General features: G+C 51.1%; 4 protein-coding genes and 1 long non-coding RNA gene across 7 annotated transcripts; 2 read left to right on the plus strand and 3 right to left on the minus strand.

Annotated features, from left to right (window-relative positions):
• Positions 1,559–23,720, minus strand: AFMID (arylformamidase). Of its 2 annotated transcripts, none has more exons than XM_005694095.3 (11): positions 23,643–23,720; positions 21,725–21,815; positions 9,885–9,989; positions 9,755–9,803; positions 8,279–8,364; positions 8,111–8,183; positions 7,826–7,923; positions 7,452–7,530; positions 7,202–7,343; positions 6,875–6,979; positions 1,559–2,734 (listed from the first exon to the last, which is right to left on the minus strand). In XM_005694095.3, the coding sequence occupies exons 1-11, from the start codon at positions 23,700–23,702 to the stop codon at positions 2,699–2,701; spliced, it is 924 nt and encodes a 307-aa protein (XP_005694152.2). In that variant the 5' UTR covers positions 23,703–23,720; the 3' UTR covers positions 1,559–2,698. The 2 variants fall into 2 exon arrangements, with proteins under 2 accessions (XP_005694152.2, XP_005694154.2); XM_005694097.3 differs by lacking the exon at positions 23,643–23,720 and adding an exon at positions 14,383–14,497 and having other exon boundaries at positions 21,725–21,807.
• Positions 12,065–13,471, minus strand: LOC106503281 (60S ribosomal protein L10-like). The gene has a single exon (XM_013972539.2). The coding sequence runs from the start codon at positions 12,912–12,914 to the stop codon at positions 12,471–12,473; it is 444 nt and encodes a 147-aa protein (XP_013827993.2). The 5' UTR covers positions 12,915–13,471; the 3' UTR covers positions 12,065–12,470.
• TK1 (thymidine kinase 1) lies at positions 23,972–37,258 on the plus strand. The gene is made up of 7 exons (XM_018063686.1): positions 23,972–24,157; positions 24,277–24,308; positions 25,364–25,474; positions 28,363–28,456; positions 35,696–35,785; positions 36,024–36,143; positions 36,329–37,258. Exons 1-7 carry the CDS (start codon positions 24,092–24,094, stop codon positions 36,530–36,532), a joined length of 717 nt encoding a protein of 238 aa, XP_017919175.1. The 5' UTR covers positions 23,972–24,091; the 3' UTR covers positions 36,533–37,258.
• SYNGR2 (synaptogyrin 2) lies at positions 38,274–42,097 on the minus strand. 2 transcript variants are annotated; one of them, XM_018063687.1, is made up of 4 exons: positions 41,936–42,095; positions 39,852–40,089; positions 39,370–39,509; positions 38,274–39,289 (listed from the first exon to the last, which is right to left on the minus strand). In XM_018063687.1, exons 1-4 carry the CDS (start codon positions 42,032–42,034, stop codon positions 39,092–39,094), a joined length of 675 nt encoding a protein of 224 aa, XP_017919176.1. In that variant the 5' UTR covers positions 42,035–42,095; the 3' UTR covers positions 38,274–39,091. The 2 variants fall into 2 exon arrangements, with proteins under 2 accessions (XP_017919176.1, XP_017919177.1); XM_018063688.1 differs by lacking the exon at positions 39,370–39,509 and having other exon boundaries at positions 41,936–42,097.
• Positions 43,080–45,222, plus strand: LOC106503240. The gene is made up of 3 exons (XR_001296863.2): positions 43,080–43,163; positions 44,442–44,515; positions 44,906–45,222. It is a non-coding gene; the product is annotated as an uncharacterized LOC106503240 (long non-coding RNA).

The raw sequence follows: 60,301 nt of genomic DNA on the forward strand, positions 1-60,301 counted from the left end.
CAGTTCAGTGGTTAAGACTTGGCACTTTCACTGTCAAGAACACAGGTTTAGTCCGCTTGAGAAACTAAAATCCCATAAACTGTGTGGTGCAGCCAAAAAATATATACAATTTTAAAAATAAATAAAAATATACATCTTTTGGACAAACACCATCAAGTCAATGTATTTCTGTGATTCATTTTCTATTTAGCACCAACATGTTCCAACTTATTTTCCATTTAAAATTTTATTTTACTGAAAACTTCAGCTGCTTAGTCTTTTCTATAAGGTTTTTTTTTTTTTTAACTTTATTTTGCTTTACAATACTGTATTGGTTTTGCCATACACTGACATGAATCCGTCACGGGTGTACATGAGTTCCCAATCCTGAACCCCCCTCCCACCTCCCACCCCTCTATAAGGTTTTTTTAAAATTATTACTTGTATTTTTATCACAATAAGAGTAACATATATAACATGAATAAGATGTAAATAGCAAAGTTGCTATATGTGATAACATTGCATATACAGAGAAATCTCAGCATTTTCGGTTTTGGTTACTTTTCATTTTTATGCCAACTGAAAGACGTATAATTAAGTGGAAGAATTTAGAATATCTGCATTTTTTTCCCTCTATCATTCTATTATGTATATATATACACATAATTATATATGGTAAAATATATATAAAATTTAGTTTTAGCCATTTTTAAAAATTGGAGTATAACTGACCTACAACTGTACGTTTTTTCCAGCTGCACAACATATTGATTTAATGTTCTAACTCATTACAAAGCAATCGCCACCATTTCAACCATTTTTAAGTGTACAGCTCAGGGGCATTAAGTACGTTCGCTTTGCTATGCAACCATCGCCACCATCCATCTCCAGAACATTTTCTTCCATCTTCTCCAAATCAAACTTTATCTATTAACAATTTCTGTAGGATTTTGTAACAAAAGTTTAAATGCATGGATTAAATTTTATCAAAACCAGCTTCTACCATTTTGAGCCTTTGAACTCCTATGTCTGGGGTCCATTTTTTAACATCTAAATTTTTGAATATTTATTTTACTTATGTATTTTGTTGCGCCAGGTCTTAGCTGTGGCATGTAGGATCTTTCAGTTTTGTCTTTAGGATCTAGTTCCCTGACCAAGGATTGAACCTGGGCCCCTTGCACTGGGAGTGTGGAGTCTGAGCCACTGGACCACCAGGGGAAATTCCACTTTTTGGTGAAGCCCTGGGATGTTATCTTTGGGACTAACACTTTGGCCAGGTTAGCCTTGGTGGCTCAGTGGTAAAGAATCTGCCTGCCAACGCAGGAGACATGGGCTTGATCCCTGATCCAGGAAGATCCCACGTGACGTGGAAAAGCTAAGCCTGTGCACCATAGCCATCGAGCCTGTGCTCTGGAGCCCGGGAGCCACAGCTACTGAGCTCATAGTACACGGAATAATCATGTACCCTTTACTCGGATACTGTTTACATTTTGCCGATGTGTATTATCATTCTCACTCTCTTTTCTCTCTCTCTATAACACACACACACATAACACACTCATATACACACATATGTATATATATTTTAATCTGAGCCATTTATTGAGATTTTCTTGAGGCATGGCTGATTTACAATATTATATACATTAACTTTCATGTATACAAACATAGTCATTTACAATTTTTAAACATTATACTCCATATATAGTTGTTATACCGGCTATTTTCCCTGTGCTGTGCAACAAATCCTTGTAGCTTATTTGGGTTTCTATTTTATTTATTTACTTATTTTTGGCTCTGCTGGGTCTTCACTGCAGTGTGGGCCTTTCTCTAGTGGTGGAAAGCAGGGGCTACTCTCCAGCGGTGGCATGAGGGCCTCTCACTGCAGGGGCCTCTCCCGTGGAGCGCAGGCTACGCTGTGCAGGCTTCAGTGGCTGTGGCACATGAGCTCAGTAGCTCTGGCTCCCGGGCTCCCCAGCACAGGCTCGATGGCTGTGGCGCACGGGCTTAGCTTTTCCACAGCGTGTGGGATCTTCCTGGATCAGGGATCAAGCCCATGTCTCCTGCATTGGCAGGCAGATTCTTTACCACTCAGCCACCAGGGCTAATCTGGCCAAAGTGTCAGTCCCAAAGATAACATCCCAGGGCTTTCTGGGATGAAGCCAGACGTCAGGTGGAGCCCAAGACCGAGCAGACATGAAAAAGTGGAGCAAAAAAAAAAAAAAGGGACAGGGACTTCCCTTAACCACTGGGCAGTCCAGTGGTTAAGACTCCACACTCCCAGTGCGGGGCTTTTGTGATTCAATCCCTGGTATGGGGACTGAGATCCCACATGCGGTGTGGTTTGGCAAAACAAAAACAAAAAAAGGAGCAAAAACTGGTTCAGAGAGCTCTTTCTCTTTATGTTGGTTGCAAGCTGTCATTTCTGCTTTACCTTCTCAGCCAGAGGGGTGGCTCTGGGCGACACACATGGACCTGGGCCAGACCTTCCCTGGAGCCCGCTTGATCCAGGCGGGAGGAGGGCCATGGAGATTTGTACTCAGGTTCAGAGCAGCTTGAAGAATGGATTCTGGCGGTGGGGGTGGGGGTGGGGTGGGGCGAGTGAACAGAGGCACTCCTGGGCTCGGGTAGAGCTGAGGCCAGCGGGAGAGGGAAGCAGTGGGGGTCCTGGAGAAGCTTCCCGGTCGGGATACATGCTGGTGGTGGCAGGGTTCAGGTATCATCGGGACTCCTGGAAGATCGTTTTCAAAATAATCTGCAGCAGGAAGGAAAAAATACAATAGCTCTGGAGTTGGAGAGGCTCTTGGGAGGATCTCTCGGGAAGGAATTTGATTAAAGAAACAGGCTGCCTTTGCGGTCACAGAAATGTAACTTAAATGAGCTCCTTTCCATCTCTCATTTGAAATGTTTCCATGAACCAAACATACACCTCCCTCCGGCTTGCTGCCTGCTTCTGTATGAACCATGAGATAAGAATGGCTTGACGTTTTTAAACGGTTGGGGAAAAGAATTGAAACAAGGATATTTTTTGTGACATGTAAAAATTACAGAACACTCATATTTCTGCATCCATAAATAGTTTTATTGGAGCACGTGCGTGCTAAGTCGCTTCAGTTGTGTCTGACTCTTTGCAACCCCGTGGACTGTAGCCCGCCAGGCTCCTCCATGGGATTCCTCAGTCAAGAATACTAGAGCGGGTTGGCATTTCCTCCTCCAGGGGATCTTCCCAATCCAGGGATCCAACCTGGATCTCCTATGTCTCCTGCATTGGGCAGGCAGATTCCCTACCACTGAGCCACCAGGGAAGCCCACGAGGCAGCTTTTGAGTAGCAATGGCAAGAGTTGGGTAGTTTTGTCAGAGACCATATGGCTTCCCAAATCTAAAATATTTACTAGGTTTTTTAAAAACAGATGTCATTTATGGCTAAGGTGGCTCAGTGTTAAAGAACCCGCCTGCCAATGCAGGCGATGCGTGTTGGATCCCTGGGTTTGGAAGATCCCCTGGTCAGACCCAACCAAGCACATATGTGTACACATTTATGAATGCTTGTTTTTTCCCTCAGTTAAAAGAGTAATACAAGAGATGTGTCCCTGGTGGTCCAGTGGCTCAGACTCCATGCTTCCAACGCAGGGAGCATGGTGTTTGATCGCTGGCTGGGGAACTAAGATTCCACATGCTACATAGCATGGCCAAATAAATAAATTAAATTAATTAAACAAGGAGTATTGATTTTAAAAAGTAACACATGTTCACGGTAGAAAATATGGAAATGGATTTTTTATTTTTTAAAGCACTTGCAATACCACTGGTAAATGGTTTTTTTTTTGGATGCATATACATCATGCCTCTCATATCATAAAACTAGGGAGATGCTAGGTTAGTTATTTTTTGTGTTTTCGCTCTTACTTTTGAATCAACTTAACATATCCTAAGAAGTTTTCACAAACTTCAATCTATTACCTGATTATATCAGAATTTAACCTCATTAGATATTTAGGTTGTTTCCAAGTTTTGAACATTAATAAAGCTGTAGAGACTATCTTTCAGTGTTTCTCTGATTATCCTGAAAACAAATTCCAAGCATCAGAATTATTGGGTCAGCAGACTTGCATCCGTTTTGCCAAGCTGTACCCTAGAAACATCAAGTTGACGTGTTTCCACCAGAAGGACCAAGGAAGCCTCCCCCACTTCACCACATTCTCGTCAGCACTGGACATAATTATACTAGAACATTTCCATCGAGAGGTGGGAGAGGACTCGTTTTCAGTCACATTTTTATGATCAATGTGAAGTGAAAGTGAAAGCCGCTCAGTCGTGTCCGACTCTTTGCAACCCCATGGACTATACAGTCCATGGAATTCTCCAGGCTAGAATACTGGAGTGGGTAGCCTTTCCCTTCTCCAGGGGATCTTTCCACCCCAGGGATTGAACCCAGGTCTCCTGCTTTGCAGGTGGATTCTTTACCAGCTGAGCCACAAGGGAAGCCCAATGATCAATAGAGCATTTTAATCTTCCACCATGTCTACTGGCCATCTATATTTATTTTTTAATTATCACTAATTCTTTGTCCATTTTTTCTATGTATTTCTGTTCTTAAAGAGGAATAAGACCTGCTCTTATTACACTTAATAAGAAGTACAGACTACTATATATAAAATAAATAAGCTACAAGGTTATATTGTACACTGCATGGAATACAGCCAATATTTTATAACTTTCAATGGAGAATAAGCTATATAAAAATATTGCATCACTATGTTACACATACTATTGCAAATCACCTAATTTCAGTTAAAAAAAGAAAAAGAACCATTTTATTGATTTGAAGGACTTCCCTGGTGGCTCAGTGGTAAAGAATCCACCTGCTAATGCAGGAGACATGGGTTCGATCCCCGGGTAGGGAAGATCTCCTGGAGAAGGAAAATGGCCACCCACTTCAGTATCTTTGCCTGGGAAATCCCACGGACAGAGAAGCCTGGTGGGCTACAGTTTAAGGGGTTGCAAAAGAGCTGGACATGACTTGGCGACTAAACAGCAACTGATTTGAAAGTGCTCTTTGTGTGGTAAGGATAATAACTATGATAATTAAAACTGAATGTTATAGGGTGTTCTCTGGCAGTCCAGTGGTTAGGACTCTGGACTTTCACTTTGGAGGGCCAGGGTTCAATCACTGGTTGGGGAACTAAGATCCCAAAGCAGCCAAACCAAACAAAACCAAACCAAAAATCTGAATGCTATAAAAGTCCTATTGTGGACTAATCAGCTAATCAGGGCTGGAGGGAGGGAGAATTGGAGGAAGGTGGTGAAAGGTACAAACTTTCAGTTGTAAGATAAATTATAAGATAAATAAGCACTAGGGATATGATGCACAATGTGATAAATTTAATTAACACTGCTGTATGCTATATATGAAAGTTGTTAACAGAATAATTCCTAAGAATTCTCATTACAAGGGAAAATTTTTCTTTTTCTTTTCTTTTGCATCTATGAGATGGTAGATGTTCACGAAAACTATCATGGTTCATTTCATGATGTTTGTAAGTCAAATCATTATGCTGTAACCTTAAACTTATACAGCTCTGTATGTCAATTTTAACTCAATAAAACCGGAGGGAAAAAGTAAATATTAAAAAAAAAGTAAAGCTAATCAGGTACCCACTTTCTGAGAAAAAGAAAAGAAAGCAGTAACTGTATATTTTCTGGCATGGAAAATATTTTCCCCAATCTGGCCTTTGACTTTTTAAAATAATTTTTAAAATTGACATGTAGGTGATTTACAATGTTTCAGGTATATAGCAAAGTGATTAAGTTATATGTATATATACTCTTTTTCAAGTTCTTTTCCATTATAGATTATTACAAAATACTGAATATAGTTCCCTCTGCCATAGTTCCCTCTACTACACAGTAGTAGGTCCTTGCTGTTTATTTTACATGTCTGTTAATTCCAAATTCCTAATTTATCCCCCTCCTTCCCTTTTGGTACCTGTTAAGTTTGCTTTCTTGTCTGTGAGTTATTTTGGTCTTGTAAATAAATTCACCTGTATTGTTTTTTAAGATTCCACATATAAGTGAAATCATATGATATGTGTCTTTGACCTCACTTAGCATAATAATCTCTGGGTCCATTTATATTGCTGCAAAAGGCATTATATCATTCTTTTTTATGGCTGAGTAAAATTCCAGTGTTTGTGTGTTTTTGTATAAAACACATCTTCTTTATCCATTCATCTATGAGTGGACATTTAAGCGATTATAAATAGTGCTGCTATGAACATTGGGATGCATATATCTTTTTGAATTAGAGTTTTGACTTTTCTGGACAAAACAAAAACTCCAGTCCTGGACATAAATCAGGAGCGGAACTGCTGCATTGCTGGATCATATGGTAACTCTAATTTTAGTTTTTTAAGGAAACTCCATGCGGTTCTCCATAGTGGCTGCACCAATTTACATTCCATCAACAGTGTAGAAGGGTGCCTTTTTATCCTTAGACTTTTTTATTATTATCCTTACACTTTTAAAAGGGTTCACCACATTAAATTTGTACTAAACATTCATGTGGTCAAATCCATCCAACCTATCCCCATGGAGCTGGCCTTGTGTCTGTGCTTACACACAAGCAGGCTAATACTTCTCATACCTGCCTGGCCCCATGAAGATCTCATTGGTGTGCCCAGGACCAGCCTCTGCAGATCACCTGGGGCTGTTTCAGAGGGAGGTGAAGTTCAGGAAGCAAGAGTGGCCCTCCATCCTTACTGTCAGGTCCCCTGGATGCCAGGATGCCAAAGAACCAGCAAGGGGACTCCCTGTACCCTCTGCCTGCCCACCCTGACTCACGTGTAAGGGCTATGCCAAGACACATTCTGTCCACAGTGAAGGGATGCACCCTACCTGGGTGAGCACGTAGTCTTCCTGGGTTAGGTTCCAAAGGATTTCAAAGTGGTCCATATCGTGGAGCTCTTCAAAGGAGGCTTTCCACCCTCCGTGGCACAACGTCTGTGTAAGAGAAATGAGGGAAGAGGAAACATGAGGCCCGTTGGCAGGGAGGGCAGTGGAGGTGGAGAAGGGCTCTCGCACCTGCTTACCAGGTGCTTACTGAGTATTTGTTAAAGAAATGACTGGTATCATAGGGTCCATTTGGGTGAAATAAACAGGAAGATAATAAGACGGGACAACCCTCAACCCTCAACTGAGCCAAAAGAGGGGTGCTTGGGGTACCTGATAAAACTCCCTGGACTGTCGGTGGAATTCAGGGCTGTCGTGTTGGCCCACAGTCACCAAGATGCGGCAGGCTGGATAGCTGGGCTGGGTGGGGGCTGTCTCCAGGTGCCACAGCGGGCTGTTCCTCTGAGCATCCTCCCTGGTGTGGGGTAGGTGAGGTCAGGACAGAGGAAAGCCTTTGCTGCAGCCCTGTCCCTCCTCACTGGCTGCAGGCCAGCTGAGGGGGATGAGGGGACAAGTGACTTACAGGGTTGGGAGGAGGGGGGCATTCTCAGAGGTGTGCATGATGGGCTCCAGGTCGTAGACCCCACTCAGCAGGAAGAAGCCTGTGAAGGTAAAGAACAGTCACTGAGCCAGGCTGCAGATGGGGCCAAGGCCCCACCCAGACTGGGCCTCTTGTAAGCACTGGATGGAGCAAGATGGGCCCAGCCTGCCTTCAGGGCCAGAGGGGCAAGACAAGGGAAGGGGCAGAGAAGAAGCAAAGCAGGCCCTGCTCCCTGGGTGCAAAGCCCCCAGGTCAAGCCGCTCACAGCTGTTGAGATTTCGAGCAACTGGTATAGACCCTCAGGCCCATCAGGGCAGGGTGAAGGCTGCCTAGTCAGACTCATTCCCCGTGGAAACCTTTGAGGTTGGGCATGACTCCATGCTTGGTCCAGTCGGCCAGGAGCATCATGGCAGCGAGGTGGGCCCCAGCAGAGTGTCCACACAGGTAAATCCCCCTTCAGTGGGTCAGAGCAGAGAGCAGGGTTTGCTTTCAGTGTAATCAAAGCAACAGGCCAGCATATCAAGGGGTCCCCATTTGCCTTCTGCTCAAAGCCAGAGGGGATGGCTGGGCTGCATCCAAGGAGGTGAATCCACTGTCTTCCCACCCAGTCTGACAAAAGGAAAATTTGCAGTGATACCCACTGGTTGCCTGGATACTGCTTCTGGACAAACACGATGCTCTGGGTCACCTGGTCTACCATCTGGTCCAGGGTGCCTGTGCAGAAGGCAGGAGCTGTGTCAGGCTCCATCAGGGGCTCTCTCCCCTCCAAATCCCAATGGCCCTTGTACCTGCAAGACCACCCTCATTACCTTTGGGGGCAATGTCATAAGCCACTATCACCACGGCCACTCCCTGTGCTGTCAGTGGGTTGACCATGAAGGCTGATGTGTCTTTACTGCAGAAAGAGACAAAGACATAACAACTGGAGGCCACTTGGCCACTAGACTGCTTCAGTGTCTGGTCCACCCAGAGCCCTGCCCTTCTCTGACCCAGGGCGGTAAGGGAAGAAGTGAGGCTCTGTCCTTACCACATCACATGCTAGCTGTGGCATCCTAGAGACTATATTTAACCTCTAAGCCCGGTTTCTTCCTCTGTAAAATTGAGATAATTATGTTGTTTCTCTTCGGAGGCTGTTTTTGAGAATTGAAGGAGATCAGACATGCAAGGAGCTTCACAAGGCAAAGGGTAAAAATGCAATAAATGGAGCATTAAAATGCTGTGGTTGAAGGGCAGTAGATCCTATAATTGGAGAAAGAAATGGCAACCCACTCCAGTGTTCTTGCCTGGAGAATCCCAGGGACGGGGAAGCCTGGTGGGCTGCCATCTATGGGGTCACACAGAGTTGGACATGACTGAAGTGACTTAGCGGCACATCCTGTAACAAGCAACTCCTTAGTATGATCCTAGGGAACCACAGTGTCTGTGAAAGTCTCAAATACCCCTCTGCTTATCTTAGGGTACCCACTGGGGCCTGGGACTCTCTTTGTTTTACTGCTAAAGGCCCCAACCCCTGGGAAACCACTCAGTTCTGAGCAAAATGGGATGGTTAGTCACTGTGGTTTTCCATGATTGGAGAGTAGAGTGAACATGCTCTTCTCTGAATATAGTGGGTTCAACAGTGTCCTTCCTCAAAAGATATGTCCAAATCCTAAACCCTTGTACCTGTAAATATGACCTGATTTGCAATAGGGTCTATGCAGATATGGGCTTCCCAGGTGGTTCAGTGGGTAAAGACTCCACCTGCAATGAAGGAGACTCAGGAGATGTGGGTTCAATCCCTGGGTCAGGAAGATCCCCTGGGGAAGGGCATGGCATCCCACTCCAGTATTCTTGCCTGGAGAACCCCATGAACAGAGGAGCCTGGTGGGCTACAGTCCACAGGGTCACAAAGAGTCAGACACATACTTAAGAATCTTGAGATGGGATCATCCTGGATTTAGGATGGGCCCTAAACCCAGTAACTGGTGATGTTGTAACAGAAATGAGAGGAAGGATGGAGATGCAGACACACAAAGACCCTGTGAAGGTGAAAACTCAGTTTGAAGTGACGCAGCCACAAGGTGAGAAAAGCTTGGAGCCCCCAGAAGCTGGAGCCTTTGGAGGGAGCGCGACCCTGCCCACACCTTGATTTCAGACTTCTGGCCTCCAGAACTGTGAGAGAAGACATTTCTGTCCCAGGAAGCCCCCACGTTTGTAGTAAGTTGTTGCAGCAGTCCCAGGAAAGGAAGAGGCTAGGCAAAGACGAATCTCCCCTTTTCTCCATTCATCCACATCCCCTGACTCACCTTCCGCTCTGCCAGTATCCTCCGTGAAAAAACACCAGGAAAGGCATAACTGTAGGACAAAACAAAGGGCGTGTGGGCCAAGGCAGGGCTCCCAGCTGAGATCCGAGGGCAACCACCAGCCCCCGGTTACCTTCAGATACTGCCTCAGGAAGGTAGATGTCCAATTTCTCTCCTTCTCCGGCTCCATAGGGAACATCGAGCAGGCTCCTCCTCGTGGCCCGGGCCCTCTTGGTGACTGTCTCCGGAAATGGACAAGTCACTGTCAGTACAACCTCAGGAGGCAGCACGTTCTATTATTATTTTGCTGAAAGCCCCTTTGGGTTGACCAGTTGGCTCCAGCGGTCAGTGTTTCCCCAAGTCCATATGGTAATTGGGCCTGGGGTCTGAAGCATTCCCCCAGATGTGTAGTTAAAAAGACATCAGACGGACCCATCTGAGTGGAGGTAGCACCATCTTTGATGTCTGTCTCTGGTGAGCTGGCAGTTGACTGGCACCATTTCTACCTCGACTCTATTACATGTTTATTGTGTGTGCTACCCTTGGCTACATGCTCCTGGAAGGATAAACTTGTCCAAGTATTTGAAAAAATAATCTTCTAGAAACTAAGATATAAAATCACTTGAAACAGATAATACAACACTATGAATATATAACTGAGTGCCATGATGGCAGAGGTCAGAGTGATGTGAAAACTGGCTTAGGACTGGGGTTGAGAGAAAGGAGGAAAGGGACTGTAAATAAATTAAATATCAAAGGCGAAGGCGTAGAGGTGGGAGTGAAACAGAGCAGGACTCTATGGTCCTTGTGCCCCATGTCATCTGCCTGCCTTTTGTCTGTGGAACATTAGCCAAAGAATAAGTTTAATCAGAGAAGTGAGAAAATGCAGAAACGAAGGAAAACAGTCAAAGAAGGCCCAATAATAATAATAATAATGTCATAAAACACAGGCAAGGACTTTTAGTTCCTTCTCAAGGGCTATAGATTATATTCGGAGCCATATCCTGTGAGCTGTCTTATAGATAAAGCCCCCACCATGTGGAAAAAGTTAACCACAGGATGACCAGACTACAGCCCACGATGCAATCTGCCACAATTGTGAGAACTGGCCCCAGAGAAATGGAAACAAACCGACTGTGGAACTGAAGATTAATTGTACCTAAAACAATCAAGACGATGCTGGTCAGACCACTGGTGACCAATTTCAAGATGACTGTCAGAGCTGACTGTGCTGTTTCTCCCTCCGTCTATAAAAGCTCTTGCCCCCTGATTGTCAGGGGGCAAGTCAGCATTTGAACAGGTGTCTGCCTCGCCCTCGCCTGCTGAGTTGCTGGCATCCAAAATAAAGCAAATTTTCATTTCCACCAACCTGGCCTCTTTATTGGCTTTTGAGAGGCAAGCAGCCAGCTGGGCCCCACTTTTAGGAAGAGGAAGGGACTCTCTATGTTCATGGACTTTCAATGTCCCCCAAAGGCCCCACTTCCATGACTGAAACCCGGGCAGCTCAGCTCCCGCCACCTTTGGGTACCGGGGAGTTTAAACTGATAAGTTCTTCCTGTGGGGCAACTTGGAAATATGTACCAAAGCCCAAGAAAATCATATTCCTTGATGCATAAGACCTTATCCATCCATTATTATAAGGAAGTAATCAGAAATATTTTTAAAGACTTGCTTTAAAGATGCTCACACTAATGCTATTTATGACACTGAAACATTTTAGACACAGCCCAAGGGACCTACAACAGAAAACTGGCCAAATACATTATGGTATAGCCCCTTTCTCTCCTTTATTTTTGACCTCAGCATACATCCATCCTTCATGTATTTTTATTTACTGTTACCCTCACTAGACCATAAGCTCTGTGACAACAAGGGCTTTGCTTTGCCCACCTCTGTACAACAGAACCTGCTACATCAAAACCACTTGAAAGAAAATTGTGTAGGGAATTCCCGGCAGTCCAATGGTTAGGACTCTGTGCTTTCACTGCCGAGGACAGCTCGCGTTCAATCCCTGGTCTGGAACTAAGATCCCACAAGTTATGCAATGAATAAATATTCCAATACACAGTGTTGGGTCAACTGAATGGGAAAAAAAAAACCTTTTTTGATCCCTATCTCATACCATATCAGATCAGTTCCAGATGGACTATAGCTTTAAATATAAGAGCAAAGACAATAAACCTTTTATTTTTATGGTGCTTTTTAGTGATATGTTTTTAAATATTTATTTTTATTTGTTTATTTGGCATCGCACTTATGATAGTGATTTGAAATGTATTTTTCAAAAATATTTTTTATTTGTTTCATTTTTGTCTGTGCTGGGCCTTCATTGCTGCACACAGGCTTTCTCTAGATGCGGCAGGGATCTCTAGATCCTTCACTGAGCTGCACGGGTCATGGCTTCTCTTGTTGCAGACCACAGGCTCTAGACGCAAGAGCTTCAGCAGTTTCGGTGTGTGGCCTACGTAGTTTTGGTCCTTGGGTTTAGTTGCTTCGTGGCATGTGGGATGTTCCAGGACCAGGGATCGAACTGGTGTCCCCGGCATTGCAAGGTGGATCCTTTTTTTGTTTGTCTGCTTTGACGTGAAAGTAGGATTTACTGGTGGACATGAGTAAAGAAGAGACAGCGCCAAGCCTCTCATGAGTGCAGGGCCCACCATTTGTCCAAGGGAACAGGATCAGGGATGTCTCTGACCCCACAGCCATCCGGCATGAACTGTTACTCTGCTTCCATGTTTTCAAATTTATCCAAGTTAAACTTGGCAAATTCCCACTTCTGGTGGCCAGGGAACTTGAACTTGGCCCTGCGCAGGGCCTCAGTCACGTGCTCCTTGTTCTGCAGCTTGGTGAGGATGGACACATCTTGTTGATGCCGATGACACGGAAGGGGTGGCACCCCACTTGGATGTGAAGACCATCTTTGCCCTGTTTTCACCACGGAATTGTTGGCACAAACCCGGGCAGCCTCCAGGGCTTTGGAGGAGAGTTGCTCACACTTGTCTGACACCGTGTGGGCACAGAGTGGGAACCCATCCACGTTTGCCTTCTTCTGTTCCAGGTCAAAGATGCAGATCTTAGCATCAGGGACACCCTGGCAGAAGTCAGACTTTGGGTTCAGTGTGTTCTGACAATACCAGTAACACCGGGTGGGGCGGCAACCCATGGTGAGACTAGGATCTTAAATGGGGTGCCGACGGGAAACAGCGAGGCGGATTCTTAATCACTGGACCACCAGGGAAGCCCTAACTTGAACTGTCTTTTAAGAATGTCACCATATTTTGTAAACTGTGTTGAAAAGTTGACGGGCAGGTACCTGTGAAAGTTATGAGCTATCTGAGCATTAAGTGAGATGCCATTACTTTTTCTTTTGAAGAAACAATCCAATTATAAAAAAGATACAACAGCCATTTCCATGAAATACCCCTGACAAGGTGACTGTCATTATTAATATGGATATGGAATCTCTCTCTTCTAAATCCAAATGGCAGCGTATGAAATGCATTTCTCCCTGTTTCACTTAATATTTCTTGGAGAGCTTTCCTAATCAGTACATAGACAGCTTCCTCATTCTTTTCTTTCTTTTTTAATAAATAGGTAACTTGCTATTCCGTCCTATGGCTGCACCTTAATTTATTTAACCGGTCGTGCCAGTTTTTAGGCCAAAGCAAACCTCACCAGATCATCAGGAAAGTCTCTCGGTTCCCTCTCTGTTTATCCTGAATCCTGAATTTTCTCCCCGCCCCCACTGAGACCACCCTGGATCCCCCTCCCCTCTCCCCCGTTTTCACCAGGGCTCCCTGCAGCCCTGCAGGTGTGAGCCAGGTATAACCTGCATCACATCCCATTGATCTGAGGTTCCTGTCAGTTGCTGGGGCTGCCCTAACAAAATCTCACACATACACCCAGGGGCTTCGACAACAAGACATGTATTTCTCAAAGTTCTGGACCCTGGAAGGGAGGATCAAGGTGGCGGCAGGGGAGGTGTCTGGTGAGGGTCCTCCCTGGGATGGCAGAGGGCTTTCTGGCTGGGGGCTCCCGTGGCCTCTTTGGGTTTGGGAGCAGCTCTCCCTCTCTCTAGGGAGACGAACCCTCTGTGTCTCTTCAAACAATCCTACTGGAATAGGACTCCATCCTTTCGACCTCATTTAACTTTTTTCTTCCTTAGAGGCCCCCCTCTCTAAACACAGCCCCACTAGGAGCTAGGACTTCAACGAGTGAGCTTTTTAATAATAATTATTATTATTTTTAAATATTTATTATTTATTTGGCTGCATCAGGTCTCAGTTCCAGCACTCAGGCTTAGCTGCTCCTCAGCACATGGGACCTTAGTTCTCCAACCAGGGAGCGAACCTGCGTCGCCTGTATCAGAAGGCAGATTCTTAACCACTGGACCACCAGGGAAATCCCAAGTAATTATTCTAATAGAAGACAGTTTTTTCTCCTTTTCTTTTCTTTGGCTGTGCTGTGCAGTATATCTTAGTTCCCCAACCAGGAGTTGAACCCATGCCCCTTCAGTGGAAGCTTGGAGTCTTAACCACTGGACCTCCAGGGAAGTCCCTTCAACACATGAATTTTTCAGTCCATGACAGCCCCACACTCCCTCCCAAAAGCCCCAGAGCTCCCCTGCTCACCTTCCCTGAGAGGTCTGCCAACCACCTTCCCTCCAGGTGTGAAGGTGTTTGTTCTGGACAAGCTCCTCATACCGCAGGCTCAGCAAAGGGGAGCAATTTAATTAACACAAGAGTTCTGGAAGTACACGTGGACCCAGGAGATTTATGTTGTGCCAAAACGAAGAAAAAGATAATGAAACGTATGCTCTAAGTTGAAGAGCAATTAAAACCAAGCAGCTGTCAAGATTCGTTGTCACCCATTAAAAAAAGTCTCTCTCTGCTATTAAAAAACCCAACTGAGCCTGACAAAGAGAAACTGCCTCTCTCCAGGAGGTGGCATGATGGGCTGATGGCAGGCAGCTGGGTGCAGGGACAGAGACTAGGGTGACTCACTGTCTCCCCCAGGGCCTGAATACTGCCAGCCCTCCAGGCACTGCATCTACAGGCCGGGACACAGAGGGGCTTCAACAAGGCGCTCCAGGATAAGCCCAATTACAAACTTCCTTTTTTGAGAGAGCAAAAATTCATTTTCTATTGCTCACAGTCCAAAGTGTCACAGCTCGGACAGAGAGAAACTGCAGGTCTCAGGACCCAACTGAGCACTGTGTGAGAGCAATTAGGAGAGGCAGGGGCCAGAATCCCTAGAGACTAATGCAGGCGTGGGGCAGGGAGACCCATCGGATGGTGTCAGAAAGCTGAAGATCAAGGGTTTATCAGGTGCTGTGGGAGCAATTTAAGAAGCGGTTAGGGTCCACCAGCCTTCTTCTTTTTTTTTTTCAAGTTATGCTCTATTTTTATTTATTTATTTTCTGTACACTCTTTTTTTTTTTTGGCCTGGTCACACAGTATGTGAGATCTTAGTTCCCCGACCAGGGATTGAACCTGCGCCCCCTGCGTTGGAAGCATGGCGCCTTAACCACACGACCATCAGGGAAGTCCCCTCATCTAGCTTCAGAACTATTCCCTCTCAGTCTTTTAATTCACTTAGAAAACAAATATTTATATAAGCAGCGATCTTGTGCCCATTTTGGAATTTTACAGTGATAAAATAGGAAAAAAAATATCCCAATCATGTGTGGCTTACCCCTTAAAGAGGGGGACAAGCACTTATAAATGTCAGGTAGCAACACGTTCTATAAAAATGAGCCAGATCTGAAAAGACTACACACTGTGTGATTCCAACTATTCTGGGAGAAGTAAAACAATGGAAACAGTGAAAAGATCAGTGGCTTCTGTGGGCTGGGGTGGGTGGGAGGGAGGGATGAATAGTCGAATACAGGATTTTGAAGTCTGTCTGTGAACACAAATAGGGAGGGAATATCTGGCAGGACCAGTGGACAAGCTGGAGAAGCTCTGGGAGGTTGTGGGGTAGGGGGGTTTCTGGGGTTCAGTCATGTTTAGTTCAAAGTCAGAGAAAAAGCAACTTTCCTTCTGATTCTCCACACGTGGGATCTTAGTTCCTCAACCGGGGATCAAACTGAGGCCCCAGCAGTGGAAGCCTGTGATCTTAACCACTGGACTGCCAAAGAAGTCCCAACCATTTTAAAGTGAGCAAGTCAAAACTGATGGTGTTATTAAAAAGAAAAAAGTGAACGATTCAGCAGCACTTAGCATGTTCACAGCGTTTTGCAACCATCACCTCTATCTAGTTCCTAAACATTTTTTTCCAGGGGTCCCCTGGTGGCTCAGTGGTAAAAGAATCTGCCTGCCAATGCAGGAGATGCGAGCTCAATCCTGGGTCCAGAAGATTCCCTGGGGAGGAAAATGGCAACCCTTTCCAGTACTCTTGCCTGAGAAATCCTACGGACAGAGGAGCCTGGTGGACTACAGTCCACGGGGTCGCAAAGAGTCAGACATGACTTAGCGACTAAACAACAAAACATTTTTTTTTTCCATCTCAGAAGAATACCCATTAAGCAGCCCCTATAATCACAGCTTTGTGTCTCTACAGATTACCCTGTTCTGGATGCTTCGCATAAATGGAATCGTACATGAAAATAATGATCATACATGTAAATGTGACCTTTTGTGCCTGGCTTCTTTCAGTGAGCACTGTGTTTCAGGGTTCATCATGTTCTAGTATGTATCAGTAGTTCATTCCTTTCTTGTGTCCAAAATAATTCCATTGCATGGACATATCACACTTTGTTTATCCTTTCATCTGAGGATGAATCTGGACTTTTCCCACCTTTTGGCAATTGTGAATAATGCTGCTATGAACATGTGTGTACATGTATTTGAGTACTTATTTTCAATTATTTGGGGTTAGAATTTTTAAACTGAACTACTGTTGACATTACATTAGTTTCAGGTGTAGGACACAGTGATTCCACATTTTATAGATTATAGTCCATTTAAAGTTATTACAAAATAATGGCTATATTTCCCTCTGCTATACAACAATATATCCTTGTTTCTTATCTACTTTACACATAGTATTTTCTATCTCTTCTAGAAAGAATTTTTAACACTGTTCTACTATCAAAAAAAAAAAAAAAAATTGCAGGGAGCTACCTTGTGGTCCATTGGTTAGGACTTGTAGATTTCACGGCCATGGCCCTGAGTTCAATTCTCGGTCAGGTAACTAAGATCCTGCAAGCCATGCAGTTCAGCCAAACAACAAAAAAAAAAACCCACAAAAACCCCACAACAAACCAGGATTGCACACTATTAATACAGAACGCTTTCTTCCAGGAGAAAGTAAAAAGAGACTAGAAGGAACCGCATTACAATGTGAACAATGGGTGGCAGAATTATTGATGGTTTTATTTTCCAAAATCCTTTTCAGTAAGCAAATGCTCCTTTTGTAATCAGAAAACAATTGTTGCCTAAAAATGGCCAGCCTCAGTGCAGGGCGGGGCTATTACAATGTGGTCTGTGAACACTGGGTGCCTTATAGTGTTTGCTACGGGTCCATGACGAACTAAGTAAAAAGCTGTCTGCAAACATTTGTATAATAATATATGCAGTTTGGCAGAATGGCTGTTTCTATTGAAATTAGGGCTAAGAAATTTGGGCTTTCAAACAACTTGTACATGAATGCTCACTTTTCACAATCGCCAAAAGGGGGAAATAGCCCAAATGTCCATCAGCGGATGAATGGATAAACAAAACGTGGTCCATCCACACGACGGAAAATTATTCGTCCATAAATAGGAATGAAGCCCGGGCAGGCTATAACAAGGACGGACCTCCAAAACCTTGTGCTAAGCGAAAGCAGCCAGACACAAAAGATCACATCTTGTAGGATTCCATTTATAGGAAACATCCAGAATAGGAAAATCCACAGAGATAGAAAGCAGTCATTTGTTGCCAGGGCCTGCCTAACGGGTAGGGAGGTGTCCTTTCAGGGTGATGAAAAATGTTTTGGAACCAGACAGAGGAAATGGTGGTACAACAACGTGAATGTACTGAATACTTCTGACTTGTACACTGTAAAATGGTTAAAATTGTACATTTTATGTTATGTGTATCCTATCACAGTTAAACAAAAATGGGCCTGTATTTTGTGTGCCTTTGTCTTTTTCCTTTGGTTTTATCAGGTGGAAAGGAAAAAGAGCCAACTCAGCCTTAAAAGGCAGGAGGATCCCTCGGAGAGGCTGTCAGCCGCAGAAGCTGTCAATCACGAGGCCCCACCCACATCGCTGGTGATTGGCTCTCCTGAGGCGAGGCGTGGCTTGAGGGACAGGGAGTTTGGAAATGTGCCCCCAGCCTGGTTACACAGGCACCTTATTTAGTTCCTTGTGCAATGTATTTTTGAGATTAGTTTCTTGTACAATGAGAAACGCGGGGCTGGAAGAAGCACAAGCTGGAATCAAGATTGCTGGGAGAAATAGCAATAACCTCAGATATGAAGATGACACCACCCTTATGGCAGAAAGTGGAGAGGAACTAAAAACCCTCCTGATGAAAGTGAAAGAGTGAAAAAGTTGGCTTAAAGTTCAACATTTAGAAAACTAAGATCATGGCATCTGGTCCCATCACTTCATGGGAAACAGATGAGGAAACAGTGGAAACAGTGGCAGACTTTATTTTGGGGGGCTCCAAAATCACTGCAGATGGTGATTGTAGCCATGAAATTAAAAGACGCTTACTCCTTGGAAGAAAAGTTATGACCAACCTAGATAGCATATTCAAAAGCAGGGACATTACTTTGCCAACAAAGGTCCGTCTAGTCAAGGCTATGGTTTTTCCTGTGGTCATGTATGGATGTGAGATTTGGACTGTGAAGAAAGTTGAGCACCGAAGAATTGATGCTTTTGAACTGTGGTGTTGGAGAAGACTCTTGAGAGTCCCTTGGACTGCAAGGAGATCCAACCAGTCCATTCTAAAGGAGATCAGTCCTGGGTGTTCTTTGGAAGGACTGATGCTGAAGCTGAAACTCCAATACTTTGGCCACCTGATGCGAAGAGCTGACTCATTGGAAAAGACTCTGATGCTGGGAGGGATTGGGGGCAGGAGGAGAAGGGGACGACAGAGGATGAGATGGCTGGATGGCATCACCGACTCGATGGACCTTAGTGTGAGTGAACTCCAGGAGTTGGTGACGGACAGGGAGGCCTGGCGTGCTGCAGTCCATGGGGTTGCAAAGAGTCGACACGACTGAGCAACTGAACTGAACTGAACTGAAATTTACTGCTATGCTCACTGCTTCCACTTCTGTGAACCGGCCTGCTTACCGCTTCAACCAAACTGCATAGGCTGGAAAGTCACTAGGACCCGGAAGCCCACGCCATATAAAAGATATCCAGAACAAAGCCCGGGAGCTCAGACCCTGGAGGCGACTCTGCTGAGCCCGCACCGGTGCTGAATAAACCCTGCATCTCCCAATGTCGCTAATCTCTTTCCGTTGCCACAGATTCTAAAACATTTTTACTGAGAGTCTTACTAAACAAATTTAATAGCTACTGGTAGAGGACACAGTTCTTCCAACTTCCCTCTGCCCGTGTTCACCTAGCCTGGGAGAGGCCAGGGGAGAATAAACATGACCTACTCATTGGAAGAGAACAGTGCCCACTGCAAGTTACTGGTGGAAGATGTTAGGATGGAGTAGATCAAAAGAAAAACAATGTCCTTCTTCCTGGTGCAAAAAAGGAAAAGAGAGTTTACCTCCCTCCCTTTTCTTGGAGAATTTATTTTTAGGAGACATCATCATAAATCCTGTCTCTACCCCTTTGGGAATGCATGTAAATATTTTTTAAAGCTAAATGAGTCTCTTGCCAGTTTTACAACTTAGGAATGTTTTTCTCAAAGACCTGGGAGCTCTTTGGGTTTTTACTGATGTGGACCATTTTTAAACTTTTTATTGAACTTTTTACAATACTGTTTTTTGACTGTGAGGCATGTGGGCTCCCTGACCAGGGATCACACATGCACCCCCAGAATTGGAGGATGAAGTCTTAACCATCGGACTGCCAGAGAAGTCCTTGGGAGCTATCTCTTTGAAGCGTATTATCAGCAAGATAATCCATGGGAGGGCAGGACCCTAATTTCAATACCCATCCAGCTACAAGTTGCAAAGCCATTTTTTTTGTCATAAAGCTATGGGGATTTTTTGTTTTCCTCTGGATAATGACAATTTGCAAACTCAGATGACCAGCCTAATGACTAGGTGGATTTAGGAGGGACTAGGGTAGCAGATGGGCTTCCCACCTGCAATGTGGGAGACCTGGGTTCCATCCCTGGGTTGGGAAGATCCCCTGGAGGAGGGCATGGCAACCCACTCCAGTATTCTTGCCTGGGAAATCCCACGGATACAGGAGCCTGGTGGGCTACAGTCCACAGAGTCGCAAAGAGTCAGCTACTGAACAACGACAACAATGTGGTGGTGCCTTTGGGAGGTAATTAGGTGTAGCTGACGTCATGAGGATGGAGCCCTTGTGGTGGGATTAGTGGCCTTATAAGAAGAAGAAAGGTGAGCATTTCCTTCTCTTCTTTCTGCCATGTGAGGATGCAGGGGGAAGAGGTCTATCTGCAAGCCAAGAAGAGACCCTCACCAGGGGACCAAATGAGCTGGCACCTTGACCTTGGACTTCTCAGCCTCCAGCACTGGGAGAAAGAGATTCCTATAGTTTAAGCCACCCAGCCCGTGGCATTTTGTTATGCAACCTGAGCTGACCAATACAAAGACAGATAATATGTAAATACAGTAAATTTTTTAAAATCAAAATTTATGCCAAAGAAGTCGATGATGAACAAAATGTCAACATTTCCAACAGAGACAGGCTCCACCCCTTGCATGCATGGCTCTTCTCACTCCCCTGGCCTGAATGCCCCATCATCACACTCACCTTCTTCACCAATGCAATGGGGCAGATGCACGGGGGGCACCTCTAGGCCAGCTGGAGCACCGAAAACAGGAAGGGAGGTGGGATGTGAACGTAAAGCTGTCCACAGGGCTTCTCGGGAGGGATGGCTAAACACAGTCTCCGAGGGCTTACTTTGGAGTCTCAGAGTCTCTTCTTAGCCCTTGCTTCTTATGAGAGACTCCCTTTCTCTAAAGGGTCAGCTCTTTTTTTCCCTCAAGACAATCATGGTAGACAAACAGGTTTGCTACCTGCTCACATAGGTGTCACTGCGCACTCAAATAAATACTGAGTCTATAGAGACATATTTGGTGCAGAGCTAAGCATGGTAGGGAACTCTGAAGAGCCCAGGATACAGCTCCAGCTCTATCAGGAGAGGGAAGGTGCTGAAATGTGCTGGAATAAACCCCCACTAGCCTGTCCCTCCAGCTGGGTTATCTCGGTGTAGAGAACATCAATCCTGGGAGCTCCATCTGGCCTGCTGGAACAAAGTGCATTTGCCAACCTCCAACTTTCTGACTTGCAGGAGAGGCTGGCTGCTTCCTCACCCACACATTCTCTGTGGAAACTGCCTGCTTGACCCAGCTCAAAAGGTGGCAGCACACACTCTGGAGACCCAGGACTGGGATGGGAATCAACCTTGAGACTTCAGTAGCTTACAGATTCCCAAGCCCTGATTTCATTTAAAAAAAAAAAGCTTCTTTGATTTGGTAAATAGCAACAACATTCCACTTTCAGCAGCTGAGTGGGAGACCTTCCTTTTTTCACTCTACTTCCCTGGGCCACTGTAGCCTTAAGGCCTGGGCATAGCTGGCTGGTTGGCTGGTTGGCATAGTTGGCTGGTTGGCTGATCAGGCAGGGATGTGGAGCACAGTCTCTGAGCCTCCCTCCCCCTGGCAGTCCTGCAGCCAGGGCTTCCAAGCAGATGAGATGCCTGGACTTTGGGAACTGTCTGGAGAGGCTGGGGCTATGAGGCTCCTCCTCCCTGCCCCAGCATCTTGAACCACTGCCACATGCTAAAGTCCACCCAAAGCGGCCACAGAGAGGTCCCCCAGTACCTTCGTCTCCTATCTGTGAATAGGTCCTCATGGCCTCCTCTGCTCCCAGTCGGACGACCCATCTGCTGGGGGAGTACTGGTTATCCAGCTCCTGCGGGACACAGACACGAGGTTCCGTAAGACCTCTGACCTCCATGCAGACCCTGCCCGTGCCCCTCCACGTGCCTGGATGCTCCTCTCTGCCTGGAGTGGCCCCTTCCCTGATATCTCTCATAGATGCCCTCAGCTTCTTTCAAGCTCCTCCAGCCTCCAGCCTGGCAACCCAGGCCCCACTCTCCCCCCACTAATTAACTAGATGTTTCAGATACAACAGAAACAAGATTGCAAGTGCTGTCAGACACTTGCCGGGAGGGCAGTGGCCTTGCTTTTAACCAGAGGAACAGCCTTAAAGGGAAATGAGGACCCATTAAGGTGTCCCAGTGAATGCCACCATGGGCACCACTTCTACAGCAGCTAAGATCACAGGAAGCCAGATTGCTGGGGTGGTCGCTGCAGAGAAAGTGAGGTGAAGCTGATCTTCCCTGACAGGACATAAATCTGACCAAAGGTCACAGCACTATCAGTGGCCCAGAGGTGAAGAGAAAGGAATCAAAGGTCAGATGATTGGAAATGTTGACCAGCCTCAATTGCTGAAACACAGAGGAAGGGGGGCTGGAAGGTGGAGGGTCTTGGATGTCAAGCTAAAACGTTCAGACTTAATCAGAAAGTAATAAGGAACAAGGTTTTGGAGAAAGCACTCAGACACACAACAACAACCACAAAACAAAAAATGGGCAAAGGCTGGACTGGGAAATTTGAAGACAGGGCGGCCTCATGGAAAGGTCTTAGGCTCTCTAGTCAGATGTGCTGAGTGCCATCCAAACTCCAACACTTGCAGCCTCTTTTACCCTGGGCAACTTTCCTACAGTCAGTTCAGTCATCTGTATAATGAGCAAAACAACAGTACTTCACTTCATGTACATATCCTATAGCTTTCAGCCCGGTTAGGCTGCACTCCTGGTGAGGCTGAAAGCTATAAGGCATGTAAATGAAGTAAAGCTAACCATTCAGATGTGGGTTTCCTCCTCGTCCCACCGAACAGGGCTCTTGGCCAGTGGTGTTTCGCTCTGTACCATCCGTGCCCATAGGATGTTTCCAGCCATACCTGGCACACTCTGTGATTGCTATCATCCTCTTTATTGCTATTACTTATTTATAAGAATGGTAATGCAATGGGTTCTGAGCGTGCTCTCATATTGTAGGGGTTTGTGTGAGAAAGAGAAAGACAAGAGAGAGACTGAGAGACACACACGCACACACACAGAGGATGGAATTTCTTGGGGGCAGTATCCACAACTGTCATCACATTCTTAGATGTGTCCACGATCTGAGAAAGAACTGCTGCTTAAAATGCAGGAAAACGAGTCAGGAAATTATAATTGAATGATAACCATAAGGATTGCTTTGCATATGTGGTTTCTTTCTTTTCTAATGGAGGAGAGAGAAAGAGTGGCTTTATTTCTTTGCCAGGCAAAGGGGGAACACAGTAGGGAGTGCCTCAAGAACTGCGCCCCACACATGGGGTTTCTAACCCTCACGACCATCCTGCAGGAATACCAGCCTTTCTGCTTCCTTCAGGTCTGGCACATTCTCTGCACATTGCATAACCTCAGATTAAGGTTAGGAACTTCGGCCCCAACCTCCTCTGGGTTTATAAATATTAACATAGCCAGGGCTTCCATATTCTACCCTTAAAATCAGGCTAGCAAAAGCCTGTCTGTGGAGAGAAGTAAAATAAATCACAGTGCTAAAGCTTTGGGGACCTGCTACACAGTACCAACAGCCCCCACAGGAATGATTCTAAACTTCTCTCTCAACTCTCATGTAGTGTCTGAGCTACACTCCTCAGCCCCAGCCTCTCTCCCTGTGATTCTCCTACCTCTTTAGACATCCTCTTCCAGGGAGCCTCGTGCCTGTGATTTCCGCCTGAGACGTCCATCCCGGCTTTGTACCACCAGACGCGTAGGCGCGCGCGCGCCCCCGCCTTTTTATAGCAGGTGGGCAGGGCTCCGACCAGGCCCCGCCCCTGATGAGCTACGCCCACCTCTCTGGTGACAGACCAGGCCCCACCCCGGAGGAGCCACGCGCCCACCTCTCCGGGGACAGAGCCTGGTATGTGCGTTTCTGATCCCTCCCTCGAGGGGGCGGGCTGAAGCCTAATCTCCCTCCAGTCCCGCGGCCGCGCGGTGATTGGTTCCGGGACGGCGGCCCCGGCTCCCGATTGGCCCGCGCGCCGGGGATATTTTGTCCTGCGCGGGAACCGGCGGGAGCTTGCAAGGCGGCGGCAGCGGCGCAGAGTGCTCGGTTTGCCAGCTCCCTGAAGGTGCCATGAGCTGCATCAATCTGCCCAATGTGCTGCCAGGCTCCCCCAGCAAGACCCGGGGCCAGATCCAGGTGCGGGCGCCGATCAGAGGTCGGGGTCGGGGTCGGAGTCGTGAATGGTTGGTGGGTGGGTGGGGTCCCCGGGTATCCGTGCGCCCCGGAGCCCGAAGTGACCTCTCCTTTCCTCCTAGGTGATTCTCGGACCCATGTTCTCAGGAAAAAGGTAATGGCCTTGCGGGACGGGGATGGCCCAGGACCTCCTCCCCTGCTTCCTTGCTTCTCCAGCCCCCCGGGACGCCGTCCACCCCTGACGCCCCCCACCCCGCCCCGAACCTGCGGCCCCTCTCAGAACACCGGCCCCCCCCAGAACATCTCCCGCTGCCCGACCCCCGCTTTCCCGCCCAGAACGTCTCTCCTCCGTGGAATCCATCGCGGAGGAGGCGCTCCTCCCATTTTCGTCAGACCCTTCTCCGCTTGGGCCCATGCAACCACCCATCCTTCCGGGAACTGGTCGTCGTTTGGTCGTCATTTAGCCCCTCTAAAGCCCCACCTGAAGGGCGTGTGCACGGTGGCCGGGCCCTGAGCGCCTTGCAGTGTTTGTCGCTTCCTTCCAGTGTGACTGTTTCCTTAGATGGCCCAGGAAGGTAGTCAGTGTGCACACTTCAGAGTCAAGACACTGGCACCTTCCCTCCCTTGAAGTGATAGACCCAATCCCAGACCGAGGCGGCGCCAGTGAGCTCCCAGTAACTCCTCTGACCCCTTCCTATATGGCCCTGAGGGAGAGCCCTCCAGCTCAAAGCCCTTGTCCACGATGGTGAGGCTCAGGGTGGGCTCATGGACACAGACTTGGTGCTTTCCTTGTTGCACCAAAAAGTTCTGTTAGTTCAGGTTAGGTGAAGAAGTGTGGGGTGAGATGATTTTGGAATGGAATCTGGACCCCTCTCCCCTGCATGTGGTCTTTGCCTCTGCCCACCCCTCCTGTGCCCCTAACCAAATCACTCCTCCAGCCTTTCCCTGGACCCCCTGAGGGCCCTTCCTTGACACCCTCCCCATAGAGAATTACTTCCTGCCCAGACATGCTCCTCCCTCCTGGGTCTAGACTGAAACTCTGTGCTGGGGCCCTCTCTCTGTCCTCACAGGTCTTTCCCACACCTTGCCCTGCAACCTTCCCCTCCATGGGTGGGACTCAGGCTGTAGACCCCCAGAAGGCGGTGGGGAACCCAGCTTGAGCTGATGGGGTCTTCCTCGCCCACATTAACCTTGGGCCTTACCTTGCAGTACTGAGCTGATGAGACGGGTCCGTCGCTTCCAGATTGCCCAGTACAAGTGCCTGGTGATCAAATATGCCAGAGACACGCGTTACAGCAGCCTCTTCTCCACCCATGACCGGTCAGTCCCTGCCTCTTCCATCCTGTCGCCACACCTTTTGTGAGAAGCCTGGTGTAAATTCACAGAACATACTGTCAGAGTTCTTTAGAGGGGATGGTTAATAATGCTGATGCCTGACAAAACATTTAAATGTGCAAACTTTCCTAGTTGCTTGGCATGGTACCCTACAAGTTGGCCTTTCTTGGGACTCTAGCCCAGTGGTTCTTTACCCACTGGAGGTGATTTTGCCTTCTAGAGCCTATTTGTAATGTCTGGAGATGTTTTTAGTTTTTAACCACAGAAGGAGATAAGGGTGTGACGGCAACTAGTTGGTAGAGGAATGCCACTCAACATTCTATGATGCGCAGACTGCCTCACGACAAAGAATAATCCAGCCCCAAATGTCAGTAGTATCTGACCAAGGATACTACTCTTGACCTCCTGCTCGTGACCTCCATGGAGGGTGCAGGCTGGTTTTGTTGGCCTGCAGAGTGAATTTTATTTAAATTTTTAGTTGGCTTGTCCTCGACTTCCCGTCATCTCGTGGCCTTTGAGCATCCCCCTTTTATGTTTATCTACCTGCGCCCTGTGGACATTTCAGTCCACTGCCTGAGGTTGGGAGGTGAAATTTAGTACCATTCCTGCCATTCCGTGCAGCAGATTGGGGCCTGATACTTTGGAGCCTGAGACACTGTTGTTGTCTTCCAGACTTGTCCATCTGAGCCCCCGGCAGCAAGGCCATGCTGTGTGGTTTCAGGGTGGGAGCTTTTTTTTTTATTTTTAAAGGTCAGAGGTGAATTTATTTAGAGAGAAACACACACCGCAGACAGAGTGTGGCCCATCTCAGAAGGAGAGAGTGGCCTCAACACACGGCATGGTTAGTTTTTACGGGCTGGGTGATTTCATAGGCTAACGAGTCGGGTTCTGAAGGTGGGCAGGTGCTGAGGCTTAGAGGGCCCTGGACTCCAAGTTAAGTTAAACGTTGAGTGACGTTTCCCCGACCTGCAGTCTGTTGCAGGTAGGTCATTTACATCTCCAAATTTGCCTTCTCATCCCTAAAACATAGGCCTCCGCCGCATGGGACTCGGGGAGCATCAGGGGAGGACGGTGAGGCAGTAGAGGCAACACTGCGGCTAACAGAAGGGCAGCTTCTGGAGTCTGTTCAACGGGGTGAAATCCAAGCCCTGCCCCAGGGTCACAAACCCTCTCTGACACGGGCTCTAGAGGCCTGGACAAGCCGCAGCCGAGGCCGAGCGCTTGGCAGGGTGACAAAGCTCCAGAGACGCTGCTCTTGCTAGAGATGGAACCAGCTGACTGCCTTGCCTGCTCTCTAGTTTTATTTGGGGAAGGGTGGGGAATTTAAAATGCAGGAAGTAGTTTCACACTCTTCCCAGAGCTTGAAGCAGGATGACCATAGGATAACTGGTAAGATAATCACTACGGCATAGTTTTAAAAGTGAAGTAAAAGTTGCTCAGTCGTGTCCAACTCTGTGCCACCCCTCTGTCCGTGGGAGTTTTCCCGGCAAGAATACTGGAGTGGGTTGCCAGGGACTGAACCCAGGTCTCCTGCCTTGCAGGCAGATTCTTTACGGTCTGAGCCACTCTAGCTGCAAACTGCAGAATCTTCAGGAAGCTCCTAGCCCCTTGCAAGGCTAGTTCAGAGGAGCAGGCAGAAATGGAAACAGGAGAAAATAACATTGTAGAAAAACAGAAACTTTTAAAAAAGAAGACAAAGAACTAGCTTTCCTCTTCCAGAAGGCCTGGCTGTGGGGGCAGGGCGGGATTCACTGAGTCATTTAATGCACTGGAACGTTCCCACATGCTGCCTTTCGCTTTCATACTCTGCTGGGTGGGAATCCGCCCTTAGGACCCACGAGGCAGCGGCATGAATGTGGATTTGAATGCCATCTCTGCCTGTTAATAGCTCTGTGGTCTGTAAGAAGTCCTGTAATCAGCCAGAGGAGTCCAAAGGAGGGGATTCTAGGTCCCTGCCCTGCTGGTTGGCGTTCCCAGCTTATCTCTGCCAGCGCACGGGGCTGCAAGTCTTAGATTCTGGTGCTAATGGTCTGCCCCGGGCCACGGTAAGACTTTCATTGGCCCCTTCCTCTATCAAAAGAAAAAAATTACACTCTATGACTGCATTGCTAGAAAGACAAAAATAATTCAGACAGAGTCACATTCTGATTTTTAAATTTATTTTTATTTTTTTGCTGGGCTGGATCGCCCTTGCTGTTCAGGTTTCTCTCTAGGTGAGGCGAGCGAAGGCTGCTCTCGAGTTGTGGTGAGCAGGCTTTCCATCGGGGTGGCTTCTCTTTGTGGCCCACGGGCTTCAGACGCTGTAGCTCCCAGGCTCCAAAGCACAGGCTCAGGAGCTGTGGCACCCGGGCTTCGCTGCTGTGCAGCATGCGGGATCTTCCAGGATCAGAGCTCGAACCTGCGCCTTCTCCACTGGCAGGCAGATTCTTTACCACTGAGCCACCAGGGAAGCCCCTTATTCTGATTTTTAAAAGAGAGTTAAAACATTTCATTCATCCCCAAAGCATCATGGACCCTGGACACTGTACCTCATGAATTAACCCCTTCTGTGCCCCGCCCCCCCCTCCCCTTACACACACAGCAGAGAAGAGCTTGCCATCCAGGTTGACCTTTACATTGGGCATTGCTAATTTCCAGTCCAAAGCGTAAAGGGAAATAGCTCGTGTTGAATAGCTGGTTTTCTGAAGACAGACCTTTACTGTCCTTCCCAGATGCCTTCCCACGGGCACTAACTTCTCAAAGCTCTGGGCAGATGGCTTGACCTGCTTTGCAAGGAGGGGGTGGTCGTGAGGGCTCGTCCCTAGCCCCTCATCTTGGTTCCTGGTCTCCTCGGGCTCCCCTGCCTTGCCCACACTCTGGCTTTCTGTCCCCAGGAACACCATGGAGGCCCTGCCAGCCTGTCTGCTCCGGGACGTGATCCAGGATGCCCAGGGCGTGGCTGTCATAGGCATCGACGAAGGGCAGTTTGTAAGTTGACTTGTCCTGACATTGCTCTTCCTATGAACCCCTTTTTCCTCTGCTTGTTTGGAGGTTATTGGTTCTATTTCTGATCTTTAAGTAGGTAAATATTGTTAATTTGCTTTAACTAGTATCTGAAAACACTTTGAATTTCCCTTACTGCTTTCTGTGTTACTGAGTTGTTTTTTTTTTTTTTTTTAATATTTATTTATTTGGCTGCTTGGGTCTCATTCAGTCTTCATTGCAGCATGAGGGATCTAGCTTCCTGACCAGAGATCAAACCTGGGCCCCCTTCATTGGGAGCACAGACTTTTAGCCACTGGACCACCAGGAAAGTCCATCTGTGTTACCGTTAATGGAACTTACTATACCTTAAAAAAAAAAATTACGATGAACAAAAAAATTTGATTTCTCAATACCAGAAGGAAGGGTTTGGTTTGGTTTAGCTCAATGATGCTTCTTGCTTGTTTTTTTTTTTTTTTTTTTTAATATTTATTTATTCATTTGACAGCGCCACGTCTTAGTTGCGGCATGTGGGATCTAGTTTCCTGACCAGGGACTGAGCCCGGGCCTCCTACATTGGGAGCATAGGGTCTTACCCGCTGGACCACTGGGGAAGTCCCTCTTGCTTGTTCTTTATGGGTTTATTTTTCCTCCTACAGAAATACATCCTTTAGTAGTTCTTACAGCCAGGCTGTGTCGGTGGGAAGCTCTCCGTCTTGATGTGAAAATGCCTTTGTTTTGTTTTCTAGTTTTAGCAGGGTGGCACGTGCCCAGTGTTTCCCCCTGTTGCTTTGGAAAAGCAGCAGCCGTGCGCCTTAGAGCTCAGGAGAAGGCTTCTCTGAGCCCTTTCCTGGGCAGGGAACCTGTCTATTCTTTCTCAGAACAGTGTGGTCCAGAGAGGTCTTGTTTGTATTTATCCTGCTTTATACTGGGTGTGGCTTATTTAACAATCTACTCTTGAGTTTTTCGTTTGTTTTTGCTTTATTGGAGTACAGTTGATTTACAGTGTGTAAGTTTCAAGTGTCCAGCAAAGTGAATCAGTTATATGTGTACATACACCCACTCTTTTTTATTGACTCTTTTTCCATATAGGCCATTACAGAATATTGAGTCGAGTTTCCCGTGCTATGCAGTAGGTCCTTACTTGTTATCTGTTTTATATATAGTAGTGTGTATATGTCAATCCCAATCCCCTAATTTATCCTCGCCCACCTCATGCCCCCTGGTAGCCATAAATTTGTTTTCTACATCTGTGACTCTATTTTTGTTTTGTAAATAAGTCCATTCGTACCTTTTTTTAGACTTCACATATAAGTGATATCATACGGTATCTGTTTTTCTCTGACTCCAGGTCCATTCACGTCGCTCAGAGTGGCATTATTTTGTCCTTTTTTAATGGCTGGGTAATACTCCATTGTATGTACGTACCACATCTTTATCCATTCATCTGTTGATGGACATTTGGATGCTCTTGTTTAAGAATCAAGAATCAATTCTGTTCCTTCCGTTGTCTTTCTGGAAACCTCTTTTTAAAGTCGTTTCCAGCTCACTCTGCATCCAAGTCATTAGGAGTGTGTTCTCTGCCTGAGCTTGTGGGTTGTCTCTTGTGATCTTAGTTTCTCTCCAGCGTTTTTGCAGTGTTTTATTTCTTCAAGTGTGTCTTGAATGGATGAAACTAAAACTCCCAAGGGAGTTTACTTCAACCCGCACATCCACCCATTACGTTAGGTAATGTGAGCGCCTATGACAAATGTATGTCAAGTCATCAGTGGTGGGATGGCCTGCCAGTGAGGCTCCTGTCTTCACACGTGACTTCCAAGATCAGTCCGGTAGCTGCATGCTGACGGTAGAGAGGAGACAACCCGGAGGTCCCAAGAACCTAGTGGGTCCCTGGGTGGTTTCCATGTGCTGGGGTCCGCATGCGTGCCTTGCCTCTGCTGCCTCCTCACCTCTGGAGTTTTGGCATATGGTTCCCTTATCTGTACCTTTGGTCCAGTGCTGTGCCCTGGAGGAAGAGGAAACAGAAAATTAAGGAAATACTTTTCTTTGTTAGGTGAGTGGTTAGCAATCTGCCTGCCCTGCCTTCCAGGTCCCAGGGCAGGGTGGAGCCAATGGCTTGGGCTGTAATGTCTATAGGGATGTCTCAGGCTCTGTTATGGTGATCACAGCTCCATGCTTCCCTCCCACCTGAGACTGGGGATCCTCTATCCCCACACTGGGTGTATCTTTCGGTGTGTGCCCTCTGGAGATGGACTACCAGCTGCCCGGACCTGCTCCGGGAGCCAGGCTGCATCCGTCTATTCACCCACCTTGTTGTGACCACTCCATCTCTGACCTCAAAGATGGTCAGCTTGCTTCTGAACACAGCTGTGTCTTAGCTGGCCTCTTCATGCACACACACACGTACACTTCTGTTTTTATTTGTGGCTTCATGGCGGAGGGACTTGGGGTAAGAGGGGCTTCAGGGTGAGAACAGGGCTGCAGCTCTTCCCTTTCTCTTCTAGACTCTGATCTCCAGAAGGCTCTGGGGAGCCTGGGTCGATTTTGGGGGGTGGCTCTCAGAACAAAAGCTTCCCTGGTGGCCCAGAGGTTAAAGCGTCTGCCTGGAATGCGGGAGACCCATTCGATCCCTGGATCGGGAAGATCCCCTGGAGAAGGAAATGGCAACCCACTCCAGTACTCTTGCCTGGAGAATCCCATGGAGGGAGGAGCCTGGTAGGCTGCAGTCCATGGGGTCGCAAAGAGTCGGACACGACTGAGCGACTTCACTTACTTTCACTTTCTTTCTTTCTCAGAACAAGGAATGTGAGCTTTGGGGAGGCTCTCCCGTCCTTCAGGCCCAGTGTGTGCCTGCTTACCACTCTGCTCCCTAGCTGTAAGTAAAGTGTCTTTTCAGGGCTGAGCTGGACACCCTGGCAGGGACCTTCCTCTCCTGACACCTCCTTGGTTGAGAGCCAAGTGCCCTGGTTCGGAGCTGGTGGGCCACCGGACCCCCAGTTCTGTTCCCTGTTTCTATGGCTGCTTCCTCTGGCCAGTGAGTCACAGCTGAGTTTCTATCACAAGTATTTATTAAACGCCCTATAGAAACATCGCCAGTCTTCTGTTCTATCCTTACCCCTGTGGGTCTTGCTTGGCAAGAAGTCTGGAGGCTGTCTCTCAGTGTGGGACCCGACGAAAGGACTGCCCTTCCCTTCTTTCATCCTTCCTGTGCGGACGGGGTGTCAGGGAGGGGTGTGTCTGAAGTCCCCGAGCTATCAGCTGAGGGTACAGTGATAGGTGGGGAGCTGGCTCCTGGGCACGCCAGCCTCGCGGTGTCACTGAGTGCCGGTCTTATCTCTGTTTTACCACAAGTTGGAAGGGGGGTCATCTAGGAAAAGTCAGTAAGGACTATACCTAAGAAGAAAGTCCATAATTGACTACTAACGTCTTCTGTCCAGAGACCACCAGGAATAGCCCCAGAACTGAACAACTGGGGATTGTAGTTGCAGGGAGAAACTGGCATGAGAACTGGGGGGGTGTGGGTGAGGGCTTGGTTATTAGGAAATGGGGCGGCGTTGGGTCATTCCTGGGAGGGTTTTGGAGGCTGGTTTGGCTCTTGATTTGGTGTCCTGGGAAGGGTGATGATTCTGACCAGCATCTTAAACGTCACCTGTAGGGAGGGTGGACCAGGAGGCCGAAACAGCAGGGGTCACTCCTTTAGCCAGGACGGGGGACATTTGGTACCCCATAGCCTAGGTGATGCTTACGTTCTGTCCGCGCTCAGACATGGTTAGGGAGGGGTCTGGTTTGTTTGTTTTGACCATGCCACACAACGTGTGGGATCTTAGTTCCTGGACTAGGGATTGAACCTGGGTCTATGGGAGTGAGAGCTCTGAATCCTAACCACTGGACCCTCAGGGAATTCCCTAGAAGGGGTCTGGTTTTGTCCTGTGTGACTGGGCCAGAAGCTCATGAAACTAACTCTATGAAGTTAGTTGTATGAAATTCTCTTCAGCACAGCAACCCCAAGGCCCACTGTGAGTGCAGGCAGCTCCTGCTGCTGGCCTGCCCTTCTCTTTCGCTGCCCAGAAAAACAAAACAAAAATCACAACATCTTGGTCTGCATCCTTCTAGTCTCTGTACATATATATCTATTTATAGATTGGGTTCATATCACGTGTTGTGACCGTCTTTCCACATCAACAGACACCTATCCTTATGAATGTACCGTGTCTTGCATGACCCGGCCCCTTGGGTATGGCACTTAAAGGCTGTGATGGACGTGTGAGTGGACATTGGGCTGTCATCTGGTGTACTGGGGTTTATCTGGTGTATTGGAATCACTGAAAAAAAGGGGGCTGGAAAGAAAGTGGGGTGAAGTTCCCAGGCAGGAGTGTGTTCCAGATCAGGGGCTTTGGCCTGGTCAGCAGGAAGGGCTTCAGCATTCACCCTGGGAGAACCTGGAAGCCGCCCAGGACGGTCGTCTGCTGGCGGGGCATGGATGGACTGCAGGAGGGGGGCGGGGACTGCTGGGTCTCTGCAGACATCCCCCGTGGAGGGCCGGGGGCGGGGGCTGCACGTATTCTGCTCTGACTGCCTTTCTCTTTTCTTACTGGGTGGCTGACGTTTTCCCTGTATTTCTCCTTTTGTAAAGAGCCTCCTCATGGTTTGTCTTTCCTCTAGGTTATGTGATATAACCAGCGCCACTTTGTCACATGCTGTAAATGTTTCTTCCTGGTTTATTTGCCTCTGGATTTGTCTGGGCATCTCATTTAGTCTTTACCATTCGTGGTGGAGAGGCTGAATCCTTCACTGTCACATCCTTCACCCTGTCCCCTCCTGTGGCCTCTGCAATCTTCAACGCCAGCCAGGCTGCTAGGAAGCGAGGTCTCCGCCTGGGCAGGGCTGGGGTGCTTCCGTCGAGCGTGACGAGGCTGCCACCTCTGGGCAACATGACGACAAGGGCGAATCTCCTTCCTGGCTGCCTGACCTCTGCTTCCGCCGCTTTCGGTCCTCCCCGCCCCCATCATACCTCGTTCAGGAAGCGGCTCTCGGCAGGTCAGCCCTGGTGCTGGGCCGGCAGATGAACCACATGGGCAGGCTTGTCAGTGTCAAGAAACCCCACCTGTTGCTTCTTTTCTCGCTGGATCCCCTGTGGTGATCATTTTTGTCTCCCAAGAAAACTCTGCGTTTGCTAGGTCCTCTGAAGTCCCGCTTTAAATGTAACCTGTATTGGGGTCTCTGGCTGCTGTAACGTGCAGTGCAGAGCAGGCAGTTTAAACCACAGACATTCATTTCCTACAGCTCTGGAAGCTGGGAGCCCAAGATCAAGGTGTGGGCAGGGCAGGTTCCCCTGAGGATGCGAGGGAGAGTCTGTCCCAGCCGGTCCCTTCGGCGTGCAGGTGGCCATCTGCTCCCTGCTTCTTCACATTCATCTTCTCCTCTGTCTGTCCCTGGGTCCAAGTTTCTCCTTTTCACGAGGACACTATTCCTACTGGAGTGAGGCCCACCCTACGCGCCTACTTTAACTGGATGACCTCTGCAAAAAGGTCACATTCTGAGGTATTGGGGGTCAGGGTTTCAGCATAACGATTGGGGGGGTGGGAGGGTTCACAAGTCAACCCATAATATAACCTAAAAAAATGAGTGGCGATAGAAACAAATGTCAGTAACGTGGTTGGTTACCAGTGGGCCTTCTGCGATGTTGCAGACAGCCTGGGCAGCTCTGACTGTACCTTGGATCATTCAGGAACCCCTGCTGGGCAGCTCTGACTGTACCTTGGATCATTCAGGAACCCCTGCTGGGCAGCTCTGACTGTACCTCGGATCATTCAGGAACCCCTGCTGGGCAGCTCTGACTGTACCTCGGATCATTCAGGAACCCCTGCTGGGCAGCTCTGACTGTACCTCGGATCATTCAGGAACCCCTGCTGCAGGCCCTGGGTTCAGTGTTTGGGCAGAGAGTGGGGTGGCATGTGAACAGGGCACAAAGTTCAGGTGGAAGAACTGAGCTCTCTGACCGCGGGCATCACTGTAGCAGGCAGGTTGGAGGACCCCTCGCGGTCCCCAAACCCTGGTGTGGAGGGACCATGGCTGAACAGGGAAGGTAAGATGAAGAAGGTGCTCCTCCCAGGGTGGTTCTGCTCTCAGCCTTCCCTGTGGATTTCTGGCAGTGTCTAGAAACAGTTTTGTTTGTGACAATGGGGGTCGGGTCGGGGCAGTGGCCGACAGGTCCTTGCAGGCTGGTGGCTGCATTTCTGTGACCTGTGACAAGTCCTTTGGAGAAAAGGAGGGGCCTCACCTGGAGCCAGGCGGGAGCCTAGGGGTGGGAGGTGCCATTTCCATAGTGCAGGCTCGGCAGACCCTGCAAACCCTGCAGAGGCCAGTCAGATCTGGCTTTGGTGAATCCCGCTGGAACTGGTTTGGGTTCTCTAAGCCCTGTCCTGGTCCTCATCTGGGTGAGCCCTCGGGTCTTGTAACTACGCATCTCCACGAGTAGCTTGGAGAGAGACCCTTTGCCCAAACACTGGAACTCCCCACTTCACCCAGCCCACAGACCAGATAGATGGTTGACCAGTGAAAGGTCACCAAAGGATTCGTTTAAGTAGTGGCCCCTTGGGCCACTTGAACTGAAATTTGATTTACCAAGTAAGGACTTTCCACAGGTGGTGTGTTGAGCCATCTGCTCTGTAAGTGGCCAGTGGAACTCCTGCCCCTTCTCCAGGCATCACATGGCACATTATGTTTAAAAGAAGAAAAAAATAAAAGCAAACACACAGAGCCTGCCTCTCAGCCAAATAGCATATGTAATAAATTATTTGTGTGTCCTTAATCCTTAAACATCACCAGGGGCCTTCCTTGCCTTTTCCTGGGCTCAGGAACATGAAGTCATTGCCAGGGTCACAGCTAATGGGTCCAACGGAGAACCTGGTTCAAGCCTGAGGCAGCGGATCCAAGCTTTGGTCCACTGCAGTGGCAGACGGCCTCTCCACCTGGGTTGCATCACCCTGGTGGCAGGTCCAGGCGCCTAGCCTGGAGCGCAGCCTGGCTCTGCTGTGGAAAGTTGGTGCGATGGGGGAGCGAGTCAGGAAGCTGTGGATGTGCAGGCCATGTACCGGATGGGAGGGCTGGGGCGGCCTTGTTCTCAGCTCCACGTGGATGTGGGTAGCTGTAGCTCCTGGGCCTGGCAGCGTGTCTGCAGCTCCCGGAAGGGGCTGCCCAGGGCGGAAGCTCACTCCTTCCGCGGCCTCTCACCCTTTCCTCTAGTTCCCTGACATTGTGGAGTTCTGCGAGAACATGGCCAACTCGGGGAAGACCGTCATCGTGGCTGCGCTGGATGGGACCTTTCAGAGGAAGGTGAAGTGTCTGGTCCAGGTCTTGGGGTGGGACCGGGGACAGAGGCCCAGGCAGCGCACAGAAATGGACAGCCCAGCGCTCCCTGGGGTGCCCCTGACTCCACCTGCCTAGGGTAGGTGCTCTGGGGAAAGGCAAGGTCCAGGCTTAGTTTCCTGGCTTCAGGGGTGTGAGTCAGGGTCTCCAGGAAAAGCCCACCCGGCGAAATGAGTGTGCACTCCTCTTTCTGTGGATTGTACAGGCTTTTGGGACCATCCTGAACCTGGTGCCCCTGGCAGAGAGCGTGGTCAAGCTGACGGCGGTGTGCATGGAGTGCTTCCGAGAGGCCGCCTACACCAAGAGGCTGGGCGTGGAAAAGGAGGTAGCTGCCCCCTGCCTTCTCCAAGGGATGGGCGGGTGGGGGGCAGGGAGGGGCGCCTACACCTAGAGGCTGGGTATGGAGAAGAAAGTAGCCGCCCCCTGCCTTCTCCCAGAGGCGAGGGGTGGGGCGCTCGCTGGGCCCCCACCCCGCTCAGTCCAGGCGCTTCCTGTCGCACCGCACGTCAGGTCGAGGTCATTGGAGGAGCAGACAAGTACCACTCCGTGTGCCGCCTGTGCTACTTCAAGAAGCCCTCGGGTCAGCCCGCCGTGCTGGACAGCGAAGAAAATAAGGAGAACTGCCCGATGACGCTGGGAAAGCCCGCGGAGGCCGCGGGAGTCCGGAAGCTGTTTGCCACTCATCAGATCCGGCAGTGCAGCCAGGCCAACTGAGGCACTGGCCCCTCCCTGGGGCGGGCGCTCACCCGCCACCTGCTCCCCCCACTCGCCCGCTGTCGCCCCCTGGCGGATGCCCGGCCTTCTTGGAGGAGGAAGTGGCGGGGGGCGGGGTTGGGGCGGGTAGAGGTTTCACCACTAGCAGTTGGCCTGCTGCTGCGCCCTTTCCCAGGCCAAGGAGGCGGCTGGTGGTCTGCACTGCACACTTCCCTCCTTGCCTGCCCACCAGCTTTTCTCAGTTCCCATCCCGGCTGCAGGGCGATCGCAGTCTCCCCAAGCCAGAGCTGGCCGCCCTATGGGGCGGGGTCTGGCCGCTGCAGCCATCCCTCTTGGGGTGAGGCCAAGCCGCAAGCTGCTGTGACATCGGCGTCGCCGGCTTCTTCCCCGTTTGTGGCGTTTGCTGTTGAGTTTCTGTTCTCACTGGGAAGTCCATATCCCAGCACCTCTGGCTCAGCGTGGGCCTCTTCCCACGCAAAGACTTGGTCCCTCTGCCTGGGATGGGCTCCTGGCTGCCCCTGGGCATGGCTGGACTTGTTCTTATTTCCTTTGGGGCTGAAAGCCCTTCCTGATCTGGCAATCATTTTCTCCGGAATTACAGCTTCTCCCACGTGGGTGACACCCTGCTCTGGGGCTCAGCTCCCAGGGGCTTGTCTTCTAAGGAGGTGGGGGCTGTGTGTATGTGGAACTGATAACTAATATTAAAATCTATTGGTTGGTAAAAGCCTATTTCTCTTTTAACTGTCTGGGATTCCCCGGGTCTCACTATAGACACCTCTGACATGATTCAGGTATGGGGATTTCCTTTCAAATCTTTTTCTAGTACTCCTGACCCCTTAACCACAAATCTTTTTAACTGAGAGATGAGCATCAAGTGTTCTAAGAGGCATGTTTGCCTGCTCTTCTGTCTGGGAGGGTTTCACGTCAAGATGAGTGGATGCAGGAGCCTGGGGCTTGGTTGGAAAGATGAAGCCTTGGTCTGTGCTGCCAGCTGGGGCTGTGAGGTCAGGTTTTATTTTGTGAAACAGACACTTGACAGTTCAGGAGCCAGGAAGACCAGCTCTGCTGTGCCTTGGGAAACGAGCTGTGGGCAGCTTATGGGAAGGTGAGGGTGCTCCAGGGTGGGGTGGGCCTGGGCTGTGTGTTCCAGATGGGGTCCCAGTTCCCCACCCTTACCCCAGCTTCTCCCTCCCACTGGCTTGTGGCTGGTCCCAGGTTACAGAGGTGTAGTACCACAGTCAGACCATAATCCCCAAACCCTATTAGTTTTTACTTGGGGTTTTGAAACTATTGGGGTCCACTTTTGACAGCTCCCTCTCACTGCTCGAAAGGGGAAGTCCAGAGTTGCCTCGTGGGTCCTGGCCTCCTGCCTGAGGGGAGCTCGTTCCCTGGCGTGGGCTGGGCAGTTAGGTTGGCTCCCCAAGGGTCTGAGATGGGCTGCAGGGGTTCTGAGTCCTGTCTACAGGAAGCAGAGGACCCTTGCCCCTCCAGGGGCATGCCAGGACCCTGGCAAGGCGGCCCAGAAAAGCTGTGTTGTTTACAAGCTGAGCACAGTTGCTATTTTAAGATGCTGATGGAGGGCAGCGTGAGGCATGAGACCCCAGGCGGGGTGGGGGTGGGGGGAGTTGCTGGGCAGTGGAGGGGCAGGTTGCCACAACTTAGGTTCCATAAGGCCTCAGCTGCAGCTTGCACCTTGTACCTCGGTGGAACTGGGAGAGGCCCCACTAATGACAATGGAGACTATGAATGAGAAAACCATTTATTCCATCTCCAGAATTAGTCTAACAGAATCCAAGGGTGCTGTGCGTCCTTCCCCCAAGGCTTTGTAATATACATTCAGAGCAGCCTGGGGGCTGTGGGCACCTCCTGACAGACCTGGGATATTTACATAAAGCTGGGTGTTGTCAGGCAAAGCCCCTCCCTGCGGCCACAGGGCGGGATCAGAGACAGGGTCCCCCGGGCTGGGCACCAGCCCCTCAGCTGCCAGGAAGGTGACCCAGAGGCACTGGCACAGAGTGTGACCACAGGTCCAAGCGAGCACACACTTCAGCAGTGAGCACAGCCAGCCGCCCACAGAGCAGGCAGGGGGCTGGGGCGGAACAAACCTGAGTGAGGAGGGAAGGAGCCCCGGCCCAGTGCCCACGGCAGGAGAGAGAAGGCCCTGCAGCCTCGACTTTGGCAGAAAACCCGAAATGGCTGCCGCCACCGGCGCCTGGACATAGGCCCGGCTCCCGGGCTGGGGAGAAGCTAAGGCACTTGTCAAAAGAGCATGTCGGGCACCTGGAGCTATTCCCGGTGGGGATGCCGGTCATTAAAAGCAACAAAATGTGTCTAGCTAAAAACCCTTTCCTAAAAAATGCCCTCGAGGAGTGGTGGGTGAAGCCCTTGGGGCATAGGCACTTCAGGGCTCTCTCTCCAGGCCCTGTGTCAGTTCGGACAGGCGCCAGGTGCATAGAGAGGGGCCAGAGGCTCTAGGAGCCAAGCCCTGGGGGAGGAGCCGGGGAGGAGGGGAGGCCCCCCAGGCACTCTCCTCCCTCCCCAAACCGTCCTGGCTGCAGCTCAGTACACAGGGGGCGGCTGGTAGCCCTCGGTGCTCTCGGCGTTCTGGGTGAAGGGCGGCTGCTGGTAGGTGTCCGCAGGCATGCCTGGGTAGGAGGCGTAGGCTGTGCTTGGGTCCGGAGTGGGGTCCACGTAGTTCTGGATGAATTCGTCCACTCCAGCCTTGTAGCGCTGGTAGGCCAGGAAGGCCAGCAGGCCCTGCAGGGAGCCCCGAGGTTTGGGTTCCTCAGCCCTGCACCACCCTTCACCAGAGACACCAGGACCCTGGGTCCACTTACCCAGGAGAAGATGGAGAAGAAGCTGAAGGTGATGGCCGCCCGGGCTGAGTCGGCTCCTATAACCACATCGTTCACCTTGGTGGCCGCCCACTGATTGGTGAGGAAGCAGAAGCCAACGAACCACAGGAAGGTCCAGAGAGCTGGGGCGAAGGCCAGGAGGGGAGGGTTAGCTCCACAGAGCGGCAGGAGGACAGGGGCCCCCTGGGAGCGAGAAGCCTCCAGGGGTGTAGAAGTGCTAATTCAGAAGCTGGGGTGGGGACAGGACGCTATCTCTGGGGCTCTGCTCCAAGCCCCACTCAGCTCCAGGGGGTTTCAGCAGACGGTGAGAAATCCTTGTGTGCCAGCCTGACTGTGGGTGAGGTCAGGAAACCCGGGGCTGCTCCCACCCCTCCCCAGCCAGCACAGCCCCCTAGAGCTTCTGGGAACACTGCTGCTCCCGTTCACCCCAAGATCAAGTGGAGGTGCAGCCAGCTGGCCGATACCTGAGAAGAGCAGGTCACCGATGACCAGGTACTTGCGGTCAGTGGCATTGCTGATCTGGGGGAAGTAGATGTCGACCACGAAGAAGAAGGCTGAGGCCAGGAAGGCCAGCACCCCAATGGCGCTGCCGTAGCGGCACGCGTCCTCGTTGCGGTTGAAGACACAGTACTGCTGCTGGGAATCATGGGTGTTGCTATAGCCCTCGCCGAAGATGCATGAGAACACGATCAAGGCGAAGACCTGAGGAGGAGGCAGCGGAAGGGCTGAGTGAATGCCACCCTCGTGGGCCACACCCCCAGGCAGCACATGGAGCGGGGCCCTGATGGGAGGGGACATTGGCCTCCCCGCTCCTGCTGTTCCCCTGCTGGAGGTCGGTGACCCAGCCTTTCCTGAACTTGGGGAGCGAGTCCCCTCCCCACTCCCTTCTCCAGACATCTGTTATAAGGGGCATGGATTCCTGGAGATTCCTGGACTGAGGACAGTGGGGAGTGCAGGGGGATCTCCTGGGAGGGCACTGCCCACCCCGCTGTCTGCCTGGGGGATGGCTCTGCCTGACCACTCCCACTTGTGAGTTTTAAGCAGGATGGGTCACAAAGTCAGAGTAACCCAAGCTTGGAGTCTCACCCCCTGATCACCACCTGCCTGAGTCACCTCTCTAGCACCCAGCCTCTGCCTGAACACCCAGTGATGGAGAACTCCTCCCACTTCAGGAAAACCATGCCTCTGAACTGAAACTGTGTCCCCAGACTGCCAACTCCCACAGCCCCCTCCAACTCTTCCCTGCTCCAGGCTGGGCTCCCCAGTTTGACCAGTTTTCCTCCTACAAAGAATTCTGGGCTCTTTGGCATCCTGGCCCCTGGCCTCCCAGGGAATCCCCGTTGGCTTCTGCCCATAGCTGGTCCTACCCACACAGGCACCTCAGGTGGGTCTGCCCAGCAGGCCTGTGGACATAGCTCTGTACTCAGATGCTGGAGGCACTGGGGTAGGGGGTCAAGAGGGTGCAGCACCCACAACTCTGGGAGGGGCTCCAGGCCCTTGGGAACAGCCTCACATCACCTGTCTCCACCCCAAACTGAAAGGCTACCGCCCAACCCTGCCGTATATGAGTCTGGACACCTGGCTCCTTCGGGGACTAGCCCAGACCTCTCCCCCGCCTGCCCTGCCTGTCTGCACAAGGCCCTCTCAATAGGCTCTGGAGCTGGCAGTCACAAGCCCCACCCCCAGCTGGAGATGAAGCCGGAACTCTGGATGCTGGGAGCAGTGTGCCAGCCTGACTCCTGGCACTGCCATCCCGAAACATGGGCATCTGCTCCTGGGGTCAGACCCCCCGGGTCAGGCAGAGTGCGGTTGAGGGTGTCACCAGGGCAACTCACAGGGCTCCAGCCCCAGGCAGGTGCGGGTGGCTACCTTAGGCCCAGTCCTCTCCCTGCAGGCTCCCTAACACCTTGTCCAGCTTTGAGCTCTGGTTGTCCAAGCACAGGGGACCTCCAACCAACCCCCTGCCCCAGTAACCTGGTGCTGGAGCGGCTCACCCAGCTCAGGGGGAGGGACACAGACTAGGGTCACTTGACCTTGGGTGGGGAAGCAGACCCATGGGCTGCTTTTGAGTGGAAGACAGGCTCTGTTTCAGGGCGTCCAGGCCTTCCCCCGCAACCCCCTGCACCCCACGTGGCTTCGGAAAGCCCCCCTCCGGATGAATTCCCCCAGGCTGGGAGCCGCGGCACTGCTGGCCACCTGTCCTGGAGCCGCCTCAAACTCCTCCCACTGCCAGCAGGGCGATGGGCCTGCTCCCGGCGGCGCCTCCCGGGCCACCCGGTGCCCGGGCCCAGAGGTGGGGGTGGCAGGGCCCGGGGTGGGGGGCGGCAGGGATCGGAGTAGGGGGGCCGGCGGGGCCCCGGGGTGCGGGTGGTGGTGAGCGGCTGCAGGGTCCCGGGCCCCGCTCGCCCGCCCCGCGCGCGCCGTTCCCACCCCCGGGCCTCGGCCGCTGCCACCTGTCGCGCTCTCAGGCGCGCGGAGGCCCCCTCGCCCTCGCCGCCCCCGGCCTGACGACGAAGGAGGGTCCCCGCGGCCCCGCACCCTGGCTCACCAAGCACACGGCGCGCACCAACACCTGCGGCTGCGTCACGAAGCGTCGCAGGTCAAAGGAGCCGCCCGCCCTGGGCGCGCCGTACGCCCCGCTCTCCATGTTGCCGTAGCCGCCGCCGCCGCCGCCACCGCCGCCGCGGACCGCCGAGGAGCCAGGCGGCCTCCCCGCCCCCGACTCGACTCCTCCCCGGGGGCGTGGCCAGAGCCGCCCCAGGGACCGAGGGCAAAGTGCCGCCCAAGGCGAGCGGCGGTGCCGAGGCGGCCGCGGGGCCCCGACGGCCTGGCCTAGCCTGGCCTGGCCTGCGCTGCCAGCGACCGAAATCAGTCCAGCGGCCGCCGGCTCATTGTCCAGCCCATGTCTCGGCCGGGGTCTCGTCCCTCTGCGATGCTGGCCCGCAGAGCTGCTGGAAAGGGTTCAGAGAGTCCCTGGGAAGGGAGGGTCGCAAGGAGGGCTCGCCCCTCTGCTCCAGCCACTCTTTGTCCTTGCATCCCCGCCTCCTCCTTCAGGAATCTCCGCTAGACGTCCGTCTGGGTCCCACCTGTCCACGACCCAGGCTCCTATGCACCCCCTTTCTTCTCCCCTGTTCTACCCCGGCCCCGGGGCCACAGTCTGGACTCCTCCCCGCCTGGTCACTCTTTCCTCCTCTCTGGAGCTAAGCCTGCGAGGGGGTCGAGACCACAGTTCAGTTCAGTTGCTTAGTCGTGTCCGACTCTTTGCGACCCCATGAACCGCGGCACACCAGGCCTCCCTATCCATCACCAACTCCCGGAGTTTACTCAAACTCATATCCATTGAGTCAGTGATGCCATCCAACCATCTCATCCTCTGTTGTCCCCTTCTCCTCTTGCCTTCAATCTTTCCCAGCATCAGGGTCTTTCCAAATGAGTCAGTTCTTCGCATCACGTGACCAAAGTACTGGCGTTTCAGTTTCAACATCAGTCCTTCCAATGAATATTCAGGACTGATTTCCTTTAGGATGGACTGGTTGGATCTCCTGACAGTCCAAAAGACTCTCAAGAGTCTTCTCCAACACCACGGCCCCTCCCAATCTTCCCGGACCCAGCCCAGCCCGGAGGCTTTGTAGGGAGGGCTTTGTGTGGGCCGACTTCCAGGCTCCAAGCTGGTGTGCAGACAGAAAGGAAGTTCCCAGGGTGACAGGCAGGGGGCAGAGTTTAATCCAGTTCTTTCCGGAAATGGCTCAGAGCCTCCAAACTGGAATGACTGTCTGGTGAGTGGGTGGGGAGTAGGGGTTGAGTTTGGGGGTTGGGGGCTAGTTCTCCAGGGGCCTCAGGCTGACTCGTCAGGGAGGAGTTCCAGCCATCCTGGTTGCAAGTAAGGCTTAATGAGGGGGTACTGGCCAGGTGGGGCCCGGAGTCTTCCAGGTGAGCTGGACAGAGGTGGGAGGTGGGGCCAGATGCCATCAGGAGATGGGGCGCCACTCCAGGGAGGAGGAGGGGGGGAGGCAGTGGCCCTGAGTGTGTTGGTGCCTCTGGGCCTTCACATTCCACCCCACCCTCTTCCCAGACCTGGATGGAGGGTGACAAGCAGCTGAGGCAGGGGCTCACAGAGCCCCCTCCTCCTAGAACCTCCCTTCTCCCGCCACCGCCCCCATCCCATCCTAAAACCCTCAAACTAGCACCATGTATGTTTGATGAGGAACCCCAGGGCTGCAAGATCTAGGCTGGTGGGCTTTTCCATCATTCTTTTCTTCATTTCATTTCTTCAAATGAAGGGTCCTTCCATAGGGAGCAAGGCCCAGGGCTCTCTCTCCTCGGGGCTGTACCCAGCCCACATCTTCTGGTCCCAACCTTGATGACAAAGGGGCTGAGCCTCCTGGTGAGGCTAGCACACCTCCCAGTCATCCCCTTCCCAAGGCCTCCAGAGATTTTATTGGTGCCAAGTGCATCAATGCCCTAGGCAGGAGGAGGGGCAGGAGGCTTAGTCACCCCACTAAATAAAGGGGGACATTGAATCACTTGGAAAGTAAGCACTGGCCCCTGGTCTCTACACCTCATATTATAAAAGGGGAAACAGGCTCAGAGAGCCGACATGGCCCACCCATGAGCCTGGGGTCTGGAAAGCACAGATTTGGGAAGAGGAGACCTGGAGGTAAGACAAGGAGAGTTTCAAGGACAGACTTCTGGAGAAAGCCCACTGAAGAGGCTGACCAGGTATTACCAAATTGGTCAACCAGGTCCACACTGGGGGTCCTAGCCTGGGCTGAGACCCCCCTGTCTCAGCCAGGGAGCTTCTTTTATTGTTTGGGTTTGCACAGACACTAATAAAACCAGTGCTGTGACTGGTACAGCACCAGCTTTATTCAGTGGCCAAAGACTGAAGAAGTGGGAACCTGGTTTGTAAATCAATTCAAGCCAATTCCGATGGAGACACTAAATATATAGGAGGGTTGGAGTAAAAGAGAGGGTTTGGAAAGAGCAAGAGGAATATTTTATCCAAGAACAGGGGTGTGGTTTGGACCTGAAACTGATGCAGCTCTTCTTTTCAGTCCTTGTAGAGGCTTTTCCAGTGATCGTCATGGCGATTGTCAACCATCCTAGCGCTGGTGGGTGTGTCTTCTAGGTAATGTATAGAGCATATAATAAGCTCTAGATCTATTGGAAGTCTAATCCTCAAAACCCATTGTGGGTCTTGTTGGTGTTAATTCGGGTCTTGTTGGTGTTAACTGGTTCTTTTTTTTTTTTTCTTTGCCGCTTCCTCCTGAGACTTAGATAAGAGTAGTTGGTTGCTGTTTGAGAGAGGGGCAGGGGTGTGATTCTAGGGTGACAGGCTTGCTAACACAGGCGTGGGGAGGAGGACCAGGAGGCAGCAGTGTCTTAGGAACCACTGGAGGCGACAAGCTCAGGAGGCAGAGGTGATCCCTGCCAAAGGCCAGGCAGGTGCAGCACACAGACTGGCGGCGCCTGGGGTTGGACAGCACAAAGGTCATGTACATGGGTTTTCTTACAACAGGAGGTCCTGGTAAGGAATGCCGAACCAGCAAGTTACCGCCAGCCCAGAGAATTCGGGAAAGGTCAAAAGGAGAAAGGAGATGACTCTCCATATGTCCTACCAACCTCCCAGCATCCTTCTCGCTGGCGTCCGTCTCGGCTGAGTGACCCACACGCCACCAGGAAGGACCCTGAGTCAGAGGGATCAGCCAGACACAACCCAGAAACTAACCCCATCACTATAAAACCCGAGACTGCAAGCCCAGTGGCAGAGCAGTCCTCCTGGGTTCCCTCGCCCTGCTGCCTTCTTCCCGGGCACTCCTTCCCAACAAAGTCTCTTGCTTTGTCAGCACGTGTGACTCCTTGGACAGTTTATTTCCAAGTGTTAGACAAGAGCCCACCTTCGGGCCCTGGAGGGGGTCCCCCTTCCTGCAACAACTTTACAAGTCAGTGAAGTCATGGCCTTGGAGAAAGGGTTCCAGGAAATCCAGCCCCTGTCTCCAGTCACCAGCTGGAAAGACGGACAGGGTTCCCATGGAGGGTAGAAGTCCCTGGCCCACCCTGGTCCCGGGTGGCCTCGTCCTCCTCAGATGGTTGGCAACATGGGAGAGCGCCCCTACCAGAGGCCGCAGACCCCACTGTAAAGCGGCTAGAGCATGATCAGGGTCAGATAAAGCCGCCAATGAGCGTCATGGGCCCTTGACACACACTCAGCCCTTAGTAAGCTTTGGCAAGTCATGCCTAAGCAATATGGCCCTTTTGTTGCCCGGACGGTGTTACGTGTGCCCAACGCACACTGAGGCCAAACAAACCAAGATGTTGGAGTTTGGAGCAAAGAAAGGTTTATTGCTGGGCCATGCAAGAAGAAGGGAGGAGGACCATGCCCCCTGCCTCCACCCCTGACCCCGCCCCAAACCCTGAACTCCTCAAAGAGTTTCACCAAACACTATGGGCCACGGGGAGGGAGAGGGTCTCAGGAGGGTATGTGATCAGTTCTCTGATTGGCGAGGCTGAGGGAACAGGTTGGTGTCACAGAGGTTAGCCTTATCAATCCTTGGGCACCAGAAGGTCCCAGGGTTATAAGCCCATGGTCATCACATAATTAATTTCTTCCATGTGGTGGTGGGTTTTAGCATCTGAGAAATTTCTATGTCTGAGATGTTGGTTATATAGGTAACTTATGTGGGTTTCCCATGTCTGTTATGTGGGCACTTCAGAGAGGAGCTACAGCAGAGTAGAGATAGGGGAGGGGTCTGTCCCAGGAAGGCCCCAGAGGGTCCTGCCCAATCACAGCAGCAGCCCTGCCCTACCAATCCCCACCAGCTCTGCCCAGCCAGGCGCCCCCGTGGGTCCCCTCAGGCCACCAGCAGTGCACTGCTCCCCCACATCCAGCACCCGTTTCCTACCTGCTTTGCTTGATCCAGATCAGTGTCCAAGAAAAGAAGGCTATGATGGAGATGAGGGTGCCAACCAGCACGAAGATGGGTCCCTGGTGCAGCTCTCCTGTGAAGGAGGCGGGGGCAGCTGGGCTGGACCTGTGTTAGGCCAGGCCAGGGTAGGCATGGCCACATCAGGGCCCCCTTCCCTGCTCTCGGCACCTCCCACTGACCTACCAGAAGTGGCAGCTGCCCTTCTAGAAACCAAGGGGCCCTCTTACCTGGGAGTACCAGTGTGAAGGGACTGTGTTGGACACCGATGTCATTTTCAGCCTGGCACCAGAACTAGTCTGACGTCTGCTTTGGTGGGAAGGAGAAGTTGACAGACTCCCCCCGGGTTCAGAGTCTGCAGCGTGTGGGTGAGCCCGTCCCTCCTGACCAGTCTGTAGGTGGGCTGCCCAAGGATGCCCGCAGAACACCTCTACCCTGAGGCCTGGTCTGCCGTCCAGCAGGGTGCAGTCAGCCTGCAGCTGGGGCACCAGCTCTGGCAAGGTGGGAGAGGGCAAGAGCACAGGTGAGGTTGGGACACTTTAACACCCTCTCCCCAGCAAATTGCCTTATTACATGATGCCTAATACGGTGGTAAAGAGTCCGCCTGCCAAGCAGGAGATGGGGGTTTAATCCCTGGGTCGGGAAAGTTCCCTGGAGAAGGAAATGGCAATGCCAGTTGAAGGAAATCCCACTCCAGTATTCTTGCCGGGAAAATCCCATGGACAGAGGATCCTGGCTGGCTACAGTCCCCGGGGTCGCAAAGACACGACTCAGTGACTAAACAGCAACAATGAGCCTAGAGGCCGGACTGATTACTGTCTCTTCCAGGCAGCAGTCTGGATCACTCCCTCCATCTTGTATCTGAGCTTCTACCCCACTTGCAGTGTGTACCATACAGTTTCATATTTGATTTTATTCTCGTGCAGTATATTCTGCGTTGCCAGATTTAGCAACTAAAAATGCAGGACACTCAGTTAATTTTGAATTTCAGGTTAACAATGAGTAAAATTTAGGAGGTCTCTTCAAGATGACTTCTGGGAAGTGAGACAGTCCTAAGAGGAAGAAGGAAACCAATGTTTATCAAGAAAATGCTGGTTTGGCAATTCCTCAAAAAATTAAAGAATTACCTTGAAGTGAAGTGAAGAAGTGAAAGTCACTCAGTCATGTCCGACTCTTTGCGACCCCATGGACTGTAGCCTGCCAGGCTCCTCTGTCCATGGGGATTCTCCAGGTAAGAATACTGGAGTGGGTAGCCATGCCCTTCTCCAACTACCATATGACCCAGCAATTCCACTCCAAGAGATATATCGAAATAATTGAAAATAAGGACGCTAACAGATACTTGTACACACATGTTCACAGCAGCACTATTCACGACAGCCAAAAGGTGGGAACAGGCCAGATGTCCAACAGTGGATGATGAATAAACAAAGTGTGATCCATCTCTAAGATGAAATAGTATTCAGCCATAAAAAAGGAATGAAGCCGTGACACCTGCTATTAATACACTATGAATGAATCTTAAAAACATTATACTGAGTGAAATAAGTCAGACCCAAGAGGCCGCATATTGTATGACTCCATTCATGTGAAATAGCCAGAACTTTAAAAATCCCCAGAGAATTTCCTGGTGGTTTAGTGCTTAAGACTCTGTGCTTCCACAGGGAACTAAGATCCCGTGTGCCACACAGTGTGGCCAAAATAATAATAATTATTATTATTATTATTATAAATAAATAAATAAAAATCCCCAGAGTCAGAAAGCTGATTAGTGGTTAATAGGGGCCAGGGGAGGGGCAATGAAGAGGGACTGCTTGACGGGTATGGGGTTTCCTTTTGGGAAATGGACTAAAAATGCTACTGAATTATTACTTTAAAATGGTTAACTTTGTGTCAGGTGAATTTCACCTCAATTTTTTAAAGAAAAGAGAAACTGCTGGAGAAAAAGTCCACCCTTTGGGTTTCAACTCTTTCTGCTCAGAACATTACTACAGAAATGAAATGAGAACGTCAGTAGGAAACATGGAGAAATCTGGAACGCGGGTGGGGAGGGCTGACACTGGATTCAACTTCTGGAGTCAACAGTTTTGTCCGCTCTTGCAGGGGCCGGGTGCTCTGCTAGTCCTGCTTCTCACCACCTCCCTGGACTGAGGCAGGGGACCAGAAGGTCAACTATCTGTTGGCTGAACAAAGCAGTCGCTCTCGGCTACATGCTGGAGGGTGGCATCTGCTCCCTGCATCTGTGATAAAGTGGTGAACCTTGAGTCGTGTGGTCTCGGTGTTCATTGAGGACACCCTGAAGCTGGGGATTTCCTCCCAGGATGGGGACAAAGGAGGTACAAAGTGGACCAGGCACCTGACAAGCTGGCCCAGCATTCAAGCCTGATCCTTGGCAGTGGCCTGGAGGCGTCGAGGAGCTGTCCACCTTCTGAGATCAGAGATCAGAGGTTTCTTCATCCAGATCTACTCTGGTACCTTCACGGTAAACATCTCCGCCATACACATCTTTGCTGCGGGCACTTCCACTACAGACATTTTCATTTCATAACAAATTGGCCATAGGGCAATTCTGCCATAAAAGATAAAATAACTGATTGACACTGGGTTTCATTTCTCTGTTGATACAGGACTCCCATGTTTATATTACATAAATCTTAGCCCATGCGACTATACAGTGACAAGTATAGATGTGATGGTCTTAAAGTAACGGATGATAACAGCTATGTAATATTGACTTGACGGAAAATGCAGTGGTAAAACTGAAAGTGTGAAATGAGAGGATAAAGCCAGATGGCATATTATACTAGAAAACGATAACATATCAGTTTGCAAATCCTTTGGTGATTTGAAAGCACAGAGGTAAACCCCCATTTCCTGTAGAACTTTGGAACGTCTATCAACAGACATGTGACAGTGTGCCAAGAGTACACAACAGTGTAAAAGTTCTCCCCAGCACAGTGCAAGCTCTGTTATGAACAGCACCCTCAGTTCAGTTCAGTTCAGTTCAGTCGCTCAGTCGTGTCCGACTCTTTGCGACCCCATGAATCGCAGCCCGCCAGGCCTCCCTGTCCATCACCATCTCCCGGAGTTCACTCAGACTCACGTCCATCGAGTCCGTGATGCCATCCAGCCATCTCATCCTCTGTCGTCCCCTTCTCCTCCTGCCCCCAATCCCTCCCAGCATCAGAGTCTTTTCCAATGAATCAGCTCTTCGCATGAGGTGGCCAGAGTACTGGAGCTTCAGCTTTAGCATCATTCCTTCCAAAGAAATCCCAGGGTTGATCTTCAGAACGGACTGGTTGGATCTCCTTGCAGTCCAGGGGACTCTCAAGAGTCTTCTCCAACACCACAGTTCAAAAGCATCAATTCTTCGGCGCTCAGCCTTCTTCACAGTCCACCTCTCACATCCATATGTGACCACAGGAAAAACCATAGCCTTGACTAGATGGACCTTAGTCGGCAAAGTAATGTCTCTGCTTTTGAATATACTATCTATGTTGGTCATAACTTTTCTTCCAAGGAGTAAGCGTCTTTTAATTTCATGGCTGCAGTCACCATCTGCAGTGATTTTGGAGCCCAAAAAAATAAAGTCTGACACTGTTTCTACTATTTCCCCATCTATTTCCCATGAAGTGATGGGACCAGATGCCATGATCTTCGTTTTCTGAATGTTGAGCTTTAAGCCAACTTTTTCGCTCTCCTCTTTCACTTTCATCAAGAGGCTTTTTAGCTCCTCTTCACTTCTGCACCCTACTGTTTGGAAACTGATACCTCTCTTAATGAATGAAAACATTTTAGTAAACAAGAAAAAGTGTGATGCTGAATGAGGAGATGAATCAATGGATAGTGGAGAGAGGGGAGGATAAAATGTTATGAACAAAAGACTTGGAAGACAAGTGCTTAGATATAACCCACAAAATAAAGTCAGTTATTTATGCTGCATGGCCATGACTCTGCTGCTGCTGCTGCTGAGTCACGTCAGTCGTGTCTGACTCTGTGCGACCCCATAGACGGCAGCCCACCCGGCCCCTCCGTCCCTGGGATTCTCCAGGCAAGCATACTGAAGTGGGTTGCCATTGCCTTCTCCAGGCCATGAATCTACACACATTTAAAAAAAAATTTCTGCTGCCACATGGCATGTGGGATCTTAGTGCCCTAACCAGGGACCGAATCCTTGCCCCTGCATTAGAAGTACAGAGTCTTAACCACTGGACCACCGGGGAAGTTCCTACATAAGTTTTAAATATATTACAATATTCTCTATTTCATACCAAAGTATTTTTTCATTTTTCATGGTTCATTGTGTCCTTTTAAATGTCCCTCTTTTATTTACTTTTTATAGTCATATGGCAAAATTGCCTTCTGGCCAGCTAGTTAATTAGGTATGTGGTGACGATGCCTAACACAAAGATGTTTACTGCAAAAATAACTGGACATCACCACACCTACTCTGGGGACATGGGCTGTGGGGGTGGTGGCCAGGATCCTGCTCCCAGAGGATCAACATCTGATTCAAAGGGACAGTCAGAAGGCAGGAGGCAGGTGGATATGATCCAGACCACAAGAGATGCTATGGTGGACGGATCCCAAACTCAGAGGGGAGGGACGCAACTAGAGAAACAGGCCACTTTAGGAAAGGCAAGGACTTCAGAAACGCAGAGAGAGCAGATGCCCACAACACCCAGAGAACACTCCTCCCTGGACCCAGGACCCAAACACACCCTGTAGCCGCTCACAGCAGGCATTCACCCATCCACACAGCCTCTCTGCTTGCGAGTAACTTCTCTGTTTTGTAGGCAGATCCTAAAGTTGATTTTGATGTAGCAAGCATCTTGGGACTTCCCGGGTAGTCCAGCTGCTAAGACTCTGGGCTCCCAGTGGAGGGGGCCTGGGTTCAATCCCTGGTCAGGGAACTAGATCCCACGTGCTATAACTTAAGACCCAATGCAGCGCTTCCCTGATGGCTCATGCGGTAAAAGAATCTGCCTGTGATGCAAGAGGCCTGGGTTCGATCCTTGGGTTGGGAAGATCCCCTGGAGGAGGGCATGGCAACCCTCTCTAGTAATCTTGCCTGGAGAATCCCCACGGACAGAGGAGCCTGGCGGACTACAGTCCATGGGGTTGCAAAGAGTCGGACACGACTGAGCACAAAATCCAAGCATCTCTGAGATCTTCCTTTTGACCTGGGCTTGCCCACATGAATTCTCTGACAGTGATCAGGATTAAACAAAGATGCCTTCTGAGTCGGGGCTTGGGAGAGAGGGCTGGATGATGCATGGTGGGTACCTATCAGACTTTTTGAGGAGAATGTGGAGGGGGTGCTTGGGCAGGGGTAGAGATGGGTGTATGAAATCCAAATATATACTTCATACATCATCTTCATCCTGCCAGGAACGTTGGCTCTGGAAGTGCTGTGATCAGAAAACTACTCACGGAGCAGAAAATTGGAAGAAACTAGAATATGATGTTCTTCAGAGACATGTTCTAGGGATCCTAAAGTTTCTGACCACTAAGTATATTTCTTTCTCCACCAGTGGTTCTCAACCTGGAGTGATCCTGCCTCCAAGGACATTTTTGTGTCTGGGGACAGTTTTGGTTGTCACCAATGAGGGGCAGGGTGCTCCTGGCATCGAGCTGGGGAGAGGCCAGGGAAGTTGCTAAACCCACTACGATGCACAGGGCAGCCCCTATTAAAAAACTACCCGGCCCCAGTGGCAATAGTGTCAACGCTGGGAAACTGGTCTAGACCACCAGCAACAGGCTCGCTGAACCAGGATTCTCCCCTTGCCCAGGGTTGCTCAGTCATCACAAATTTTTTCCCATCTGAGCCTCTTTCTAAACTTCATGAGAATTCTCAATTTTTTCCCATACTTTTTTCCAAACACTCTTTTGTGCAAAGAAAAAGTTAAGTAAAGCGCTATCGACAGTTTAATCTACCCTCTGGGGCACCAGTTTACCGACTGCTACCAACAATTTCATCAGTGTGACTCGGGTCAAACTGCCAACGGCTCTCTGCCCAGAGACGCTCTTGGGGCCAGAATCTTCCTCCCTGGGGAAATGTGGGACCAGGCTTAAAGGTGATGATATTTTTCGCCCCCTTCGTTGTGAGGAAATTACCCTGACTTGACAAAAGTGGAAAGAAAAAGCTGGCCCAGCTTCATTTCCATTTCGGTGGCCATTAATAGAAGCCTGATTTACATAAGTTCAGAGACAGGAGCCACTTTCTATTTTCGTTTCCTACAGATCAGAGCTTTCACTTTTTATTCTGACAAGGCTTGTGTCCTTCTCCCCTTTTGATTATTTAGTTAACGAATCTAGCCCACCCCCACAGATAACGAGTGTCCTTCTCCCCTATTGATTATTTAGTTAACGCATCTAGCCCACCCCCACAGATAACAAGTGGCCTATCACTTAATTAAAATTCATCAACTGTGTCTGAACATCTGAATGATAGGATGACTCACTCAGAATCTGGTCGGGTGACAAGGATACCCTGGGGACTGGGACCGGAAGTTGAGCCTGGCCAGGGTGGGGCTGATCCAGTGGCTCTGCAGAGCCTCCCACTGTTGCTAAAGAAAGAAGGACCCTCTCAGGGCTGTGCCCAGGCCAGGGCAGTGGGGCTACTGCCCAGCTGGGCTCAGAGGCCTTGGAGATCGACCCTGCTTGTTTCTGTGATCGCCCAGATGCTTGGAGATTGAGGCTCCAACCCTGGAGGCCCAATCCGTTAGATCTGAGCTGGGGCCCACGGATCTGACTTTGGATAGGCAGCCTACCTGCTGAAAGTTGAACTGAGTCCTCCAAAAAAGATGTATTCAAGCCTTAACCCCAGGTACTTGTGAACGGGACCTTATTTGGAAATGGGGTCCTTATAGATGGACTCCAGTAACCCATGCTGGTTTAGGGTGGGCCCTTATGAGAGAAGGGGATTCCTTGGTGGCTCGGGTGGTAAGGAGCCACCTGCAATGCAGGAGACCTGTGTTCGATACCTGGGTGGGGAAGACCCCCTGAAGAAGGGAATGGCAACCCACTCCAGTATTCTTGCCTGGAAAAGTCCATGGACTGAGGAGCCTGGTGGGCTACAATCCATCCGGTTGCAAAGAGTCAGGCATGCCTGAGCAGCTAACACACACACACACAACAAGAGAACAGACAAAGACACATACACACAGGTCTTGTAAACACAGAGGCAGAATTTGGAGCGATGCTGTCACAAGCCAGGGGATGCCAAGGACTACCACAGCCCCCACGATCAAGGCTTCAGACTTCTGCCTCCAGAACCAGGAGAGAATCATTTTCTGCATGGTGCTTCCTTAGAGCAGCCCCCTTCCAAGTGATGCTTATGAATGGTCCAGAGCCTCACCCTGGGGATTTCGAAGTGGGTTTTAGGAGTGGAGAGGGGAGGGAACAGTCATCAAGACTTCTTTGTGTGCGCTCTGAATCTGTCCGTCAACCAGATGACTGCCTCCAAACATTGTCTTCTGTTCATGGCAGCCTCACGGAAGACTCCAGGCTCCCGGTCACCCTCATTTTCCTGGCTCACCCTTTCTAAGGCTCTGAAAGGCCTCCTTTGTGTGCCACCACCCCTCTTGAAGGATGGTGGACTCAGCACCAAATCCTTTAGCTTTCCTCCCACGTCTCACCTTCTGCGCCTAATGGACACCAGCCTCCCCTGCCCTGGGCAGTGCTTGTACGCACTTACAGCCTTCCCCGCACTGGTTGTGGATGGCGAGGGTGGGCATCCTCTCACTGTTCCTAGACCACTCTCCCCGCTCCCTCCCTAAACACCAGCCTTGAGTTACAATGACCTAGGAAACGCCCACCCTCCCCTGAAGACTCTCGCAGCTGGTTCCTGCTGCACTCCTTTCTGCACTTGCCACGATTCCTGGGGAATTCAAATACACAGAGAGAACCTTTCCAAACTCTTGGCTCTTCCATTCCTTAACATCCACTGTTTCAGGCCCAACCTCTTGCTCCCACTGATAGTAATTAGTAATTGGAAGGCTGCCCTTGACTTTACCAATCTTTCCGTTGCTCAGACCCAAAACCTGGAAGTGATCTTCCGCAGCTCCCTCTTTCCCACCCGCTCCCATCCGTCAGCAATAGCTGTTGGCCTGACCATCAGAATACATCTTGACCCCTTGGCCAGGCCTCCTGGCTATCACCCAATCTCTCCTCTGGATCCCAGAACCAGTCTAATGACTCTCTAGGATTCTACCCTTGATCCCCATCCCCTCACTTCTCAACACAGCAAACGACCCTCTGAAGAGTAAATCAGGTCAAGCCTTCTGCTGCCCATCCCCTCAACGCTCTGCCCACAACGCCAGGCCCCTACTCAGCACGGCTACTCCACTGCCTCCCCTCCCCTCCCCTCCTCCTGCTTTCTGGGCTCTGGCCACGCAGGCCCTTGTCTGGACACATACTGCTCCACCGCCTCCTTCGTGTCCTTTCTGTGTATCCCCTTCTTAGAGATGACTTCCTGGTAGATGGTACCCTCCCTCTCCAACCCCACTGCACCCGCCCTTCCCCTCTTTCCGGCTTGCTGTTCTCTGGAACCCACCACATTCTAGAGCGCTATAGAATGTGCTTTTGCGGGGAGGGAGCTGCACCTCCAGAGGTGTGTGGGATCATAGTTCCCTGAGCAGGAATCCAGCCTGTGCCCCCTGCAGTGGAAGCGTGGAAGTCTTAACCACTGGACTTCCAGGGAAGTCCCAAATGTGCTTACTTTTATTATCATCTGTCCCCCCGGCCCCCCTAGAATGGAAGCTACTTGAGGGCAAGGATCTGTTTTTGTTTTTTAAGGGATCTCTGATTTGTTGCTCCACCTTGTATATCCATCCTGGGGCCCCGAGTAGCACCTGGCACCAAAAGGTGCCCAACCAGTAGTTGTTGAATTACTGAATGAATGCCTTGTCAGTTGGTCCCTTAGGAGTTCAGTTAGCAGGGCTTGTGGCCGAAAGTCTGAGCAGAAGTCAGGGGCTGGAGGGGCATGGACTGGGTCTACCCAGGTACTTCCCGGAGGCCCAGAGGCCTGGCCTGAGAGTTGTTCTCCTTTTATCAGAAACACCATGATGTGTTTGTTTTTAAAGCAAATGAGGAAATGATAGTTCAGCCTCTGCCCCATTCAAGTGAGACCCGCCCTTCAGTGGAGCAGAGGCGGCTGTGGCCACGGCCCTGCGACAGGAGAAGGGACGGGGCCAGTCGACACCAGAGGAGGGCAGCCCCGCTCAGAGATGTGGAGAGGAGCAGGTGACTGATCACCTTGACCTTAAGGGTCATGGGGACAGAGGGGGGCATAGGAGAGGGCAGGAGAAGGGAGGGGGAGCAGAAAGGTGGAAGGGGAAAGCGGAGGGGCGGAGGCGGTACCAGGAGCATCTTCTCTCCCTGGCTCTGTACCGTCAGGCGGCTTTGTGGGGAGCGGGGTGGTGGGGGCACTGACACCCTTCTCCTCCCACTAAGAGTCGGGCAGCTTCCCCTTTGCTGGACCTCAGGGCAGGGGTGTGGTGGGGGGAGCCCAGACTTCCTCATTCTCTCACTGCCCTCCTCCTAAGCCAAGGCACCCCAGCGGAATGCCCCCCGCCTGCCCTGGGGTCACCCCCACCCAGAGGGACTCCCGTTATAGATCAGTCACTGGGGTAGAGTGATTGGATATAGCCCTGGTGGGATGTGCCCTCTGCCCCCCTCCACTGGCAATGCCCCCACAGCCCAAGGGGAAGCTACACACTTCCCTGGCTCCATGTCACTGTGCCCATCATCCTCTGCTGTCCCTGCCCATCCCTTCCTGCTGAGCCGTCTCTTCTCTGAACCCACAGGGCCCTGCAGGTCTTGAAGCTGGGGTTCCAGAACTGTCCAGCTGTCTGGCAGCAGACACCACTCACCAGCAACAACCTCTCACCCTGCCAGCCAAGGTCTCTACCACGGGTGGGGGCCTGAATCCAGGGTCTCCAGCTGGGGGTACTCCTTCCCGCAGTGTGCTGGGCAACTCTCCCCTCTCCTGTAAGGAGCTGCTGGTGGCTGTAGGAGAGGTGAGTGTGGTCAGGAGGACCCAGGGAGGAGAGACAGCCAGAGCCCGCCCAGAGAGCCTTGTCCTGAGCTCAGACCCTAACCCTAACCCTCATGACCTTGGCAGCAGCCCCCTCCCACGGTGTCCCTGAGCAGCTCACCTAGGGCAGCCAAAGAGAGCAGCCGCAGGAGCTCCAGGCCTCTGACGGACTGCCCTCCAGCCAGCAAGCAAGAGTTCCCTTGATCGAAGCCCTCTACCCAGAGCCCCTGGGTGCTCCCCGGTTGGGTTCATGCCTGCAGCGGGGAGATAACCTGGAGATCACAGCATCCCAGGGCTGCGCCCAGAACAGCAATGCTCCCCCCACCCCAGGGCATTAGGAGGGGCTCAGAACCAATCCAGGGCTCACGGTTGCCACCACTGCTGAGCAGTAGGACCCCGGGGAAGAAGATGCCCATATCCTAACCCTGGAGTATGTTCTGGTAGCTGGCCAGGGGATGGCCCTTGCTAGCCTGCTGATTTGGGCATGAGGGGATTATCCCAGAGATGCGAGGGGGCCTGATATAATCACGCTGTGCGCTTGGTGTGCTCAGCTGCGCCCGCCGGGCTGCTCTGTCCATGGGACTCTCCAGGCAGGAGCACTAGAGTGGATGGCCATTCCCTTCTCCGGGGGATCTTCCCGACCTAGGGATTGAACCTGCGTCTCCTGTGTCTCTTGTGTTGGGAGGCAGATTCTTGAGCCACCTGGGAAGCCTGATGGAATCATGAGAGTCCTTTTGAAGGACTGGACCCCTTAGGGCTGGGGGCTCAGGGCAGAGAGGAGAGGGAACTGGGGAGGTGGGGGACAGCACCCAGCCAATCCCGCAGTGGCACCAGTGTCCCCAGGGAGGACAGGCACCTCCCCAACCAGGCCTTTTTTTTATGAATGAAGTGACTTTACTGAAACACGTCCTGTTATACACTGATGTAGTCGCATGCGCTTTTCTTCTGCTCTCACGGAATGTGGATCTTTGATCCGTACATAGATGCTTTCCTCGAGGACAATGTCCTGACCCCAGGGAACCATTCGCTTCCCTTGCAGGCTCTTCTCTCATCCAGAACCTCACAGGTCAATGACACTCGCACCCCCAGCACAGCCCCGGAAGGGGCACCTGACCCAAGAAAGGCCAGCTACCCTTGCCTGGGCCCCGGGAGCAGCTGCTGGGGCCCGTGAGGTCTGGGCGTGTCAGGAAGCTGGTCTGGCGGAATGACCCAGCCCACCTGCCAGCAGCAGGAAGGATGTGGGTGGGGTGGGGGGTTGGGGGTTGGGAACTAGAACCTGGACACAGTGTCCTGGAGCTCCCCTGGGGACTAGCTTTATCCGTCACCTTGGTGGTCCCTTGTCCCCAGTGGGCAAGAATCGCCACCCAGAATCCTGACTTGTACCCCTGGGGACGTGTCCTGGGGACCCATCTACCTCTCTGCATTTGGGGAGCAAGAGCTAATATTCTCTTAGTTTCCCAGTGAAATTCCCTCCCAGAAAGTCTGTTCTCACTCTGATGAGAGGGGTGGGGGAAGGAGTTGAGGATTCCACACAGAGGGGTGGCCTCAGCTGCGGGCAGGCTGTGGCCTGAAGGCTGAGAAGCTCGAGGTTTTTCCTCTAGGTTGTGCTCAAGGTATCGGATTTGAGCTGAGGCTGCTCATGCAAAGCCTCCCCCTTTTATCCGTGTATTTGAGGAGCCAGGGCAGAGAGCGGCAGGTGGCCCTGAAGGACACTTCCCTCAGGCCTTGGTGGAACCAGGGCCATCTTTCTTGGCCCGCCCCGCGTGCCCCTCTCCAGCCATCACCTGTGCGCCCCTCAGATGGGGGCCAAGGCTGTTCTGCGCCTCCTCGCCACGGGCTGCAGGTGTGACAGCCCGGGTCACCCGGATGGAGCAGAGTTGGGGTGTCCTCAGAGCTCTCCTGTCATCCACTGGACTGACATTTTGTGATTTCTGCCCACAGAGGGCATCTCCCCTATAACAGACGGCCTTACCAGCATCTCCTTGTTTGCCTCGCGTCCCATTCCTGGGAGGGTCCCCTGTGCTGGGCCGCCTGGGCTCATGTGGCTGGGAGCCCTTTCAGGGCTGGGCAAGGAGAGTCTGGGGCCCCCAAGGTGGAGGCGCTGGGGTTTCCGCCTTCCAGCATCTGTACTGGGCTCTTGCACCTGGAGACACCCGGGCTTCACCTACTGCTGTAACCCCATGGCCTCTCCCTGCCCACGTGTGTCTTCTTTGCTATTGGTGGAGAGGCTCAAAGTCATTACCTGCCCCGACTCTCCAAGCCCAGCCCCGGGTGTACTGGTTCCATCTTCACTGACGGTCCTCGTGGGGCCCACAGCCCAGCGTAGAGGCCTCAGATCGCCATTCTGTGCAGCCAAGCCCCGTCTGGCCCATCCCCACACCGTGGCTCAGCCTGCTCCTCAGCCTCGTCTCCCATCTGAGTCCTCTCTCCTTTAAGGCCCCCTGCTGCTGCTGCTGCTGCTGCTGCTAAGTCGCTTCAGTTGTGTCCGACTCTGTGCGACCCCATAGACACCAGGCTCCCCCAGCCAGCCCTGGGATTCTCCAGGCAAGAACACTGGAGTGGGTTGCCATTTCCTTCTCCAATGCATGAAAGTGAACAGTGAAAGTGAAGTTGCTCAGTCGCGTCTGACTCTTAGCGACCCCATGGACTGCAGCCTACCGGGCTCCTCCATCCATGGGATTTTCCAGGCAAGAGTACTGGAGTGGGGTGCCACTGCCCCCAGGTCTACAAAACCCTCCTGCTGGCCCCCTGCTGAGCCCCAGGTTGCCTTGCAGGCGGGCACAGTCATAGGGCCACTTCCTGTCTCTCTCACTTCCTTTAGGCCAATGACCATGTTGTAATAGGACCTCAATTGCTCTTCCAGGAAGGGCAGGACACCCATCAGGACGCTATACAAGTAACTACACGGAGGAGAGTGGCGTCATCCCCAGGTTTTGGCTGAGCAAACTGAGGCTCAAGGTTTGAGTTCCTCCAAGTCCCAAAACTCATCCCCCTCACATCTGGCGATGCACTTGGGTAGTTCTCTGAAGGCACATGAAAGTGATCAGGACTGTGAGGTTTCAAGGTAACCTTCACGTTCTCCCACTTAGTGCCCATCAGCATCACCTCCCCCCCCTCAGGACTCCTTAAACCACAGGGCTGGGCTCCACTCCATTCGAGAAGGTGGGGTAGGGCCTGGGAATAGGCTTTTCTGACAAGTTCCCAGGTGCTGTTGGTGCTGCTGGTTGGGGACCACACGTTGACCCTAAGCTGCTCGTTAACGATGTGTCTCAGAGTGTGTGTCACTTCCTTTGCGGCCAGGCTGGTCGCCCTCTCCAAACTGAGCACACAGCTCCCTGTGTCTCCTGCAGTCTCATCACCAGCCCCAGAACAGGGCCCTGCACTTGTTGACAGATGGATGGGTCATGTGACGCTGGGTGAGAGAGAGACAACGACAGAAGGAGCTGTAAGAGCCAAGCCTCCAGTGACCACATGAAGCCTCTGGACTGAGGGCGCCAGGCCAGAGCCGCCCGGACACCGTGTCCAGGCCAGGAATCCAGCCAGGCACTGGGCCCCTGCTGCTGGAAGCAGAGGCTGGGTTGGTCAAGCACCTTCTGGGGTTTCTTCTGACCCTCCCTCCTGATGGTTCTTTGGGCCAGCAGTTCTCAACCCTTGCTGCTGTTGAGAGTCACCTGGGAACTTGAGAAAGTCCCGATGCTGGGCTGCTAGTTGTACCTGGATCACTGGCATCAGAATTGCTGGCATAGAGCCAGCATCCAACAGGCTTCTCAGGTTGTTCTCTGAGGCTGAGAACCACGGATTGAGAACCTCTGCAACCTCAGCACTGGAGGTTTGGGAATCTTGGACACGGCCGTGCCTTCCTGGGCAGGGGGCTCCTCTACCTCCCTGGGGCCCACACTCTATGTCTCAGGGTGCAGATCAGCTCTGAGCACTGCCCCTTGCAGACTCATAA

Source organism: Capra hircus, chromosome 19, assembly GCF_001704415.2.
Source record: "Capra hircus breed San Clemente chromosome 19, ASM170441v1, whole genome shotgun sequence".
In the NCBI taxonomy this organism is placed as follows: domain Eukaryota; kingdom Metazoa; phylum Chordata; class Mammalia; order Artiodactyla; family Bovidae; genus Capra; species Capra hircus.

What these genes read in the sequence shown, in the direction of transcription:
- LOC106503281 (XM_013972539.2), bottom strand. Translation starts at nt 12,914, where the DNA reads ATGGGTTGCCGCCCCACCCGGTGTTACTGGTATTGTCAGAACACACTG.
- AFMID (XM_005694095.3), bottom strand. Translation starts at nt 23,702, where the DNA reads ATGGACGTCTCAGGCGGAAATCACAGGCACGAGGCTCCCTGGAAGAGG. An exon ending in AGTCATGCCCAACCTCAAAG is followed by an intron (nt 7,531 to 7,825) that starts GTTTCCACGGGG and finishes TTACCTTCACAG; the next exon opens with GCTTCTTCCTGCTGAGTGGG. An exon ending in AGTCCAGGGAGTTTTATCAG is followed by an intron (nt 6,980 to 7,201) that starts GTACCCCAAGCA and finishes TCTCTTACACAG; the next exon opens with ACGTTGTGCCACGGAGGGTG.
- TK1 (XM_018063686.1), top strand. Translation starts at nt 24,092, where the DNA reads ATGAGCTGCATCAATCTGCCCAATGTGCTGCCAGGCTCCCCCAGCAAG. An exon ending in CCCATGTTCTCAGGAAAAAG is followed by an intron (nt 24,309 to 25,363) that starts GTAATGGCCTTG and finishes CTTACCTTGCAG; the next exon opens with TACTGAGCTGATGAGACGGG. An exon ending in CTCTTCTCCACCCATGACCG is followed by an intron (nt 25,475 to 28,362) that starts GTCAGTCCCTGC and finishes TTCTGTCCCCAG; the next exon opens with GAACACCATGGAGGCCCTGC.
- SYNGR2 (XM_018063688.1), bottom strand. Translation starts at nt 42,034, where the DNA reads ATGGAGAGCGGGGCGTACGGCGCGCCCAGGGCGGGCGGCTCCTTTGAC. An exon ending in TGGTGCGCGCCGTGTGCTTG is followed by an intron (nt 40,090 to 41,935) that starts GTGAGCCAGGGT and finishes CCTCCTCCTCAG; the next exon opens with GTCTTCGCCTTGATCGTGTT. An exon ending in CGGTGACCTGCTCTTCTCAG is followed by an intron (nt 39,290 to 39,851) that starts GTATCGGCCAGC and finishes GGCTCCCTGCAG; the next exon opens with GGCCTGCTGGCCTTCCTGGC.